The following is a 72,089-nucleotide window of genomic DNA, read 5'->3' as shown; positions in this document are numbered from 1 at the left end:
CAGAGGAGTGCTTCCTACATTAAGGATTCAGTCATTTACCGAATCGGTATTAACTTGTAGTTGGTGGTAAATAACGAATCCTTACAAGTGAAAGGCACTCAGAGGAGTGCTTCTTACATTAAGGATTCGGTAATTTACCGAATCAGTATTTAAGAATTCGGTAATTTACCGATTCCTTAAATTACCAAATCCTTAAATTAGCCCCCTACATCTCAAATGCCTAATACTGGTTGGTAACGGCCAAAATTCGGTAATTTCGGCCGTTACCAACCGGTAGTAGGCTTCCTAATTCCTTACTTCTTGAGATTGCAGAGTAGGCTGGCTGCAAGGTGTTGTACAGTACAAGTACACTTTACTGTTAAGAAGACTTACTAATTTTGTCAACCAGGTAGAAGACAGTCACCCTTGACTTCGCATTAGCAATAGCATTAGCGGCGGGAGTTGACGAGTAACCAATGGCCTCCTCTAAATTTGACTTCAACTCAGCTGTGAAAGTTTTATCGAGAAGCCAAGTCAGATCAGAGATGAACTTGATGGATGGGATGAACGAAAAGGTAAAGAAGGGTGTATGGAAGGACAAGCGAGTTAAATTAATGACTGGCAAAGAATGATAGGTGTTTTTGAATGCAGGTACAGGTGGCTGGGAATCTGATGCATGGCCGGTTGAAGGCAGAAGCAAGGATGGGTGGAAGGAGAAAGAAAAGAGGACTGCCTGGATGGGTGAAACAGAAACTGTTTGTGTGCGCAATATATCCTTTGGTTCAAATTCAAATGCAAGTCAAGCACGGATGCATGGCTGGCAGTTTACAAAATAAAATAAAAAGGGTGTTTTTCCTTTTTCGGTGAGAAAAAGTAAGGTTTGTCCAGTTGAGACATTAAGAAGAATGATTGACATTTACTTTGAATGGATGGATTCCTGGATGGTCTCTTCCTCATAGATAGCATAGGTGTATGTAGACAGAGTAGACGGTCACTGGATGAAGAGTGTTACTTTGAAGAGCATGTAACACCGCACGTCCGTGCCAGAGTAGCAAAGTCGAGGAAAGTAGAAGTTGTAATTTTTCAGAATACTCCCTTGACTAACAGTAGTTTGCAAGCACAGCATATATTGTGTATCTATATTGTATAGTTCACATTATCAAGTCAAGTCACAAGTACCTTCCTCGGGTGATTACGGGACCACTGACTACCTCTGTTAATAATTTTTTTTAACTGTCATTCATTTGTGGCCTATCGGTGTTCACTCAATCAATAAAAGCAAAGCACCTAAAGTCATCCCTATATGCAAATATCTTGTGAAGGGATAGATGATCGTATTATTTATCTTCTTCATTTTCCTTTTGTAGTAGTCAGGGGCAGGGCAGTGTGAAAGGTAAATTAATTGAGCAGTAGCCCTTGTAACAGAGTATGGCCAGTGCGACCCTTAATAGAAAAGTAAGAGCTTCACCACCTGCATGTACTGGACTGGTAACAGTAACGCAAGTCTGCGCCATCATGGCTTGCGTCTGTTTTTCTTGGGTGCAAGCAGACTGCGCTGGCATTATGCTGGCTTCCACAAGTTTACGTACTAATTTCACTAAACAAGAGAGAAGAAGAAGACTGGTGTACTGTCTGAGTCTAAAGTAGTGAGTCCATATAGTGTTAGTAGAATTCCTGAAACTCCCACTAATGTTAGAGCAGAGGCCGACGAAGTGGGAGGTTAGATAGATAGATAGATGCCACAAATGTTATGTGTTGTGCTTGCAAGTTGCTAGTGCTACTGTGACACAACTTTCTGTTGAATTATTTTATGTTAATCTTAAAGAGTATTGGTTACAGTATGTTTTTCTTTCTTCATATAGATACTCCTTCTAAGCTAACAAGGAAGGAGTTGGCTATCCAGGCCCGGCAACGGAAGCTGGAGGCAATTGTTGCCGAATATTGGCGGCTGGTGGCTCAGGAGGAGGAGGATGACTCGCAATCAACAGCATCCACGACAGCTGCATCCTCTTCCGCTGCCGCTGCGTCATACAGTCAGCGCAATCCTCCAGCGGTACAGCGCCGTGGTCCGGCAGCCACCCGCCGCCGCCGAGCAGCAAAAACAACAGCTGCCCCCCACAGGCGCTTATGCTCCGACTGACCCTGCGAGTGGCCTACCTTGAGCAGGAGGTGGCAAGGCAGAAAGCCCTGCTCAAGGACTTTGGGAGAGAGCTGTGTGACCACCTGGCCACAGGAGAACACCGCCGGCGAAAGTAAAGAGACTGTCCCGTGCCCCTTTTTTAAAGACTTTTGGGGGGGTGGGAATTTGGCGTGTTTTTTTTGGACTTTTGGGACATTTGATTTAATGGACATTGGTTGGGTTTAGGTGGGGGTGAGTAGGGTCTTGTGTGATAGTTTTTTTTGTTAGGGATCAAAAGAATATTTTTTTTTTACTTAAACATAGCATACGCATTTTTATGGTTTTGTGGGGGAGGCAGGCGAGGTTAACTGTACGTTTGTTTTCCTGAAACTTTACTGGCTGCTTGATTCAAATTGTCTAAGTAATCGCCCAAATGTGTACAAAAGTGCCACTGACAGAGTTAGTGAATTCAATTGTCCTACTACTTTACTAGTACTACCGTCAGTCTCTCCTCTCCTCCTACTCCATTATTCTTCCTGCCCCAAAATGCTTATCTTACTTGTGATTCGTGTTTGAGAATAGGGCTAGGCACAGGGATGGCTGCATGGCAAATGGCGATTAAGGTTGGCTATGGAATCCTGGACGGATGAAATGTCATTGTTGTGGTGGTAGTAGTACTGGTACACACTGGCAGTAGCTGCATTTGAATAAAAAAGGAAATGAAACATTGAGTGGCCTGAGAGGAGCATTAGAACAGTACGATAGATAGTACAGTACACAAGAACAGTGTCACAAATTGTAGCCTTATCAATGCTAAAGTATTCCATCAAAAGTTAACTACTAGTTGCGTGGAGTATGGCTACTTCAAGAAATAGTACTGAAGGACTAAGCAGCGTAAGCATTCGTCACGTGTAGGAGGAGGATGTTGCTGATGATGAATCCACTCAATGGCGCACATGAAATTCTGATTTGATTTGCAAATACTCATGGGTGTGTGTCAAGTAGAATAAGAATATATCGTCGGATTCCTTGACCTGCCTTGAAATTGATATTCTGCTGCTTTTGACCTTATCCTCCCCAGCAAGTGTGTGGAATTATTGTTGTCATTTAGTCACACCTCAATGAAAACCACACAGCCCGGGGGAAGAGGGTTAGCGTTTGAAAAATGGATGGGAATGGGGGTTTTTGGGAAAGTTTTGTGGAGAGAGAAAAACAAAACACAGCATGGACATATAACAAATGAAGAAAAACAAATCTTTGGATACAAAGATATCCATAAATCTTTTAAGGGACATAAAGGAAGTGCATGCATGAAGTTGTTTGCTAAATGGATGGTTAGGTTACTGAAAAGTAGTACTTACAACTTACTAACTATGAATAAACAATTTGACAGTACAGGGCTGCAGTAATTACGCAATGTCACTTGCCTATCTGCCCTCAGAGAGAATAAACACTTATTAGTACATTAAATTAGTTTTAAAAAATAGCAAATAAACTGATCAAATAGCTGTAGGGATGAATTTGAAGCAGAGAGAAAACACACAGAGTTGCACTCATAGAAGTTCACAACAATAACATCATTTAAAAGATAAGGAGAAGTGTAGAGGATACTGTAACTGTATGTTGTAGTTGTCCTGTTCCATTTGGGAAGTTACATGCATGCAGCCATTCCTCCTATTCGCGGTACTCCTCTATTCCATCTGATGCTCCGTCGATCAATCTTGGTGACCACACTCTCCACTGCCTGCCTGGCGGATGCGGAATTACGGATTGCTATGGTAAGCCTGAGTTAATGTTTTTCCCATTGCACAGGGTAAAAGCCGGCCTGTAATTGTCGATGGAAAAACAGTAAGGGATATTAAAACACCCCGGAGGAAAAATATAAGGTACGGTGTGTAGTGCAAAAATAACACTTTCATTTTCAGAGGCGACGGTATTATATACAAGCATCATTTCTAAAGTGCGTACTCTGTGTCTCCTTTTCAAGGATAGAAATTAGCATACAGCAGGCCAGGGCCATGCAGACAGTCAAGGCAGGCACCACTGAGTGAAGCAACCTGATGGATCATACCTCTTTCACACAGATAAAGCATATCTAATTGTATGCAGCAAGCCACATTGCCGCAATTTTACACAAACTGCTGTCTGGACTCTGGCATAACAACACTAAACTGGCTCGACCACTCCATACCATGGCTAGTCAGACATGTAGTTCTGTTGTAGTTGTTGTTGACTTGTTTACCTGTTTGTCGCTCACGAAATGGCCGTAGTTCTTCCGTAAACCGACGATGATGATCCATCCATCCCAGTGAGTGACTGTAAAGAAAAAAGATATTATGTAACTTTGATCATCAAGACTCATCATCATCATGGTATATTGGCAAACTCAATGTTGTTCATGCAGTCACAGTCTACACACCCCGTGAGTCCAAGGACATTTTGCATATTAAAAAATGCAACATAGTGGCACGGCAGTAGAAGTACAATTTGAATTAAACAAGGTAAAAACAGAGTAGACTTGAGTTACATTTAGTGTGTAAAAGATTAAATAGTAACAGCAGAAGACATATTATTCATTTTATGCACAATAAACAAACAGCAATTGCTTTCATCAGAGCCAGACAGCCAGTGTTGTCCACTGCATGCCATCTCATTATTCATTACCTGTTCCACTTTTTGTCCGCATCTTGTTCTTAAAGTGAAGGCCCAGCTGGCAGCCTCTTGTGTCAATTTCAGAAGTAACTGTCAGCAATCAGCATATAGTCAGTAATTCCAGTCCCACTTCTTTTGAGGGGACTCGTCTATGAAGCGACAGTTTCTTGAATCTGCATAATCCAGCCATCTGCCTTGAGGGAAATCGATAGAGGGAGTTTGGAGGAGGAGGATAGAGGAGCGTGACTGAGTTGTGAACTTGTGAACTTCAGGAATGCAGACAGCGGCACCTTCAATAAGGAAATAAAACGAAGACAGTGCTGCTGATGGATTTTTTGTGATTAGAGTTTTGTTGTGGTAAAAGTTGCAAAACAAAGAAAGACATACAGGAATAAAAGTGAATAAGGACGAAAAGTCAGTTTCAGGCCTAGGTGTCAGGGAAGTAGAGCTCGTCCTCAAACTCTGTGAATTGAGACGGGAGTAGGTAAGCTAACAGAGAAGAACTTCAGTCACCTAAGTCGGTGTCCTCTTCTTCCTGCGTGGATTCACATATTTTGCAATCTGGTGGTATGAAGTGCTGATTCATCTTGATCATTGTTAACCTCTCCATATTTTTGGGCGGAGGCGGGTCCTTTTTGAAATTACAATGGCATCAGCAGCACTGAAAACATGTTCAGAAGACACGCTCGCGAGTGGGCAAGACAAATAAATTAGAGACAGCTTGGTGATCAGTGGCCATTGACCCCTTTTCACATACCAATACAGCAAAATACTGCACCATCCACTCAAGGTCATCCAGGGGTGCTCCACTTTGTGTACCATCTGTGGCCTTTGCATCAACATTGGAACGAGCAAACCCTTGATGAGTTATCCAATACGCTTCTGACAATATTATGGCCTGGTGCAGGTTAGGATGTGATGATACGGTTGCTGGTGTCGGTAACGCTCTGAGGGAAAGTGACTGCCTTTGGCCACAGAAGTGGACCTTGACGCCGGATGGTTTGCTGATTCAGTAGTACTTCTGCTCTTTTTCAAACCGAGTGGCTGACAGAGCTAGCCAATGTTTGTACTTTGAAACATCTGCTTCAATAAAAGGAATTAATGTATTGGAAGGCAAGATGGCGGCCGCTTAGTTGTGGCTGTGCACAGTGGAGCAGTGGAGATCAGGTTGGAGCCCCAGTAACCAGTCGGTCACAACCCCAAAGATATCTGACCCCTTCTACGTATGCCGGAAAACAGACACAGCAAGAAACTGATCTAAAATTGGCACGAAGCAAATGCTTTCCTCACTGACCTGCCGTGGTTCTGCAGCTCGGCTGCTGCACGAACTGACGCTGGTCTTGACGGCTCTCACCGCTGGCTGCCGAATCTGCCGAGCCCGCCCACGAACAAAGAGGCGGGGCACAGGTGAAGCGTCTCCATCCATGCGGTGCAGAGTGGAGGCTTCTGTAGAGTCGGAGCAAAGCCGCAGGGATAGCAGGCTGCGGAGGTGCCGGCATAGCGGGACTGAGAGGAGACGCGGCGTAATGGCCCCCAAATTGAGCACCGGAGGCAAAGCAGACGACAAAAAGAAGAAGGCAGGTGTCGAGACGGCGTCAGGATAGGCCGATAACATCCAAAAGGCCCAAACACAAACACCCCCGGTAAGAAAGCAGACCGTAACAAGGACAAGGCTGGCTACTGCTAATGCCCCAATTGCGGATATTTTCACTAAGGTTGGAAAAGAGAAGGGAGCAAAGGCGATAGCGCAAATCGGCGAGGGAGGCCATATGGAGCTGGAGGCAGGGGCCAGTACAATCGACGTAACCCCCTTGGATATACCAGAAGTACAGAATAGTCCAGAGGCAGTAAAAATAGCATCCGCCCCCCCAGAGACTTGCAGCAAACCACGGGGAAGTGTAGAAGGGTCCGATGCTGCCGACATGAAGGACCCAGCGCTGAACGCCTGTACTAATGTGGAAAGGGCTGTGGTTTGTGATGCAAGGCAACAGGAACAAGGTGGACTTGATGCCGGGATGACCCTGTTTACTAATTTAGGCAATCTGTACGGATCCTCCTATGGTACAGGTGGGAGGCCATGACTGTCAGGAGCGTGATCTGGCCGACAACGGGGCAATTAAGGCGGGTGATCAGAACTGTCAGGAACGCGATGGGGCAAACAATGTGCCCCACCTGGAATCAGACAAAGAAAAGGACAAAGGAAAGGAGATAGACCCGAGCGAATGCTTTTACTCGGTGTCGGAGGGTGGTGAATGGTCAGAAGACGATGTTGAAGACCATATCTCCTTTCTGGAGGATAGCGACCCCGATATGGTGAGAGACCTTGAGCATAAGTCCCTGGCAACGGCAGTTAAAACTCAAATCAGGTCAAAGGGACAGAACCCCTCCCAAAGAGAGCTCAGTTGGGATCACTCCTCTGCAATGCCTCTGCAAGGGAGCCCCGGCGGGGTAGATGCCCAGATGTCGCTCCTGGAAGTTATCCATCAGGAGATTCTCGCCCATAGAGAGGAAACCCGGCAGGACAGTCATAAGTCACAAGCTGCAGTTAAGAAAATGCAGGGCGCCATCAGTAAACTATCCAAGGTCTGTACCAACCTGGGAGACCGGGTCTCGAACCTCGAGGAGAGAGTTGTTTCAACATAGACGGAGACTGCTGCTGATACCAGCAAGGTTGATGCCCAAAGCTCCCAGGTCACGGACATTCAGTAGAAACTGGTTGACATTGAGAATCACCTTAGGCGTAATAATCTCCGGATCCTTGGGGAGCCCGAGGGAGTCAGAGGAACCGATGTAAGAGCCTATATAATTAAGCTACTCCAGCAGGCTTTTCCGGAGCTCTCAACCTTGAATTGGCCTGAAAAAATCCAGCGGGCACATCACACCCCGTTTAAACTGAACAAAACACAAAAGAAGGCGATAAAGCCAGGGCAATTTTAATTTTCCTCTGCAACTTTGTCCTGAGACAAGCAATTGCGGAAAAAGCCAGACCTGATTCCAAGAGGGTAGTCGAAGGGGGGGCTTTTTTTGGCGGATTTCTGTCACACGACAGTTGAAAGACGCTGGAGACTTAGACAGCTGATTAAGCCGTTTCAGGCCAAAAAAATGCAGGCTTATCTAATCAATCCGGCTCAATTAAAAATAATTAATGAAGGAAGGACACTATTTTTTGCCTCAGAAATCAAAGCCAAAGAGTATCTAGAATCCCAGGGGTAGTAATGAATGGAATGCTAGTATTTTCTGTATAGGTAATTGAAGCACCACACAAAAGGTCCTGCGGGCCGGAGGACTTCGGAGCACTGTCAGTCTAAGAGATGTAAGGGGCATGGCGATTGACGATATTCGAATGTATTGTATTTTCTCCACTGCTCCAACTGTGACCATCACGTGCACAGACTAGGTCTGAGCGCCTCACGAGTGAGGTTTCAGGGGAGGGGAGGGTGGTGGGGTTTGGGCAGGGTGGGGACGAAGAGGGGGAGGGAGGCCAGGGAGGCCTGAGGTGGGTGGCTGGGGGGGAACGGGAGGTAAGGAAAAAAAAGCAAAAAATGAGATGACTTGATGTTTTGAGGTAAACAACATTGGTTTATCACGTTCATTGAAAGCTGTGGCAATAGCAGCAGTCAAGGCACGTTGGGAAGGCTCAGCTCAAAGACATGACAGGCATTAGAATTTGCACAGTTAATGTGGGGGGTCTGAATGACTGGAGGAAGCGTCAGAGGCTGGGACACTTTACTAAGTACAATAACATCGATATTCTCTGTCTACAAGAGACTCATCTCCCCTGAACAAAAAGGAACCAGATGAATATCAGGGGTTATGAGCTGCTGGTTCGTTCATCCCAAACATCGACAATAAGGGGGGTAGCTATCCTGGTAAGGACCTCACTTTGGGGGAGTAAGCGATCCAAGGCAGATAGCTCAGGGAGGTGGGTAGTAGTAGAGCTCAATATAGGCTATAACCTGTGCATAATTTATGGCCCCAACCAGGACGACCCAGAAGTTCATGATTATCTGGAAGAAGAGCTAGCCAACTGGCCAACCCCATCATAGTCTGCGGGGATCTAAACATCTCGGTAGACTGGAATAGGTTGGCCGGTTATTCAGGACGTAAACCCAGAGTATTTCGTGCACTGGACGCTCTCATGAAATCTCATGGGCTCAGGGATGTATGGGGGGCCAAGGAGCCAATGGACCCTGGCTACACATATTTTTCTGGCCCTTCTCAGCGATACTCTAAGCTCGACTATTTCCTGATTTCCTCTTCAGAGATAAATAAGGCGCATATTAAGAAACTACCGAAGTCAATTTCGGATCACAATCCTCTGATGTTGGTATGTGAAGCGACAAAGGTGGAGAGGAAGCACACTAGCTGGACATTCGAGAGGAAATTATTATCAGATGCCAGGGTTGTGGAGCACATCAGAAAATGGGCGAGAGAATTTTATGATGCAAACCGCTATAGCACGTCGCGGAATGGTGTCTGGGAAGCATTCAAAGCCTCTTTAAGGGGCGAAACGATAAGCTGCTCAGCAAGGTTAATAAGAGAGAGATCGAGAACCTCATGGGGGAGCTAGCGATAGCAGAAGAGCAGCATATCAGAGATATTAGTCAAGGGGTAGATGGTCAGGAAAATGTAAATAAAATTACTACTACTAAAGCGGATCTCCAGAGAATAATAACACAGAAGGAAGTCAGCGAATATCAGGCCTTTAGGGCAAGGCACTATGAAACAGGGGAGCAGGCAGGGAGGGCACTGGCTTTACGGATAAGACAAGAGCGTACTAAGAATACTATCTCTAGTATACAGGAAAACGGCAATGAGTATAACTAGCCGAGAGACATTCTAAGAGTCTTTAAGAACTTTTATCAAGCACTGTATGAAGAGGAGGGCGGGATGTGCGATCAAAGCATGGTTTACGAGGACGGGGGTCCAAGGCTGGATGAGCAGACCAGGGAAGACCTCGATAGAGACCTGGTTTTGAGTGAAATAACTGCCGCCCTGCAGGAGCTCGCTGTCGGCAAGGCTTCAGGACCAGACGGGATCCCCCTGGAGGTCTACAAATGCATGGAAAAAGAGATTGCCCCTATCTTGCTGGATCTGTTTAACGGTATCTTGTGTACAGGTATAATACAGGACTCTTGGAAAGAGACCAATATTGTCATCTGCCATAAGAAAGGGAAGCCCAAAGAGCTGCCGGGGTCCTATCGCCCAATTTCGCTTATTAACGCGGACACAAAGCTATACTCCAAGGTCTGGGCTAACAGGTTGGGGGGATCATAGGCCATCTCGTCTCCCGTGGCAGCATGGGTTCATACCAGGTAGAGGTACGATGGACCATACAAGTCGAGCAATAGCTTTATTCGACGCCCTTGGTGCCACTGGGAGGGAGATGGCCATGATCCTCCTCGACGCGGAGAAAGCTTTCGACCACGTGGTCTGGGACTTCTTGTGGTTCATCATGGCCGGTAGAGGCTTCGGCAGCAAATCTGTGAGAGCTATCAAAGCTATGTACGCTGATCCAGTGGCTAGGGTCCTCGTAATGGGCCAGCGTTCAGACGAAATATCAATTAAGAGGGGGACGCGCCAGGGCTGCCCATGCTCATCGAATCTGCTTTGCTTGTATATAGACCCTTTCATTCAGAAAATCTTAGCCTCCCCTCAGATCAGCCCGGTGGTATGTAATGGCTTTACCAAGAAATTGCTTGCTTATGCCGACGATCTGGCAATAATAACTACGGATCTGCATCGTGCTATGCCTATCTTATTACAACTAGCCAATGAATTTGGGCGACAATCAGGCTATCGGCTGAACGAAGGGAAAACTCAGATTATATGCTCTAAGAATATCACTAAGACGGATCAAAGATTTGTAGATTCAGCTGTATACTTAGGGGTCAGGGTGAATGCCTCGGTAGGTAAGATCATTGAAGAAAATGACCCACCCCTTATCGAATCAATTGAATCCGACCTGAAAAGAATCGATGTACTACACCTCTCTTTGATCGGCAGGGTCAATGTCTTAAAAATGACTATGTTCCCTAAAGTTGTATATCTTTTTAGGGCCATCCCATTATTATTAGGAGACAGTCTGATTAGGAAAATAGAAGCCACTTTTGTAAGATTTGTATGGCAATATGGTAAGATTTGGCGATCGACTAATCTTCTGTCACTTCCATTGGCAAGAGGAGGATTGGATATACCGAATCTCAGACTTTATCATTTTACCTGCCTCCTCACACAAATGAATATACTGTTCCAACCCGATTCCATTCCTCAGGAAGTCCAGGCCGAGAATCAGGGCCTTCCATCTATTTTTGAGCTGTTGTTGGGGAGAAAGGCCCTAGGGTTGTTGAACTGTGAAATTGAGCGCAGGTACTACAGGAAAGCCAGATGTAAGATCATGGAAGGGGTCTGGGGGACCTGGAAGGCCATTAGAACATTTTTAAATATCCCTAAAATCAATGTCAATATGAATCTGTGGACATCCAGCCTCTTCCTCCACCTCGGTCAGTGTAAGAACTGCATGGTTTGGAGGGAGCGCGGGATAAGGTGTTTGGGGGATATTATGCTGGGCAATGATATTCTTAGCTTTGAGGTGATATAGCAGAAATACGGTGTCCCTCCAAGCCATTGGTTTTTATATGGGCGAATTGTTCAAACATTGTCGGCAGTAAGACCAAGGTTCACGTTGCCTCCTGTCAACTTAATGGTTGACTATTTAAGCGGAGGGGGTAAAAAGATAAGAATAGTGTATAATCACTTGCTCCTTGGCCTGCAGGACGACCTGGAAAAAACAGAAACCTCTTTGACCCTGATGTTGATCTGGATCTTGCCCTGCTTTTAAATAAGAAAATACTTCGGTCCTCAAACCTAAGGGCCCAACACTACAAGACCCTGTTTAATCTCTATTACACCCCGTGAAACTGTATGGTTGGGGAGTAAGAGAAGATGATAGATGCCCTAAATGTAATAGTGGCCCTGCAGACCTATTACACATGTTTTATCATTGCCCCAATCTTTTCTTAATTCGCAGGGAGATAACTCTGTTTCTGGAGGGGCTGCTAGGTCACAACATCGATCTATCCCCTACCCTGGTTCTAACAGGGATAGATGACAAGCTAAAGGCGGGGAGGGACGCTCAAGCCTTTGTTTTTATTTCAGTCGCTGTATTATGAATCTTAATCTCTGCAGGCTGGAAGGATACCACTGCCCCTACTTTCCAGATGTGGCTTGTCAGGCTCCTGGGCATGCATAATGTAGAGTCATGTCTATATGCATTTAAGTGCAAGAAAACTCAAGAAATGGGCAGAAATATCTGGGCACCATTGAAAGAATGGAGGGACTCGAAATAACAGATCCTACGACTCATATTTATACGGGGTCATTGGGTTTTACTTATCTCTCTTTTTTTTTATTTATTGGGTCTTCTTAGTATTTAAATTTGTATAAAATATATATCCCCTGACTGTCTTATAATACTGTTTAATGCCAACTAAATTAACGCCTATTAATAATATTGTATCTTCTGTATCAGGTTTTAATGAACTGTATTTGTATTGGTCTATTTTCTGGAATACACCATCTCTCTCAATAAAAAAAAAAAGGAATTAATGTATTACTGGCCAGTGCCTTTTCGTACTGTGGATCCAGAATAGTGGCACAAATGTAATGTTGTTTACAATGTATTCCTTTAGGCCTTGCTGACTTTGTTTTCTTTTTTCAAGAAATCTTGAACAACAATATTAATACTGTGCGCCAAACACGGCACTCTAAAATAGCCACCATCATTCATGACCCTAACTATATTACTCCCATTATCCGTGGAAACATAACCAATCATGCGCTTTCTTGGATGCAGCCATTTAAAGACGTTACTGTTAAACTCCTCCAAAATGTTCACTGCAGTATGAGATTTCTCCATGGCAAACATGGCTATTGTTGCATGTTTCCGACTAGCTTGAAAAATTGTGGCACTGTCAACACCTGCAGATATCTTGTCTCCAACCCCTGCAAAAGAGACCCAGTGTGCAGTGATGCACATGTAATCAACGGTTTGGCAACTGGTCCACATGTCTGTTTTCAGGTGGATAGTGTGAACAGCACTCTTCTGCAAAGCTGCCCCAATCACCTCCAGCACACCTTGATGTAGTGCTGAAACCGCAACTCTGGCAAAATAGGGCCAGCTAGGAACCTTCCATTTAGGGCAGACTGTTGCCACAAATTCTAGTAAACCCACCCCTTCCATGAAAGAAAAAGGGAGAAGGTCCAGCGCTAACATTTTATCCAGCATTGCATTATAAAGATGTGCCATTGGGTGGTTGCATTCAAATGGCGCCTCCGACCAAAACATGCTTTTAATGGTGGTTTGGACCGTTTTCATATGTGATGAGGAGGATCCAGACCTCTTCAACCCAGTTAGGCTCATTGATGTACTTTTTCGCATTGGTGTCTCTACCAGACTACTGTGCCTCCTTGATGTTGTTGGGGTAGAGGAGGGTGTGGGCGCTACCACTGCAGTGCTGCTGCCAGGGGTACTGTGTGTACCAGAAAAAATGTCTCTAGGTTTTTCACCTCGCCCTGCACGATCAGCTCCTCCTCGTCATCAGATGCAATATCAATGTCTACATTTGGATTTGTACTTTTGGCTTTCCGGATGTTACTTAGGTGCGCCTCCCACTGGATAATGTGGTGTTTTTTTAGATGACCTCTCTGGCTTCCGGTACCATAGTTGGTACCAAGCTTACCCCGACTAACTACTTGTTTACAAATCGAACAAATGACCAGGTTTTCTGCCTTTTTGCCAATACTAAACTGGGGACTGGACATTTATGGTGGTGGTGGAGGTGCTACTTTCAATGCCAGATTAAGTGGAGGATGGGCATGGCTGAATTAGACTCTGTTGTGCACTTACAGCACCACTACTTGAGGTAATAGAGGTCGAGCTGGATGGAGGTCCCCGCCGGCCCTTCAAGAAAATATGGAAGCTGTAGGTCGTGTTGGTGTAGTAGTTACCTGTGTTGGTGGTGGTACCAATGCCACGTCGCCCACATCCTGCACAGCAGCATTTCGGGATAGGGTAAAAATGTCTGTCTGCTGCATGCCCACTGGTTCTGGAGTGACGACTGTGATGACTGGATCGTCATCGTCAGACTGTTCATCAGCAGCAGAATACACCATTTCTACTTCTTGTTCGTCGTCATCACTTGCGGGAACCTTCCTTTTAGCTACCTTTTTTGGCTAATGGCGTGCCTCCCTCTCAGACTGCATTGGTGGGTTCCAATCAAGATCTAGATCATCAGAAGGAAGGGGGCTTGAAGTAAAACTTGTACAAGCCCTCCTTGACCTTTTTCTTGCTGTGGATCTGGAAGATAATGGATCATCAGGAGGAGTGGCTTGCTTGGATGATACCTCCACTTGAATCTCAATTTCCTGATGTGCCCCTACTTCTGGAGGAACAAGCATTATGGGCAGTTGTGCCTCTCCATGCGCCTCTCCATGCGCCTCTACTTGCACCTCTCCATGCGCCTCTCCATGTGCCTCTACTTGCGCCTCTACTTGCGCCACTCCTTGCGCCACTCCTTGTGCCTCTACATGCGCAACTACTTGCGCCACTCCTTGCGCCTCTACTTGCGCCTCTCCTTGCACCTCTCCTTGTTGCACCTGTGGTTGTAGTTGTGGCTGTGGTTGAACACTCGTCAGATGAGTTAAACCCTGCATTGATTGGATACTACTTTGCGATGAGTCAAAGCCAACATCACAGGTCGATGGTGAAAGAGCAATTAAAGAGGCTGCCTCTGCGGCACTCCTGGACTTGGGCCTAACTTGGCGTGGCGGCACTGACACCAATGAAGCGGGGGTGCTGCTCCCCGCTTGGTCCCCGGTGGACACCACTGCTGCAGGCGTAGTTTTTTTCCCCCCAAAAAAGTGTCTGTCGGCACACCAGTCTCCTTGGTAAGTGGCGCCACCTGCTTCTTCTGCTCCTTCTTACTGGCAGTGGCACTGGCAACTTTCTTGGTGGAGGAGCTACGGCCACCTTTCTTTGGGCCCATCTTCTTCAGATGTCAGAACAGCAGGACGCTGTTGCACGAGTTGCAGAGTTGTCTGTGGCCACCACACGTGACCTCACGTGACGTGCACACACCGCAGCAGGACGTCTTCCTGGCACTACAGTAAGTGATGATGATGAAGATGATTTTGTCAGTCTTTGTGCACCTAAAGCAAAGGAAGCCAGAGGAACATCAGTTAAATAAATGTTGCATATGTCGTGCTTCAATTAATATTTGCAACTAGGCATTTATTATTATTAACACAACACACCCAAAAACGGAAAGACCCAAAATAAAAATTGCAATTCTAATCCAAAATGGATGTTTAAATTAATAGAAGAGAGAGAGAGACCAAACAGAGAGAGTTGTTTTACGCACCACTGAGTACCCCTGGGCATAATGGATGAAAGCAAGGCAGATTGGTTTCAGACCTATGGCACAAAGCACACTGCCTGACTTCAAAATGGCCCCAATACCCCCACCCACATGGCCAGGCCCTGGACCAGGCCTCAAAATGGCCCCCACCCACATGGCCAGGCCCTGCACCAGGCCCCAACAACACCCACAAAATCGAAATACACACAAAACATCACCCCAATCCAATGGCATCCATGCCTTAAATTATGTTTTAAATCAAGAGAACACACATAAAGACTTGGCCCATGCACCACTGACTACCCCTGGGCACAATGGATGAAAGCAAGGCAGACTGGTTGCAGGCCTATGGCACAAAGCACACTGCCTGGCTTCAAAATGGCCCCTAGACCCCCACCCACATGGCCAGGCCCTGGACCAGGCCCCAACAACACCCAAAAAATCGAAATACACACAAAACATCACCCCAATCCAATGGCATCCATGCCCTAAATTATGTTTTAAACCAAGAGAACACACATAAAGACTTGGCCCATGCACCACTGACTACCCCTGGGCACAATGGATGAAAGCAAGGCAGACTGGTTGCAGGCCTATGGCACAAAGCACACTGCCTGGCTTCAAAATGGCCCCTAGACCCCCACCCACATGGCCAGGCCCTGGACCAGGCCTCAAAATGGCCCCACCCACATGGCCAGGCCCTGGACCAGGCCCCAACAACACCCAAAAAAATCACAATACACACAAAAAAATCACCCCAATCCAATGGCATTGATGCCCTAAATGATCTTTAAAATCAAGAGAACACAAAGAAAGACTTGGCCCATGCACCACTGACTAACCCTGGGCATAATGGATGAAAGCAAGGCAGACTGGTTGCAGGCCTATGGCACAAAGCACACTGCCTGGCTTCAATATCGCCCCTAGACCCCCACCCACATGGCCAGGCCCTGGACCAGGCCTCAAAATGGCCCCACCCACATGGCCAGGCCCTGGTCCAGGCCCCAACAACACCCAAAAAATCGAAATACACACAAAAAATCTCCCCAATCCAATGGCATCCATGCCCTAAATTATGTTTAAAATCAAGAGAACACAGAGAAAGACTTGGCCCATGCACCACTGACTAACCCTGGGCATAATGGATGAAAGCAAGGCAGACTGGTGTCAGGCCTATGGCACAAAGCACACTGCCTGACTTCAAAATGGCCCCAAGACCCCCACCCACATGGTCAGGCCCTGGACCAGGCCTCCAAATGGCCCCACCCACATGGCCAGGCCCTGGACCACGCCCCAATAACACCCAAAAAAATCACAATACACACAAAAAATCACCCCAATCCAATGGCATCCATGCCCTAAATGATGTTTAAAATCAAGAGAACACACAGAAAGACTTGGCCCATGCACCACTGACTAACCCTGGGCATAATGGATGAAAGCAAGGCAGACTGGTTGCAGGCCTATGGCACAAAGCACACTGCCTGGCTTCAATATCGCCCCTAGACCCCCACCCACATGGCCAGGCCCTGGACCAGGCCTCAAAATGGCCCCACCCACATGGCCAGGCCCTGGACCAGGCCCCAACAACACCCAAAAAATCGAAATACACACAAAAAAATCTCCCCAATCCAATGGCATCCATGCCCTAAATTATGTTTAAAATCAAGAGAACACAGAGAAAGACTTGGCCCATGCACCACTGACTAACCCTGGGCATAATGGATGAAAGCAAGGCAGACTGGTTTCAGGCCTATGGCACAAAGCACACTGCCTGACTTCAAAATGGCCCCAAGACCCCCACCCACATGGCCAGGCCCTGAACCAGGCCTCAAAATGGCCCCAACCCACATGGCCAGGCCCTGGACCAGGCCCCAACAACACCCAGAAAATCGAAATACACACAAAACATCACCCCAATCCAATGGCATCCATGCCCTAAATTATGTTTAAAATCAAGAGAACACACATAAAGACTTGGCCCATGCACCACTGACTACCCCTGGGCACAATGGATGAAAGCAAGGCAGACTGGTTGCAGGCCTATGGCACAAAGCACACTGCCTGGCTTCAAAATAGCCCCTAGACCCCCACCCACATGGCCAGGCCCTGGACCAGGCCTGAAAAATGGCCTCCACCCACATGGCCAGGCCCTGGACCAGGCCCAAACAACACCAAGAAAAGCAAAATACACACAAAAATCACCCCAATCCAATGGCATCCATGACCTAAATGATGTTTAAAATCAAGAGAACACACAGAAAGACTTGGCTCATGCACCACTGACTAACCCTGGGCAAAATGGATGAAAGCAAGGTAGACTGTTGCAGGCCTATGGCACAAAGCACACTGCCTGGCTTCAAAATGGCCCCTAGACCCCCACCCACATGGCCAGGCCCTGGACCAGCCCCCAACAACACCCAACACATCGAAATACACACAAAAATTACCCAAATCCAAGGGTATCCATGCCCTAAATGATGTTTAAAATCAAGAGAACACACAGAAAGACTTGGCCCATGCACCACTGACTAACCCTGGGCATAATGGATGAAAGCAAGGCAGACTGGTTGCAGGCCTATGGCACAAAGCACACTGCCTGGCTACAAAATGCCCCCTAGACCCCCACCCACATGGCCAGGCCCTGGACCAGGCCTCAAAATGGCCCCACCAACATGGCCAGGCCCTGGACCAGGCCCCAACAACACCCAAAAAATCAAAATACACACAAAAAACCACCCCAATCCAATGGCATCCATGCCCTAAATGATTTTTAAAATCAAGGGAACACAAAGAAAGACTTGGCCCATGCACCACTGACTAACCCTGGGCATAATGGATGAAAGCAAGGCAGACTGGTTGCAGGCCTATGGCTCAAAGCACACTGCCTGGCTTCAATATCGCCCCTAGACCCCCACCCACATGGCCAGGCCCTGGACCAGGCCTCAAAATGGCCCCACCCACATGGCCAGGCCCTGGTCCAGGCCCCAACAACACCCAAAAAATCAAAATACACACAAAAAATCTCCCCAATCCAATGGCATCCATGCCCTAAATTAGGTTTAAAATCAAGAGAACACAGAGAAAGACTTGGCCCATGCACCACTGACTAACCCTGGGCATAATGGATGAAAGCAAGGCAGACTGGTTTCAGGCCTATGGCACAAAGCACACTGCCTGACTTCAAAATGGCCCCAAGACCCCCACCCACATGGTCATGCCCTGGACCAGGCCTCAAAATGGCCCCACCCACATGGCCAGGCCCTGGACCAGGCCCCAAAAACACCCCAAAAAAATCACAATACACACAAAAAATCACCCCAATCCAATGGCATCCATGCCCTAAATGATGTTTAAAATCAAGAGAACACACAGAAAGACTTGGCCCATGCACCACTGACTAACCCTGGGCATAATGGATGAAAGCAAGGCAGACTGGTTGCAGGCCTATGGCACAAAGCACACTGCCTGGCTTCAATATCGCCCCTAGACCCCCACCCACATGGCCAGGCCCTGGACCAGGCCTCAAAATGGCCCCACCCACATTGCCAGGCCCTGGACCAGGCCCCAACAACACCCAAAAAATAGAAATACACACAAAAAAATCTCCCCAATCCAATGGCATCCATGCCCTAAATTATGTTTAAAATCAAGAGAACACAGAGAAAGACTTGGTCCATGCACCACTGACTAACCCTGGGCATAATGGATGAAAGCAAGGCAGAATGGTTTCAGGCCTATGGCACAAAGCACACTGCCTGACTTCAAAATGGCCCCAAGACCCCCACCCACATGGCCAGGCCCTGAACCAGGCCTCAAAATGGCCCCCACCCACATGGCCAGGCCCTGGAACAGGCCCCAACAACACCCAGAAAATCGAAATACACACAAAACATCACCCCAATCCAATGGCATCCATGCCCTAAATTATGTTTAAAATCAAGAGAACACACATAAAGACTTGGCCCATGCACCACTGACTACCCCTGGGCACAATGGATGAAAGAAAGGCAGACTGGTTGCAGGCCTATGGCACAAAGCAAACTGCCTGGCTTCAAAATGGCCCCTAGACCCCCACCTACATGGCCAGGCCCTAGACCAGGCCTGAAAAATGGCCTCCACCCACATGGCCAGGCCCTGGACCAGGCCCCAACAACACCAAGAAAAGCAAAATACACACAAAAATCACCCCAATCCAATGGCATCCATGCCCTAAATGATGTTTAAAATCAAGAGAACACACAGAAAGACTTGGCTCATGCACCACTGACTAACCCTGGGCAAAATGGATGAAAGCAAGGCAGACTGGTTGCAGGCCTATGGCACAAAGCACACTGCCTGGCTTCAAAATGGCCCCTAGACCCCCACCCACATGGCCAGGCCCTGGACCAGCCCCCAACAACACCCAACAAATCGAAATACACACAAAAATCACCCAAATCCAATGGTATCCATGCCCTAAATGATGTTTAAAATCAAGAGAACACACAGAAAGACTTGGCCCATGCACCACTGACTAACCCTGGGCATAATGGATGAAAGCAAGGCAGACTGGTTGCAGGCCTATGGCACAAAGCACACTGCCTGGCTACAAAATGCCCCCTAGACCCCCACCCACATGGCCAGACCCTGGACCAGGCCTCAAAATGGCCCCGCCAACATGGCCAGGCCCTAGACCAGGCCCCAACAACACCCAAAAAATCAAAATACACACAAAAAAATCACCCCAATCCAATGGCATCCATGCCCTAAATGATTTTTAAAATCAAGGGAACACAAAGAAAGACTTGGCCCATGCACCACTGACTAACCCTGGGCATAATGGATGAAAGCAAGGCAGACTGGTTGCAGGCCTATGGCTCAAAGCACACTGCCTGGCTTCAATATCGCCCCTAGACCCCCACCCACATGGCCAGGCCCTGGACCAGGCCTCAAAATGGCCCCACCCACATGGCCAGGCCCTGGTCCAGGCCCCAACAACACCCAAAAAATCAAAATACACACAAAAAATCTCCCCAATCCAATGGCATCCATGCCCTAAATTAGGTTTAAAATCAAGAGAACACAGAGAAAGACTTGGCCCATGCACCACTGACTAACCCTGGGCATAATGGATGAAAGCAAGGCAGACTGGTTTCAGGCCTATGGCACAAAGCACACTGCCTGACTTCAAAATGGCCCCAAGACCCCCACCCACATGGTCGTGCCCTGGACCAGGCCTCAAAATGGCACCACCCACATGGCCAGGCCCTGGACCAGGCCCCAATAACACCCCAAAAAATCACAATACACACAAAAAATCACCCCAATCTGTAGTGTAGCTCCTATTTTCCCAATAGGCTCTGCGCATTGGAATAGTACCTACAGCAGTAAAGGTCTAGGCCAGACGTTAACTAGGTCTACTACTGTCGATACTAGACTTAATTTTTGGGTTTGCCAGCTAAGCTCAGAGTTCGCTAGAAACTTTCTCGAATGTTCAGGGAAGGAATTAACTCCCCTGATTAGACAAGAAGGGATTTCGTTTCTGACAACCATAGAACATGACAACTTTGCTCTCCCCTAATCAAGAGTCAATCTCAAGAGTCGTGTGAGCACAAGGCAATTATTTTACTCAGTCAGTACGTGCATTCTTAGTCTCATCAGAATGTAGAGAAAAGGAAGAGAAGGGCGTGTTCAATAAAAAGGAGTTATTTATTGATCAGTCTCTTTTCTCATACATGAGAAATGAATCGATATTATTGCAATACTTATAGTTAAGTAAAGTGCATACATTAAAAGCAATAGTATAAAATAATACTGTAAAAACATTGATATGGTTTCTGAGCCATATGATGTTTAAAATGATTAAAATATATTTACATACACATATACATTTGACTAAACGTACTCAACTGGTGTTTCTAAATACGCCTACCCCGTGTACCTGACCTAAGTCTAATGCGTGGGCGGGAATAGAAAGTTACAGTTTAAGTTAGGTTTGTTTTTGCCAAGTGAATAACTAAAGAATTCTCTGTGAGGGGTTATTCAGTTCTGTACCTGGAAGTTAGGATGAATGAGGAATGGTATCTCTTTCTCTGCTCTCGATATTCCAGGCTGCCTGCGAGGGCTGCCCAGAAACGCCGGTGCTGGGTCTCTCGGCTTGAGATAGCAGCGCGTCTCTCAGCGCGTCAGGAAGGCGGGGCTGCTGCCAGCGGGGTCTGCTTCTGCTCTCGGCTTCGGCAAGTATGGCTGCTCCGTCTTGTCACCACGCGTGTGTTTGCATAGGGCAAGGTCGGCAATATTTATACCTTAAAGGTGCCGAGATTGACGTAAGGATGGACATAGATACGTCAATAAAGATGTCATACGACTTGCTCGTTAGCACATTCTTTACTAAAGTTCTCTGTGAAATCAAAACAATGGCCGCACGGATTTTCCAGGTTGTCATAGGTTTGATTTGTTATGAGAACGTCGTATGCCTTATCAGGGGCTGGAGGAATGTTGCTTGTCTAATTAGATCTCAAGCGTTATGACCTAATCAGATAACACGTTCCTGTGCCGTAGTGTGACTGCGTCAGATAACGGTATCTGCATCATGGGGGTTTTCTTGCCTCATGGGCTGACTGTTAGTTAACTTGATAGTTAGTTTAACCAGAATAGGGTCAGGAATAGGGGGACTGATTCAGAACCTATAGAAATACACGACACCCACTCCACGCTAACTATGGTCATATCTACTAATCTATGCATAGTATAACATAGTACAACATACTATAGAGTATAGTGTATACCTTACCACCCCAAAATACATAAATGCATTTCGAAATTTTCAAATATACTGAAAAATTGCAGTCATATATATTGTATGCACTTAAGCTATGAATTAAATGCAAAAGTAAACACGCATTTTTATGCATTATTGCTTATTGGTATATGAGAAATACACATGAAATGGCTCTTAATATGGCTATACAGAAAGGAAGTTCGAGACCATCTCATCACATAATAAAATATTTGTGAACATCCCAGCGAGCAGCTAAAGTCTATAAAGTATCTAAAAATAGAAATTTTAGTTCTCTAGGAATAGTTTCTTACTTTAAGCAGAAGATAAGTGTCCCGAAAAATTTGTGAAAAATAATTTGGGGCTGCTACAAAATTGTTGTCCGTGAACTGGTGGGAAGAATTGTTCATGTGACTTTATTTTTAAAGTTGAAGGCCGAATTCAGGGAACGCCGTCTGCGAGCCTGCTCAAAAGTCTCTATTTCTGTTCTGGAGAGAACATCATATCATTCAGGCTTTCGAAAAAACTGTCAACAGCTTCATGGGAAAGTTCCACTAAGTCGGAAATAGGGGTAACCATGCATTCGTGCGCATGATTGTCTGCATTGACATTCTGATTCGCATTGCTGACAGAAGGTCGTACCTGTTCGATGCTGCTTTCATCTTGAACTTCACTACTCTTCAATCGCAGTGGTGAAGATTCCAGGAATGCCGTCATCAGGATTGGCAGCCTTTGAGGGCAGCACAAAGCGTGAACCTTGGTCGGAACCAACAGTGTATCTGCATCCACTGGCGCATCCGATTGTAGCGTCAGACAGGTGTCTAACACGCATTCTTCTCCGCATAGCAGACACCTTAGTACAGGTAAAACACACCTTTGCCACATTGGTCGAAATGATAGAAACCAAGTCATGTTTAGGTCTCTAAGCCGGGAGAGTCCCAGGATTTTTGATATCCGGTCCCGGTATCCAATGGCTAGGATCGTATCTTCCATTGTCGCGAGAGTTTGATCTGTGACATGGGTTGCCATAACGAAAAATAAGGACTAGGATCAGGGGAAGTCCGCCAAAAATCGAATGGACGAAATCTGGAAAAATACCCAGTATGGCTTTGAATGGTGTTAATGCCATCGAAAATACTGTCTTAAATACCTTTGAGACCCCAGTGGTATCAGAAATATTTAAGATTTCGCTTAGGATTTCCGCGAAATGTACGGGGGAATTAGTTGATAATAATGTATGTATCTCTGCAGTCGTCCTTGCGACTTGTAGATCATATGTTTCTTTTGATGACGTGAGCCTTGTAGGCGTCTGAAGAAGCACTGTTTTCATTCTGCTTAAAGTATCTATTCGAATAGAAGTAATTTTCAAACTGGGCCATGCCCTTGCCTCCCTGTCTGGAAAGGTGCTGGGGAATAAAGAACGTCCACAGCACTTGACCTTCGCCGTTGTAGTTACTAGATAAGGAGCCCCGGGCATAAGACTGCAACATCTGCGGTCTACAATAAGAATGTAACTCCCATTATAGAGTCTTTGAAAGAATGGTTCTATTTCAGTTGCAGGTGCGCCTTGCTGGTGACATGAAAGGTTGTATGAATTCCCTTCACAGGCTCCATGCAAACTAATTCCGTTACACAGAAGCGTGCCGCTTAGTGACATAGCACAATTGTTGCCACTAAGAAACACTTTCTGTCCTTTATTACTGACACATGCATGTGAATAGGGCAGGTTCCAAGTTGTTTTAAGGTACCCCTTTCCCAATTTCTCGTACATGCCAGCCTGTATATATTTTTGGCAGTATTGAAACCTGAAGGTTGAGATTGGAATATTTATGATTCCGTGGATTATCCATTCACTGACAGGTCGTTCTGACATTGTCATTGGTAATCTTTCTAGTTTTTCAATGCTCAAGATTGTATAATCAGCACCCTTTTGCGCCATACCGATTTGTCTATCAGTAAGGTTAAAGATTTGGAATAGAGACGTTGTGTTGATTAAACGCCAAGGCACATAGCCTGAACGCAGATTTTGTAACGTCCAGCCAAGCTGTACAATGGAACGCAATTGTGACTGACCATGTTGTAATAACAGTAAGTCTTGCGATAATATATCGATTGCTGAAGACACAATGCTGTCCAATGAAAAAATTCTGGAGGACAGAGTCATTAACCCATTGTCCACTACAGAAAGTGATTTTTCCAAATTAATACGGTCAATTTCCCGTATTCTTTCTGCTGTTTCAATTTGAGTAACCTTCCAGGCCTCATTGTATGCTGCATATACAGAGGCTGCTATGAAACGCTTTTGACGCTGTTTGCGTGGTCCCATTATGAAATCACGCAAGTCAGCACCATCAGTAAGTAAAGTTAGGTGTTGCTTAATTTCAGGCAGTGTGGAAGTCTGTAGCCATTGAAGGCATAATTTGCCCACACTGTAGGTTGGTATTATCCCTGGGTGATGTCTTTGGGGATATCTAGGGTCTGGCCTGGTCATTTTGAAACCCTGTGTTTTATTCAGGAATCTATCTTGACAGTAATTTGTATCTGTGGGCCAGATCAACCATTGTTTCCAATCAGGATGTGTTCTGTTTTGGTTTAATATATGGTTTACGTCTATTTCTTCATTTGTATCAGAGTTATTGCTAAACATTGTTGGCTTTGGAATAGACGGTTTAATTAAATCTTTGATTTTGGCTAAGCCAAGACAGGTGGTTTGTTGAACAGTGTCATTTAAAAATATCATTTGTTCTGGGATCATGCAGGCTCTAAACAAAGCTTCTAAACCCTGTACTTGCCATTCTTTTGTACCCCAAACACTTTTCAAATCAACATTTTTGTCCCAATAATCAAATCCAAAAGTATTCATTTTTTCAAAGAATGAATCTGAATATATCAATTTTGTGTTGGTTATCATGGTTTTCATCCCTGTCTTGTTTGACAATTTAAAATAAAATGTTTCAGCATTACTTGTGTTAAAACCTGAAAAATATGAATATTTGTCATACACGGTTCTAGAGCTCCCTTTTGGAGGTGTAGCACAATGTTCCCATTGATTATAATTTAAAACATTTCTAGGTTGTGCAGATTTATGCAAAAAATGGTTACCATAATGGTTATAGCAATACATACTATCATAATTTGTAGAACCTTGCAAATAATCATGTTTTGTAAATTTAGCAGACATTACTAAGTCAGACATCATGTTGTTAATACTTTCGAAGTCCCAATCATCAGCAAATGAGTTTGGTTTTGCAAAGTCACTCAAGGAGATCTTGATTTGGTGTGGATATTTCAGGATCTCGACCGGACCATAAATTTCATAGTCAGTGTTGTCCCAGGCTACCCCACCAGGTATAGGATTGGCTGTGAAGTTGGCTGAAGAAAGTTCTGAAGAAAGTTCTCTTTTCTCGACGTGTGAAGATGTGTGTGGTTTGAGGATCAAGTTGATGTTCTGACTTGCTGTGTCCATTTTAGCATATTTTCCCTCAATGAAGCGTCCCAAAGTAAATACCATGATGAGCCAAAGTATGAGGATAAATGCGCCAAAACCCACCCAAAATTCAATCCATGGAGAAACCAGATATGTTTCTTTCAGTTGTTTCAAAAGTTCCTTCGCTTTGTCTTTAAAGGATTTTGATGATGGCTGTGTCTTTGATTCACTGAAGCCGTCAGAGGAATCATCGAAGTTGATGAAGTAACCGGATGCAGTTCTGTCAATTGTTCCAATTGGTTCAGGATTTCTGTTTTTTGCATTTTCACTTGGTACTTCAGTATAGATTGGTGTGTCTCTGCTAAATGTCTTTATTTGGGTTTTCAGAGGTCTGAGTTCTATTGCATTGTTGCATAGTCCTTCTTGTTCTTCTGCAGGCGTTTCGAATGTGATGAGCCTTTTTGATAGGACCTCTGTACTGGTAGCAAACCTTGGTGTTCTGCTACTTATTGGGAGTCCACTTGGCCTACTGTTTGTTATCGGCCACATGTTGTGGTTTTACCAGGTCGATGGATACAACTCGGTTCTCCTTTTTACCAGCAAGTGGCGGTAGTACAACTGATCTTGTCCCGTTGACAGACAAGACAGGAACTGCTTTTCTGTAAGAGGGCCCAAATTCCTTCTTTACCGCGATCTTTTCCCTGACTAGATCCCCGACTTTTGGAATCCAGACAGGTCTTGCTGGGACAGGTGGTGATTCTTCAGTGGTCGTTGGCTGTTGTTTCAACTGTATGTTGCTCAGGTCTTTTCTTGTTTTGTTTAAGTCCTGCAAAATAGCCAAACGGTCTTTGACATCAAAGGTTTTTTCTATTACCACTGAAGTCTGACTATCAAGGTCAGAGATCAACATCCTAGTTCCAAATAATAATTCGTACGGACTGAATCCCTTCAGAGAATTTCTTGGCAAGTTATTTAGACTACGTTGGACACTTATTAGATGTTTGACCCACCCAGCTCCCGAACCTAATACCTTTGCCGTTATAGATTGCTTTATGTCACGGTTTTTTCTTTCAACAATTCCGTTCCCCTCAGGGTGAAATGGACAAGAGTACCGCAATTGCACGCCCATGCTGACCATGGCCTCCTTATAAGCCCGAGAGCTAAAAGCAGGACCATTGTCCGAATGCAGCATGCCAATTGCATATGTGCCGATAAAGACTCGCAAATCTTTTATAACAGTTCTGGCGTCAGCCGTTCGCTGGGGCCACATCCATATGAATCTCGTGCATGAATCCACTGCGACCAAGATATATTTATAGTTACCATCCCTTTGTAAGGGACCGCAGTGGTCTAGATAAACACAGGCTAATGGTTTATCCGAGATTAGAAGGGGCGTCTGTGCTGGACGTCTCACCGTTGATACTTTCATTTTTTGACATATTTCACATGCTAGAACATAGTTCCTTGTTTGTCTTCTCATTTGTGGCCACCAGTATCTCTGTTTTAATAATGATACTGTGGCTGAGACGCCAGCATGTATAGAAGCTAGCCCTTCGTGTGCCGCTATTATTAGTCCTAACCTATGTTCCATGTTTGGAATTGCCCTATCCCCCACTCCAGGGATTTGAGCAAAAGGAACATTGTTTGCATCAGTTATGTATGAGTATTTTACTGGAAAGCCTTTAGGGAGTGGTTCTATCGAATCCTTTTCTGAAGCGCTGACAGCTTGTAATATTTCGCTGTCTATTTTTGTTTTTGACCTGGTGACGGCAGCTACGGAAGCCGTTTGCACAGCTGCCTTCGCGGCCTCATCAGCCAATAAATTCCCTGCAACGTGAACGCCATCACGTTGATGACTCAGTGTATGTATCACGTGAGTCTTTGGTAGTTCTTTTTGTAAAAGAGCTACTTGTTCCCAGAGCATTTTATGCTTGATTGTGCCACCTTTCGCATCCTTGAAACCGTTCTGAAGCCAGATCTGCAAGTATTCATTGTAAGACTGAACGCAATAATACGAATCACACACTATGAGTGTGGGGAATTCTCGATCGGTATTTTCAAGCGCCATCTTGAATGCTATTAGTTCAGCTCGCTGAGCTGTACAATCTCCTAGGGATTGTGTTTTAGTGAGGGTTGGTTTAAATTTCCCTTCGTGCCAACGACCTTTAACAATCGCACACGCAGCACTGTAAGCTTGTTTACCCCCTACTGCGGGTTGTGCTGATCCGTCTGTATATATTATACAGCCGTAGTGATCTAGAGGCAGAATTTCGGTTGGCGGAGGACATTCAAATTCATATTGGAGAAATTCTTGTGTTTTTAAATAAGGATCAAATTCGTACACCACGTCTGTTGCAGCAAGAGAGTTAGCCCATTGTATCCATCTCGGATGGAGTGCTTTAGCATTTGGAATGCTTGCCTTTGTTACCGCCTCTAAGGCTGGTATTGGTGTCACGATTACTATTCGTTTACCTTGTGCCAGGGCTCGTTCTTTTGCTATAGCTGTCTGTGTTGCTGTAAGAATTTTTTCCGTTGGGCTAAATTTCATTTCAGCCTTAGTGTACAAGTGTGATTTAAATGCAATTGGTACCTTTTCTCCCTCATTAGAGGTCAGGTATGTGAATCCGCATCTCCCTGGGATGACTCGGATCACAAGGTTGCGTGTGTTATCACGTGTTTCTAATTTTGTTTTAATTAGCATGTCTGTTTGTAAGGATCTCAAAATTTCTGTGTGTGTTTGAGTCCAATTGGATCTTTTAAAGTCTGGTTTAATTAGATCATAAAGGGGTTTGACCCTTTCTGCGTAATTTGCAATGTATGTTCTTCCGAAATTTAGGAAGCCTAGAATTGACTGTAGGTTTTTTAGTGTTTTAGGAGCTTGGATTATGGCACATTTCTCTAGGAAATTGTCTGCCAGGCTTTTACCTTCACTTGATAACTCATATCCTAAGAATAGGACTGTCAGATGGGCAATTCTGGACTTTTTGAAGTTGAATTTGTAACCCTCTGCAGCGAACCCAAGTATTATGGTGTTCACCCTTTTCAAGTGAGTCTCCAAGTCATCATCTGTTAAGTAAATGTCATCGACATAAGATAATGCTTCATCATCATATAGTTGTAGTAATTCTGTTACTCTCGCTGAGAATACCCCCGGGCTGTTCTTGTACCCCTGGGCTAACCGACAGAATTGTTTTTGAGTGCCATTTACTGAGAATGCAGTTAAATATCTGCTCTCTGGTGCTATGTTTTGACAAAAGAATCCATTGGAGATGTCCAAGGTTGTTTTGTATTTTCTGCGCACTATGTTATTCATTAGTGCAGCACTGTGTGAGTTTTGCACTGCAAAAGTTTTGCAACATGTGTTAAGGTGTCGGTAATCCAAAACTAGACGATATGAATTGTCTGGTTTGGAGACCGGAAACAAAGGATTGTTCATTTGTGAGGTGCAAGTTTCAATCACCCCCTGGTATTCTAGCTGATCTAGTATTTCATTTACTTGTTTTTTAGCTTCTTGCTTAATTGGGTACTGCCTTTGTGCAGTAGGTTGTGATTTTAACTGGATTTTGTGAGGAGGGGAGTCCTCATCCCATCCTACATGATTTTTATATAAAGCAGATGCTAAGGCCACTGCCCACTTTCTAGCAAGTGTGTATTTTTTATGAATCGGTATTTGATTCGAGAAGGCAGGCATAATTACTTCTTCGCCATGAGGGCACTCCCTGACAAACTCTGGTGGCCAGTCTTTTTCAGCTAGAAGGATGTCATAGCCTTTGGAGAGGTTATCCCAAAATAGTCCCCTTATTTTCCTAGTCTTATCTCCCTCTATACGTAATGTTATCTCGTATATCTTGTGGGGCTTGCTAACTCTGGTGTCTGCAGTTTCCACTTGAAGGTATTCATTCGTGTCCACTGTCTCCAGATGATTCATAAGGACTTTGCGAGCTATGCTCACCTCTGCTGCGCTGTCTAGCATTGTCTGAGCCCATTCTCCGTTTTTCAGTTGTGTCCTCAGTATTCTCGGCATTTTTAACTACCTTGATACTGGCTACCTTCTTTTTTGGAATTTGTAATTTCTTTTTTAGCTGAGCAGGTTCCTTGTCTTTGGACTTGGCGTGCTCTTCTGATCGTCCTCTTCTTTCCGATTTCTGCGAGGAATTCTGAAAAGATTGAGAGGGACGTGTATCAATGTCTTGATATCTATCAGGTTTTTTAATATTATCCCTATTTCTAAGGTTATATCTATTCCCAGAGGGGTCACTCTGCGGTGACCTTTGTCTTTGGTTTGGAGATTTCTCTCTTCGCCTAGGAGACCTTCCTCGGGACTGGAATTTCTTTTCTTTAGGATTGGATTGTTTGTTTCCATCCCAGTTCTTTTTTGGTGAATTATTATTAAAAAATATTTTTTCTGGACTTGTAGTCAGTTGCGGTTTTACTGGTATTCCACCTAGACTATCTCTGCCTAGTTCTTCATAGGATTTTTCTATGATTCTGGCAATTTCAGCTGGTTGGTCTGCTATATCTGTCTCTTTTAACCTCTGGCGGATTGCCACGTTTGCTGCTTCACCTTTTATGTTGGCTAATAATATAGCCGAGACCTGCTTGAAGTCTTTTAGTAATCTCATACCAAGAGTTAAAGCAGGTTCTGGACCGTATTCATCTTGAATTTGTTTTAGCACATCTGGTATTACCGAAATGGATGGAACACCGTGCGTTTTTGTGTAGATGGAAGCAAAGACTGTACCCCAAGTGTCACAGTCCTCTATGTGTGGTGCGATTCCCATTGGGAGACATATAGTCAGAATCCTGTGTTTTTCTAATGGGGTGGTGTCAGGAAACACCGCCTCTATTTGGGTAATTTTCTGTGCCAACCAGAATGGTATCTGTTCCCGTTTAGCTGGAACTTTACCTAGGCAGGATTGGATGTTCTGTGGTGTAATTTTATTTGTGTTCCCCTGGTGAGGGGTCAGCTGTGGAAGTTTAATCGCTGGCTGAATTGTTGAAGTCCGCATTACATACTGAACTAATTGTCTATGAATTTTTAGTAGTTGTTTTAGCTGTATTAACAGCTCTGCTGCAGGCATTCTTTCGATGTCTGGATGTGGTGTGTATCCGGCTAAGAGCGGCCACGTTGCTCCTGGTCTTCCTAAAGGACCGAGCCTTGTAATGTGATTGTTATGTATTAGGGCGCCATCAAATAAGAGCAAATGCTCTTGGAATTTGAGTGGTACTTCCACCTCCTCGAAAGGAGTGTATGTTTCAGGAGGTTCCTCTACTTTGTAATAGTGGAAGTACTTTGTTACAGCATTTGCTGCCGGAAAATGTATCCATGAATAGTATACCTCTGTCTGCCGATATTCGTGTGCCTCAATTACGAATATGACTGTGCCACCTCTAGGTGCCAGTCCATTTTCTATAAGTTTTAAGGTTATAGATCTCCTTTTAATGACCGGAATGAGTGTTATATTCGGGTCTGCTGCTTGCATGGTAGCATCAGCATCTGCGAGTTCAGTTGCTAATCTAACTGCCTCTCTTTCATCATCACTCTCTGCCATTTTACAGACAGGATGGTATTATGTTTATTTGCAGATCAGGTTTCTTATGGAAACAGAGATTAGATGCACAATATTTTGGAACTGTTTATCCTTCAACGTTGACTTGACCAAGAACCATACATAGGAGTTCCCTCCTGCGAGGTTTTGGAGGATATAACCTTTCACCCACTCCAGACGTCTTTGGAGTATTTGGGAAAAGGGGTCTGAGTGAGAAAGCACGACTGAGTTACTCTAAATGTCTTACGTTAGTTTTATCGCCCTTTCCAAACGCGTTGGGCGCCATGTAGTGTAGCTCCTATTTTCCCAATAGGCTCTGCGCATTGGAATAGTACCTACAGCAGTAAAGGCCTAGGCCAGACGTTAACTAGGTCTACTACTGTCGATACTAGACTTAATTTTTGGGTTTGCCAGCTAAGCTCAGAGTTCGCTAGAAACTTTCTCGAATGTTCAGGGAAGGAATTAACTCCCCTGATTAGACAAGAAGGGATTTAGTTTCTGACAACCATAGAACATGACAACTTTGCTCTCCCCTAATCAAGAGTCAATCTCAAGAGTCGTGTGAGCACAAGGCAATTATTTTACTCAGTCAGTACGTGCATTCTTAGTCTCATCAGAATGTAGAGAAAAGGAAGAGAAGGGCGTGTTCAATAAAAAGGTGTTATTTATTGATCAGTCTCTTTTCTCATACATGAGAAATGAATCGATATTATTGCAATACTTATAGTTAAGTAAAGTGCATACATTAAAAGCAATAGTATAAAATAATACTGTAAAAACATTGATATGGTTTCTGAGCCATATGATGTTTAAAATGATTAAAATATATTTACATACACATATACATTTGACTAAACGTACTCAACTGGTGTTTCTAAATACGCCTACCCCGTGTACCTGACCTAAGTCTAATGCGTGGGCGGGAATAGAAAGTTACAGTTTAAGTTAAGTTTGTTTTTGCCAAGTGAATAACTAAAGAATTCTCTGTGAGGGGTTATTCAGTTCTGTACCTGGAAGTTAGGATGAATGAGGAATGGTATCTCTTTCTCTGCTCTCGATATTCCAGGCTGCCTGCGAGGGCTGCCCAGAAACGCCGGTGCTGGGTCTCTCGGCTTGAGATAGCAGCGCGTCTCTCAGCGCGTCAGGAAGGCGGGCCTGCTGCCAGCGGGGTCTGCTTCTGCTCTCGGCTTCGGCAAGTATGGCTGCTCCGTCTTGTCACCACGCGTGTGTTTGCATAGGGCAAGGTCGGCAATATTTATACCTTAAAGGTGCCGAGATTGACGTAAGGATGGACATAGATACGTCAATAAAGATGTCATACGACTTGCTCGTTAGCACATTCTTTACTAAAGTTCTCTGTGAAATCAAAACAATGGCCGCACGGATTTTCCAGGTTGTCATAGGTTTGATTTGTTAGGAGAACGTCGTATGCCTTATCAGGGGCTGGAGGAATGTCGCTTGTCTAATTAGATCTCAAGCGTTATGACCTAATCAGATAACACGTTCCTGTGCCGTAGTGTGACTGCGTCAGATAACGGTATCTGCATCATGGGGGTTTTCTTGCCTCATGGGCTGACTGTTAGTTAACTTGATAGTTAGTTTAACCAGAATAGGGTCAGGAATAGGGGGACTGATTCAGAACCTATAGAAATACACGACAAATCCAATGGCATCCATGCCCTAAAGGATGTTTAAAATCAAGAGAACACACAGAAAGACTTGGCCCATGCACCACTGACTAACCCTGGGCATAATGGATGAAAGCAAGGCAGACTGGTTGCAGGCCTATGGCACAAAGCACACTGCCTGGCTTCAATATCGCCCCTAGACCCCCACCCACATGGCCAGGCCCTGGACCAGGCCTCAAAATGGCCCCACCCACATTGCCAGGCCCTGGACCAGGCCCCAACAACACCCAAAAAATAGAAATACACACAAAAAAATCTCCCCAATCCAATGGCATCCATGCCCTAAATTATGTTTAAAATCAAGAGAACACAGAGAAAGACTTGGTCCATGCACCACTGACTAACCCTGGGCATAATGGATGAAAGCAAGGCAGACTGGTTTCAGGCCTATGGCACAAAGCACACTGCCTGACTTCAAAATGGCCCCAAGACCCCCACCCACATGGCCAGGCCCTGAACCAGGCCTCAAAATGGCCCCCACCCACATGGCCAGGCCCTGGACCAGGCCCCAACAACACCCAGAAAATCGAAATACACACAAAACATCACCCCAATCCAATGGCATCCATGCCCTAAATTATGTTTAAAATCAAGAGAACACACATAAAGACTTGGCCCATGCACCACTGACTACCCCTGGGCACAATGGATGAAAGCAAGGCAGACTGGTTGCAGGCCTATGGCACAAAGCACACTGCCTGGCTTCAAAATGGCCCCTAGACCCCCACCTACATGGCCAGGCCCTGGACCAGGCCTGAAAAATGGCCTCCACCCACATGGCCAGGCCCTGGACCAGGCCCCAACAACACCAAGAAAAGCAAAATACACACAAAAATCACCCCAATCCAATGGCATCCATGCCCTAAATGATGTTTAAAATCAAGAGAACACACAGAAAGACTTGGCTCATGCACCACTGACTAACCCTGGGCAAAATGGATGAAAGCAAGGCAGACTGGTTGCAGGCCTATGGCACAAAGCACACTGCCTGGCTTCAAAATGGCCCCTAGACCCCCACCCACATGGCCAGGCCCTGGACCAGCCCCCAACAACACCCAACAAATCGAAATACACACATAAATCACCCAAATCCAATGGTATCCATGCCCTAAATGATGTTTAAAATCAAGAGAACACACAGAAAGACTTGGCCCATGCACCACTGACTAACCCTGGGCATAATGGATGAAAGCAAGGCAGACTGGTTGCAGGCCTATGGCACAAAGCACACTGCCTGGCTACAAAATGCCCCCTAGACCCCCACCCACATGGCCAGACCCTGGACCAGGCCTCAAAATGGCCCCACCAACATGGCCAGGCCCTAGACCAGGCCCCAACAACACCCAAAAAGTCAAAATACACACAAAAAATCACCCCAATCCAATGGCATCCATGCCCTAAATGATGTTTAAAATCAAGAGAACACACAGAAAGACTTGGCTCATGCACCACTGACTAACCCTGGGCAAAATGGATGAAAGCAAGGCAGACTGGTTGCAGGCCTATGGCACAAAGCACACTGCCTGGCTTCAAAATGGCCCCTAGACCCCCACCCACATGGCCAGGCCCTGGACCAGGCCTCAAAATGGCCCCCACCCACATCGCCAGGCCCTGGACCAAAGGCCCCAACAACACCCAAAAATCGAAATAAAAAAAAAATCACCCCAATCCAATGGCATCCATTCCATAAATGATGTTTAAATTCAAGAGACCCCACGGAAAGACATGGCCCATGCACCACTGACTAACCCTGGGCATAATGGATGAAAGCAAGGCAGACTGGTTGCAGGCCTATGGCACAAAGCACACTGCCTGGCTTCAATATCGCCCCTAGACCCCCACCCACATGGCCAGGCCCTGGACCAGGCCTCAAAATGGCCCCACCCACATGGCCAGGCCCTGGACCAGGCCCCAACAACACCCAAAAAATAGAAATACACACAAAAAAATCTCCCCAATCCAATGGCATCCATGCCCTAAATTATGTTTAAAATCAAGAGAACACAGAGAAAGACTTGGTCCATGCACCACTGACTAACCCTGGGCATATTGGATGAAAGCAAGGCAGACTGGTTTCAGGCCCATGGCACAAAGCACACTGCCTGACTTCAAAATGGCCCCAAGACCCCCACCCACATGGCCAGGCCCTGAACCAGGCCTCAAAATGGTCCCCGCCCACATGACCAGGCCCTGGACCAGGCCCCAACAACACCCAGAAAATCGAAATACACACAAAACATCACCCCAATCCAATGGCATCCATGCCCTAAATTATGTTTAAAATCAAGAGAACACACATAAAGACTTGGCCCATGCACCACTGACTACCCCTGGGCACAATGGATGAAAGCAAGGCAGACTGGTTGCAGGCCTATGGCACAAAGCACACTGCCTGGCTTCAAAATGGCCCCTAGACCCCCACCCACATGGCCAGGCCCTGGACCAGGCCTGAAAAATGGCCTCCACCCATATGGCCAGGCCCTGGACCAGGCCCCAACAACACCAAGAAAAGCAAAATACACACAAAAATCACCCCAATCCAATGGCATCCATGCCCTAAATGATGTTTAAAATCAAGAGAACACACAGAAAGACTTGGCTCATGCACCACTGACTAACCCTGGGCAAAATGGATGAAAGCAAGGCAGACTGGTTGCAGGCCTATGGCACAAAGCACACTGCCTGGCTTCAAAATGGCCCCTAGACCCCCACCCACATGGCCAGGCCCTGGACCAGCCCCCAACAACACCCAACAAATCGAAATACACACAAAAATCACCCAAATCCAATGGTATCCATGCCCTAAATGATGTTTAAAATCAAGAGAACACACAGAAAGACTTGGCCCATGCACCACTGACTAACCCTGGGCATAATGGATGAAAGCAAGGCAGACTGGTTGCAGGCCTATGGCACAAAGCACACTGCCTGGCTACAAAATGCCCCCTAGACCCCCACCCACATGGCCAGACCCTGGACCAGGCCTCAAAATGGCCCCACCAACATGGCCAGGCCCTGGACCAGGCCCCAACAACACCCAAAAAATCAAAATACACACAAAAAATCACCCCAATCCAATGGCATCCATGCCCTAAATGATTTTTAAAATCAAGAGAACACACAGAAAGACTTGGCCCATGCACCACTGACTAACCCTGGGCATAATGGATGAAAGCAAGGCAGACTGGTTGCAGGCCTATGGCACAAAGCACACTGCCTGGCTTCAAAATGCCCCCTAGACCCCCACCCACATGGCCAGGCCCTGGACCAGGCCTCAAAATGGCCCCACCCACATGGCCAGGCCCTGGACCAGGCCCCAACAACACCCAAAAAATAGAAATACACACAAAAAAATCTCCCCAATCCAATGGCATCCATGCCCTAAATTATGTTTAAAATCAAGAGAACACAGAGAAAGACTTGGTCCATGCACCACTGACTAACCCTGGGCATAATGGATGAAAGCAAGGCAGACTGGTTTCAGGCCTATGGCACAAAGCACACTGCCTGACTTCAAAATGGCCCCAAGACCCCCACCCACATGGCCAGGCCCTGAACCAGGCCTCAAAATGGCCCCCACCCAAATGGCCAGGCCCTGGACCAGGCCCCAACAACACCCAGAAAATCGAAATACATACAAAACATCACCCCAATCCAATGGCATCCATGCCCTAAATTATGTTTAAAATCAAGAGAACACACATAAAGACTTGGCCCATGCACCACTGACTACCCCTGGGTACAATGGATGAAAGCAAGGCAGACTGGTTGCAGGCCTATGGCACAAAGCACACTGCCTGGCTTCAAAATGGCCCCTAGACCCCCACCCACATGGCCAGGCCCTGGACCAGGCCTGAAAAATGGCCTCCACCCACATGGCCAGGCCCTGGACCAGGCCCCAACAACACCAAGAAAAGCAAAATACACACAAAAATCACCCCAATCCAATGGCATCCATGCCCTAAATGATGTTTAAAATCAAGAGAACATACAGAAAGACTTGGCTCATGCACCACTGACTAACCCTGGGCAAAATGGATGAAAGCAAGGCAGACTGGTTGCAGGCCTATGGCACAAAGCACACTGCCTGGCTTCAAAATGGCCCCTAGACCCCCACCCACATGGCCAGGACCTGGACCAGCCCCCAACAACACCCAACAAATCGAAATACACACAAAAATCACCCACATCCAATGGTATCCATGCCCTAAATGATGTTTAAAATCAAGAGAACACACAGAAAGACTTGGCCCATGCACCACTGACTAACCCTGGGCATAATGGATGAAAGCAAGGCAGACTGGTTGCAGGCCTATGGCACAAAGCACACTGCCTGGCTACAAAATGCCCCCTAGACCCCCACCCACATGGCCAGGCCCTGGACCAGGCCTCAAAATGGCCCCACCAACATGGCCAGGCCCTGGACGAGGCCCCAACAACACCCAAAAAATCCAAATACACACAAAAAATCACCCAATCCAATGGCATCCATGTCCTAAATGATTTTTAAAATCAAGAGAACACACAGAAAGACTTGGCTCATGCACCACTGACTAACCCTGGACATAATGGATGAAAGCAAGGCAGACTGGTTGCAGGCCTATGGCACAAAGCACACTGCCTGGCTTCAAAATGGCCCCTAGACCCCCACCCACATGGCCAGGCCCTGGACCAGGCCTCAAAATGGCCCCCACCCACATCGCCAGGCCCTGGACCAAAGGCCCCAACAACACCCAAAAATCGAAATAAAAAAAAAATCACCCCAATCCAATGGCATCCATGCCATAAATGATGTTTAAATTCAAGAGACCCCACGGAAAGACATGGCCCATGCACCACTGACTAACCCTGGGCATAATGGATGAAAGCAAGGCAGACTGGTTGCAGGCCTATGGCACAAAGCACACTGCCTGGCTTCAATATCGCCCCTAGACCCCCACCCACATGGCCAGGCCCTGGACCAGGCCTCAAAATGGCCCCACCCACATGGCCAGGCCCTGGACCAGGCCCCAACAACACCCAAAAAATAGAAATACACACAAAAAAATCTCCCCAATCCAATGGCATCCATGCCCTAAATTATGTTTAAAATCAAGAGAACACAGAGAAAGACTTGGTCCATGCACCACTGACTAACCCTGGGCATATTGGATGAAAGCAAGGCAGACTGGTTTCAGGCCTATGGCACAAAGCACACTGCCTGACTTCAAAATGGCCCCAAGACCCCCACCCACATGGCCAGGCCCTGAACCAGGCCTCAAAATGGTCCCCACCCACATGGCCAGGCCCTGGACCAGGCCCCAACAACACCCAGAAAATCGAAATACACACAAAACATCACCCCAATCCAATGGCATCCATGCCCTAAATTATGTTTAAAATCAAGAGAACACACATAAAGACTTGGCCCATGCACCACTGACTACCCCTGGGCAAAATGGATGAAAGCAAGGCAGACTGGTTGCAGGCCTATGGCACAAAGCACACTGCCTGGCTTCAAAATGGCCCCTAGACCCCCACCCACATGGCCAGGCCCTGGACCAGCCCCCAACAACACCCAACAAATCGAAATACACACAAAAATCACCCAAATCCAATGGTATCCATGCCCTAAATGATGTTTAAAATCAAGAGAACACACAGAAAGACTTGGCCCATGCACCACTGACTAACCCTGGGCATTATGGATGAAAGCAAGGCAGACTGGTTGCAGGCCTATGGCACAAAGCACACTGCCTGGCTACAAAATGCCCCCTAGACCCCCACCCACATGGCCAGGCCCTGGACCAGGCCTCAAAATGGCCCCACCAACATGGCCAGGCCCTGGACCAGGCCCCAACAACACCAAGAAAATCAAAATACACACAAAAATCACCCCAATCCAATGGCATCCATGCCCTAAATGATGTTTAAAATCAAGAGAACACACAGAAAGACTTGGCTCATGCACCACTGACTAACCCTGGGCAAAATGGATGAAAGCAAGGCAGACTGGTTGCAGGCCTATGGCACAAAGCACACTGCCTGGCTTCAAAATGGCCCCAAGACCCCCACCCACATGGCCAGGCCCTGAACCAGGCCTCAAAATGGCCCCCACCCAAATGGCCAGGCCCTGGACCAGGCCCCAACAACACCCAGAAAATCGAAATACATACAAAACATCACCCCAATCCAATGGCATCCATGCCCTAAATTATGTTTAAAATCAAGAGAACACACATAAAGACTTGGCCCATGCACCACTGACTACCCCTGGGTACAATGGATGAAAGCAAGGCAGACTGGTTGCAGGCCTATGGCACAAAGCACACTGCCTGGCTTCAAAATGGCCCCTAGACCCCCACCCACATGGCCAGGCCCTGGACCAGGCCTGAAAAATGGCCTCCACCCACATGGCCAGGCCCTGGACCAGGCCCCAACAACACCAAGAAAAGCAAAATACACACAAAAATCACCCCAATCCAATGGCATCCATGCCCTAAATGATGTTTAAAATCAAGAGAACATACAGAAAGACTTGGCTCATGCACCACTGACTAACCCTGGGCAAAATGGATGAAAGCAAGGCAGACTGGTTGCAGGCCTATGGCACAAAGCACACTGCCTGGCTTCAAAATGGCCCCTAGACCCCCACCCACATGGCCAGGACCTGGACCAGCCCCCAACAACACCCAACAAATCGAAATACACACAAAAATCACCCACATCCAATGGTATCCATGCCCTAAATGATGTTTAAAATCAAGAGAACACACAGAAAGACTTGGCCCATGCACCACTGACTAACCCTGGGCATAATGGATGAAAGCAAGGCAGACTGGTTGCAGGCCTATGGCACAAAGCACACTGCCTGGCTACAAAATGCCCCCTAGACCCCCACCCACATGGCCAGGCCCTGGACCAGGCCTCAAAATGGCCCCACCAACATGGCCAGGCCCTGGACGAGGCCCCAACAACACCCAAAAAATCCAAATACACACAAAAAATCACCCAATCCAATGGCATCCATGTCCTAAATGATTTTTAAAATCAAGAGAACACACAGAAAGACTTGGCTCATGCACCACTGACTAACCCTGGACATAATGGATGAAAGCAAGGCAGACTGGTTGCAGGCCTATGGCACAAAGCACACTGCCTGGCTTCAAAATGGCCCCTAGACCCCCACCCACATGGCCAGGCCCTGGACCAGGCCTCAAAATGGCCCCCACCCACATCGCCAGGCCCTGGACCAAAGGCCCCAACAACACCCAAAAATCGAAATAAAAAAAAAATCACCCCAATCCAATGGCATCCATGCCATAAATGATGTTTAAATTCAAGAGACCCCACGGAAAGACATGGCCCATGCACCACTGACTAACCCTGGGCATAATGGATGAAAGCAAGGCAGACTGGTTGCAGGCCTATGGCACAAAGCACACTGCCTGGCTTCAATATCGCCCCTAGACCCCCACCCACATGGCCAGGCCCTGGACCAGGCCTCAAAATGGCCCCACCCACATGGCCAGGCCCTGGACCAGGCCCCAACAACACCCAAAAAATAGAAATACACACAAAAAAATCTCCCCAATCCAATGGCATCCATGCCCTAAATTATGTTTAAAATCAAGAGAACACAGAGAAAGACTTGGTCCATGCACCACTGACTAACCCTGGGCATATTGGATGAAAGCAAGGCAGACTGGTTTCAGGCCTATGGCACAAAGTACACTGCCTGACTTCAAAATGGCCCCAAGACCCCCACCCACATGGCCAGGCCCTGAACCAGGCCTCAAAATGGTCCCCACCCACATGGCCAGGCCCTGGACCAGGCCCCAACAACACCCAGAAAATCGAAATACACACAAAACATCACCCCAATCCAATGGCATCCATGCCCTAAATTATGTTTAAAATCAAGAGAACACACATAAAGACTTGGCCCATGCACCACTGACTACCCCTGGGCAAAATGGATGAAAGCAAGGCAGACTGGTTGCAGGCCTATGGCACAAAGCACACTGCCTGGCTTCAAAATGGCCCCTAGACCCCCACCCACATGGCCAGGCCCTGGACCAGCCCCCAACAACACCCAACAAATCGAAATACACACAAAAATCACCCAAATCCAATGGTATCCATGCCCTAAATGATGTTTAAAATCAAGAGAACACACAGAAAGACTTGGCCCATGCACCACTGACTAACCCTGGGCATTATGGATGAAAGCAAGGCAGACTGGTTGCAGGCCTATGGCACAAAGCACACTGCCTGGCTACAAAATGCCCCCTAGACCCCCACCCACATGGCCAGGCCCTGGACCAGGCCTCAAAATGGCCCCACCAACATGGCCAGGCCCTGGACCAGGCCCCAACAACACCAAGAAAATCAAAATACACACAAAAATCACCCCAATCCAATGGCATCCATGCCCTAAATGATGTTTAAAATCAAGAGAACACACAGAAAGACTTGGCTCATGCACCACTGACTAACCCTGGGCAAAATGGATGAAAGCAAGGCAGACTGGTTGCAGGCCTATGGCACAAAGCACACTGCCTGGCTTCAAAATGGCCCCTAGACCCCCACCCACATGGCCAGGCCCTGGACCAGCCCCCAACAACACCCAACAAATCGAAATACACACAAAAATCACCCAAATCCAATGGTATCCATGCCCTAAATGATGTTTAAAATCAAGAGAACACACAGAAAGACTTGGCCCATGCACCACTGACTAACCCTGGGCATAATGGATGAAAGCAAGGCAGACTGGTTGCAGGCCTATGGCACAAAGCACACTGCCTGGCTACAAAATGCCCCCTAGACCCCCACCCACATGGCCAGACCCTGGACCAGGCCTCAAAATGGCCCCACCAACATGGCCAGGCCCTAGACCAGGCCCCAACAACACCCAAAAAATCAAAATACACACAAAAAATCACCCCAAACCAATGGCATCCATGCCCTAAATGATTTTTAAAATCAAGGGAACACAAAGAAAGACTTGGCCCATGCACCACTGACTAACCCTGGGCATAATGGATGAAAGCAAGGCAGACTGGTTGCAGGCCTATGGCACAAAGCACACTGCCTGGCTTCAATATCGCCCCTAGACCCCCACCCACATGGCCAGGCCCTGGACCAGGCCTCAAAATGGCCCCACCCACATGGCCAGGCCCTGGTCCAGGCCCCAACAACACCCAAAAAATCGAAATACACACAAAAAATCACCCCAAACCAATGGCATCCATGCCCTAAATGATTTTTAAAATCAAGGGAACACAAAGAAAGACTTGGCCCATGCACCACTGACTAACCCTGGGCATAATGGATGAAAGCAAGGCAGACTGGTTGCAGGCCTATGGCACAAAGCACACTGCCTGGCTTCAATATCGCCCCTAGACCCCCACCCACATGGCCAGGCCCTTGACCAGGCCTCAAAATGGCCCCACCCACATGGCCAGGCCCTTGTCCAGGCCCCAACAACACCCAAAAAATCGAAATACACACAAAAAATCTCCCCAATCCAATGGCATCCATGCCCTAAATTATGTTTAAAATCAAGAGAACACAGAGAAAGACTTGGCCCATGCACCACTGACTAACCCTGGGCATAATGGATGAAAGCAAGGCAGATTGGTTTCAGGCCTATGGCACAAAGCACACTGACTGACTTCAAAATGGCCCCAAGACCCCCACCCACATGGTCAGGCCCTGGACCAGGCCTCAAAATGGCCCCACCCACATGGCCAGGCCCTGGACCAGGCCCCAATAACACCCCAAAAAATCACAATACACACAAAAAATCACCCCAATCCAATGGCATCCATGCCCTAAATTATGTTTAAAATCAAGAGAACACACAGCAAGACTTGGCCCATGCACCACTGACTAACCCTGGGCATAATGGATGAAAGCAAGACAGACTGGTTGCAGGCCTATGGCACAAAGCACACTGCCTGTCTTCAATATCGGCCCTAGACCCCCACCCACATGGCCAGGCCCTGGACCAGGCCTCAAAATGGCCCCACCCACATGGCCAGGCCCTGGACCAGGCCCCAACAACACCCAAAAAATAGAAATACACACAAAAAAATCTCCCCAATCCAATAGCATCCATGCCCTAAATATGTTTAAAATCAAGAGAACACAGAGAAAGACTTGGTCCATGCACCACTGACTAACCCTGGACATAATGGATGAAAGCAAGGCAGACTGGTTTCAGGCCTATGGCACAAAGCACACTGCCTGACTTCAAAATGGCCCCAAGACCCCCACCCACATGGCCAGGCCCTGAACAAGGCCTCAAAATGGCCCCCACCCACATGGCCAGGCCCTGGACCAGGCCCCAACAACACCCAGAAAATCGATATAGACACAAAACATCACCCCAATCCAATGGCATCCATGCCCTAAATTATGTTTAAAATCAAGAGAACACACATAAAGACTTGGCCCATGCACCACTGATTACCTCTGGGCACAATGGATGAAAGCAAGGCAGACTGGTTACAGGCCTATGGCACAAAGCACACTGCCTGGCTTCAAAATGGCCCCTAGACCCCCACCCACATGGCCAGGCCCTGGACCAGCCCCCAACAACACCCAACAAATCGAAATACACACAAAAATCACCCAAATCCAATGGTATCCATGCCCTAAATGATGTTTAAAATCAAGAGAACACACAGAAAGACTTGGCCCATGCACCACTGACTAACCCTGGGCATAATGGATGAAAGCAAGGCAGACTGGTTGCAGGCCTATGGCACAAAGCACACTGCCTGGCTACAAAATGCCCCCTAGACCCCCACCCACATGGCCAGACCCTGGACCAGGCCTCAAAATGGCCCCACCAACATGGCCAGGCCCTAGACCAGGCCCCAACAACACCCAAAAAATCAAAATACACACAAAAAATCACCCCAAACCAATGGCATCCATGCCCTAAATGATTTTTAAAATCAAGGGAACACAAAGAAAGACTTGGCCCATGCACCACTGACTAACCCTGGGCATAATGGATGAAAGCAAGGCAGACTGGTTGCAGGCCTATGGCACAAAGCACACTGCCTGGCTTCAATATCGCCCCTAGACCCCCACCCACATGGCCAGGCCCTGGACCAGGCCTCAAAATGGCCCCACCCACATGGCCAGGCCCTGGTCCAGGCCCCAACAACACCCAAAAAATCGAAATACACACAAAAAATCTCCCCAATCCAATGGCATCCATGCCCTAAATTATGTTTAAAATCAAGAGAACACAGAGAAAGACTTGGCCCATGCACCACTGACTAACCCTGGGCATAATGGATGAAAGCAAGGCAGACTGGTTTCAGGCCTATGGCACAAAGCACACTGACTGACTTCAAAATGGCCCCAAGACCCCCACCCACATGGTCAGGCCCTGGACCAGGCCTCAAAATTGCCCCACCCACATGGCCAGGCCCTGGACCAGGCCCCAATTACACCCCAAAAAATCACAATACACACAAAAAATCACCCCAATCCAATGGCATCCATGCCCTAAATGATGTTTAAAATCAAGAGAACACACAGAAAGACTTGGCCCATGCACCACTGACTAACCCTGGGCATAATGGATGAAAGCAAGACAGACTGGTTGCAGGCCTATGGCACAAAGCACACTGCCTGTCTTCAATATCGCCCCTAGACCCCCACCCACATGGCCAGGCCCTGGACCAGGCCTCAAAATGGCCCCACCCACATGGCCAGGCCCTGGACCAGGCCCCAACAACACCCAAAAAATAGAAATACACACAAAAAAATCTCCCCAATCCAATAGCATCCATGCCCTAAATTATGTTTAAAATCAAGAGAACACAGAGAAAGACTTGGTCCATGCACCACTGACTAACCCTGGGCATAATGGATGAAAGCAAGGCAGACTGGTTTCAGGCCTATGGCACAAAGCACACTGCCTGACTTCAAAATGGCCCCAAGACCCCCACCCACATGGCCAGGCCCTGAACAAGGCCTCAAAATGGCCCCCACCCACATGGCCAGGCCCTGGACCAGGCCCCAACAACACCCAGAAAATCGAAATAGACACAAAACATCACCCCAATCCAATGGCATCCATGCCCTAAATTATGTTTAAAATCAAGAGAACACACATAAAGACTTGGCCCATGCACCACTGATTACCTCTGGGCACAATGGATGAAAGCAAGGCAGACTGGTTACAGGCCTATGGCACAAAGCACACTGCCTGGCTTCAAAATGGCCCCTGGACCCCAACCCACATGGCCAGGCCCTGGACCAGGCCTGAAAAATGGCCTCCACCCACATGGCCAGGCCCTGGACCAGGCCCCAACAACACCAAGAAAAGCAAAATACACACAAAAATCACCCCAATCCAATGGCATCCATGCCCTAAATGATGTTTAAAATCAAGAGAACACACAGAAAGACTTGGCTCATGCACCACTGACTAACCCTGGGCAAAATGGATGAAAGCAAGGCAGACTGGTTGCAGGCCTATGGCACAAAGCACACTGCCTGGCTTCAAAATGGCCCCTAGACCCCCACCCACATGGCCAGGCCCTGGACCAGGCCTCAAAATGGCCCCCACCCACATCGCCAGGCCCTGGACCAAAGGCCCCAACAACACCCAAAAATCGAAATAAAAAAAAAATCACCCCAATCCAATGGCATCCATGCCATAAATGATGTTTAAATTCAAGAGACCCCACGGAAAGACATGGCCCATGCACCACTGACTAACCCTGGGCATAATGGATGAAAGCAAGGCAGACTGGTTGCAGGCCTATGGCACAAAGCACACTGCCTGGCTTCAATATCGCCCCTAGACCCCCACCCACATGGCCAGGCCCTGGACCAGGCCTCAAAATGGCCCCACCCACATGGCCAGGCCCTGGCCCAGGCCCCAACAACACCCAAAAAATAGAAATACACACAAAAAAATCTCCCCAATCCAATGGCATCCATGCCCTAAATTATGTTTAAAATCAAGAGAACACAGAGAAAGACTTGGTCCATGCACCACTGACTAACCCTGGGCATATTGGATGAAAGCAAGGCAGACTGGTTTCAGGCCTATGGCACAAAGCACACTGCCTGACTTCAAAATGGCCCCAAGACCCCCACCCACATGGCCAGGCCCTGAACCAGGCCTCAAAATGGTCCCCGCCCACATGGCCAGGCCCTGGACCAGGCCCCAACCACACCCAGAAAATCGAAATACACACAAAACATCACCCTAATCCAATGGCATCCATGCCCTAAATTATGTTTAAAATCAAGAGAACACACATAAAGACTTGGCCCATGCACCACTGACTACCCCTGGGCACAATGGATGAAAGCAAGGCAGACTGGTTGCAGGCCTATGGCACAAAGCACACTGCCTGGCTTCAAAATGGCCCCTAGACCCCCACCCACATGGCCAGGCCCTGGACCAGGCCTGAAAAATGGCCTCCACCCATATGGCCAGGCCCTGGACCAGGCCCCAACAACACCAAGAAAAGCAAAATACACACAAAAATCACCCCAATCCAATGGCATCCATGCCCTAAATGATGTTTAAAATCAAGAGAACACACAGAAAGACTTGGCCCATGCACCACTGACTAACCCTGGGCATAATGGATGAAAGCAAGGCAGACTGGTTGCAGGCCTATGGCACAAAGCACACTGCCTGGCTTCAAAATGCCCCCTAGACCCCCACCCACATGGCCAGGCCCTGGACCAGGCCTCAAAATGGCCCCACCCACATGGCCAGGCCCTGGACCAGGCCCCAACAACACCCAAAAAATAGAAATACACACAAAAAAATCTCCCCAATCCAATGGCATCCATGCCCTAAATTATGTTTAAAATCAAGAGAACACAGAGAAAGACTTGGTCCATGCACCACTGACTAACCCTGGGCATAATGGATGAAAGCAAGGCAGACTGGTTTCAGGCCTATGGCACAAAGCACACTGCCTGACTTCAAAATGGCCCCAAAACCCCCACCCACATGGCCAGGCCCTGAACCAGGCCTCAAAATGGCCCCCACCCACATGGCCAGGCCCTGGACCAGGCCCCAACAACACCCAGAAAATCGAAATACATACAAAACATCACCCCAATCCAATGGCATCCATGCCCTAAATTATGTTTAAAATCAAGAGAACACACATAAAGACTTGGCCCATGCACCACTGACTACCCCTGGGTACAATGGATGAAAGCAAGGCAGACTGGTTGCAGGCCTATGGCACAAAGCACACTGCCTGGCTTCAAAATGGCCCCTAGACCCCCACCCACATGGCCGGGCCCTGGACCAGGCATGAAAATTGGCCTCCACCCACATGGCCAGGCCCTGGACCAGGCCCCAACAACACCAAGAAAAGCAAAATACACACAAAAATCACCCCAATCCAATGGCATCCATGCCCTAAATGATGTTTAAAATCAAGAGAACATACAGAAAGACTTGGCTCATGCACCACTGACTAACCCTGGCAAAATGGATGAAAGCAAGGCAGACTGGTTGCAGGCCTATGGCACAAAGCACACTGCCTGGCTTCAAAATGGCCCCTAGACCCCCACCCACATGGCCAGGACCTGGACCAGCCCCCAACAACACCCAACAAATCGAAATACACACAAAAATCACCCACATCCAATGGTATCCATGCCCTAAATGATGTTTAAAATCAAGAGAACACACAGAAAGACTTGGCCCATGCACCACTGACTAACCCTGGGCATAATGGATGAAAGCAAGGCAGACTGGTTGCAGGCCTATGGCACAAAGCACACTGCCTGGCTACAAAATGCCCCCTAGACCCCCACCCACATGGCCAGGCCCTGGACCAGGCCTCAAAATGGCCCCACCAACATGGCCAGGCCTTGGACCAGGCCCCAACAACACCCAAAAAATCAGAATACACACAAAAAATCACCCAATCCAATGGCATCCATGTCCTAAATGATTTTTAAAATCAAGAGAACACACAGAAAGACTTGGCTCATGCACCACTGACTAACCCTGGACATAATGGATGAAAGCAAGGCAGACTGGTTGCAGGCCTATGGCACAAAGCACACTGCCTGGCTTCAAAATGGCCCCTAGACCCCCACCCACATGGCCAGGCCCTGGACCAGGCCTCAAAATGGCCCCCACCCACATCGCCAGGCCCTGGACCAAAGGCCCCAACAACACCCAAAAATCGAAATAAAAAAAAAATCACCCCAATCCAATGGCATCCATGCAATAAATGATGTTAAAATTCAAGAGACCCCACGGAAAGACATGGCCCATGCACCACTGACTAACCCTGGGCATAATGGATGAAAGCAAGGCAGACTGGTTGCAGGCCTATGGCACAAAGCACACTGCCTGGCTTCAATATCGCCCCTAGACCCCCACCCACATGGCCAGGCCCTGGACCAGGCCTCAAAATGGCCCCACCCACATGGCCAGGCCCTGGACCAGGCCCCAACAACACCCAAAAAATAGAAATACACACAAAAAAATCTCCCCAATCCAATGGCATCCATGCCCTAAATTATGTTTAAAATCAAGAGAACACAGAGAAAGACTTGGTCCATGCACCACTGACTAACCCTGGGCATATTGGATGAAAGCAAGGCAGACTGGTTTCAGGCCTATGGCACAAAGCACACTGCCTGACTTCAAAATGGCCCCAAGACCCCCACCCACATGGCCAGGCCCTGAACCAGGCCTCAAAATGGTCCCCACCCACATGGCCAGGCCCTGGACCAGGCCCCAACAACACCCAGAAAATCGAAATACACACAAAACATCACCCCAATCCAATGGCATCCATGCCCTAAATTATGTTTAAAATCAAGAGAACACACATAAAGACTTGGCCCATGCACCACTGACTACCCCTGGGCACAATGGATGAAAGCAAGGCAGACTGGTTGCAGGCCTATGGCACAAAGCACACTGCCTGGCTTCAAAATGGCCCCTAGACCCCCACCCACATGGCCAGGGCCTGGACCAGGCCTGAAAAATGGCCTCCACCCACATGGCCAGGCCCTGGACCAGGCCCCAACAACACCAAGAAAAGCAAAATACACACAAAAATCACCCCAATCCAATGGCATCCATGCCCTAAATGATGTTTAAAATCAAGAGAACACACAGAAAGACTTGGCTCATGCACTACTGACTAACCCTGGGCAAAATGGATGAATGCAAGGCAGACTGGTTGCAGGCCTATGGCACAAAGCACACTGCCTGGCTTCAAAATGGCCCCTAGACCCCCACCCACATGGCCAGGCCCTGGACCAGCCCCCAACAACACCCAACAAATCGAAATACACACAAAAATCACCCAAATCCAATGGTATCCATGCCCTAAATGATGTTTAAAATCAAGAGAACACACAGAAAGACTTGGCCCATGCACCACTGACTAACCCTGGGCATAATGGATGAAAGCAAGGCAGACTGGTTGCAGGCCTATGGCACAAAGCACACTGCCTGGCTACAAAATGCCCCCTAGACCCCCACCCACATGGCCAGGCCCTGGACCAGGCCTCAAAATGGCCCCACCAACATGGCCAGGCCCTGGACCAGGCCCCAACAACACCAAGAAAATCAAAATACACACAAAAATCACCCCAATCCAATGGCATCCATGCCCTAAATGATGTTTAAAATCAAGAGAACACACAGAAAGACTTGGCTCATGCACCACTGACTAACCCTGGGCAAAATGGATGAAAGCAAGGCAGACTGGTTGCAGGCCTATGGCACAAAGCACACTGCCTGGCTTCAAAATGGCCCCTAGACCCCCACCCACATGGCCAGGCCCTGGACCAGCCCCCAACAACACCCAACAAATCGAAATACACACAAAAATCACCCAAATCCAATGGTATCCATGCCCTAAATGATGTTTAAAATCAAGAGAACACACAGAAAGACTTGGCCCATGCACCACTGACTAACCCTGGGCATAATGGATGAAAGCAAGGCAGACTGGTTGCAGGCCTATGGCACAAAGCACACTGCCTGGCTACAAAATGCCCCCTAGACCCCCACCCACATGGCCAGACCCTGGACCAGGCCTCAAAATGGCCCCACCAACATGGCCAGGCCCTAGACCAGGCCCCAACAACACCCAAAAAATCAAAATACACACAAAACATCACCCCAATCCAATGGCATCCATGCCCTAAATGATTTTTAAAATCAAGGGAACACAAAGAAAGACTTGGCCCATGCACCACTGACTAACCCTGGGCATAATGGATGAAAGCAAGGCAGACTGGTTGCAGGCCTATGGCACAAAGCACACTGCCTGGCTTCAATATCGCCCCTAGACCCCCACCCACATGGCCAGGCCCTGGACCAGGCCTCAAAATGGCCCCACCCACATGGCCAGGCCCTGGTCCAGGCCCCAACAACACCCAAAAAATCGAAATACACACAAAAAATCTCCCCAATCCAATGGCATCCATGCCCTAAATTATGTTTAAAATCAAGAGAACACAGAGAAAGACTTGGCCCATGCACCACTGACTAACCCTGGGCATAATGGATGAAAGCAAGGCAGACTGGTTTCAGGCCTATGGCACAAAGCACACTGACTGACTTCAAAATGGCCCCAAGACCCCCACCCACATGGTCAGGCCCTGGACCAGGCCTCAAAATGGCCCCACCCACATGGCCAGGCCCTGGACCAGGCCCCAATAACACCCCAAAAAATCACAATACACACAAAAAATCACCCCAATCCAATGGCATCCATGCCCTAAATGATGTTTAAAATCAAGAGAACACACAGAAAGACTTGGCCCATGCACCACTGACTAACCCTGGGCATAATGGATGAAAGCAAGACAGACTGGTTGCAGGCCTATGGCACAAAGCACACTGCCTGTCTTCAATATCGCCCCTAGACCCCCACCCACATGGCCAGGCCCTGGACCAGGCCTCAAAATGGCCCCACCCACATGGCCAGGCCCTGGACCAGGCCCCAACAACACCCAAAAAATAGAAATACACACAAAAAAATCTCCCCAATCCAATAGCATCCATGCCCTAAATTATGTTTAAAATCAAGAGAACACAGAGAAAGACTTGGTCCATGCACCACTGACTAACCCTGGGCATAATGGATGAAAGCAAGGCAGACTGGTTTCAGGCCTATGGCACAAAGCACACTGCCTGACTTCAAAATGGCCCCAAGACCCCCACCCACATGGCCAGGCCCTGAACCAGGCCTCAAAATGGCCCCCACCCACATGGCCAGGCCCTGGACCAGGCCCCAACAACACCCAGAAAATCGAAATAGACACAAAACATCACCCCAATCCAATGGCATCCATGCCCTAAATTATGTTTAAAATCAAGAGAACACACATAAAGACTTGGCCCATGCACCACTGATTACCTCTGGGCACAATGGATGAAAGCAAGGCAGACTGGTTACAGGCCTATGGCACAAAGCACACTGCCTGGCTTCAAAATGGCCCCTAGACCCCCACCCACATGGCCAGGCCCTGGACCAGGCCAGAAAAATGGCCTCCACCCACATGGCCAGGCCCTGGACCAGGCCCCAACAACACCAAGAAAAGCAAAATACACACAAAAATCACCCCAATCCAATGGCATCCATGCCCTAAATGATGTTTAAAATCAAGAGAACACACACAAAGACTTGGCTCATGCACCACTGACTAACCCTGGGCAAAATGGATGAAAGCAAGGCAGACTGGTTGCAGGCCTATGGCACAAAGCACACTGCCTGGCTACAAAATGCCCCCTAGACCCCCACCCACATGGCCAGGCCCTGGACCAGGCCTCAAAATGGCCCCACCAACATGGCCAGGCCCTGGACCAGGCCCCAACAACACCAAGAAAATCAAAATACACACAAAAATCACCCCAATCCAATGGCATCCATGCCCTAAATGATGTTTAAAATCAAGAGAACACACAGAAAGACTTGGCTCATGCACCACTGACTAACCCTGGGCAAAATGGATGAAAGCAAGGCAGACTGGTTGCAACCCTATGGCACAAAGCACACTGCCTGGCTTCAAAATGGCCCCTAGACCCCCACCCACATGGCCAGGCCCTGGACCAGCCCCCAACAACACCCAACAAATCGAAATACACACAAAAATCACCCAAATCCAATGGTATCCATGCCCTAAATGATGTTTAAAATCAAGAGAACACACAGAAAGACTTGGCCCATGCACCACTGACTAACCCTGGGCATAATGGATGAAAGCAAGGCAGACTGGTTGCAGGCCTATGGCACAAAGCACACTGCCTGGCTACAAAATGCCCCCTAGACCCCCACCCACATGGCCAGGCCCTGGACCAGGCCTCAAAATGGCCCCACCAACATGGCCAGGCCCTGGACCAGGCCCCAACAACACCAAGAAAATCAAAATACACACAAAAATCACCCCAATCCAATGGCATCCATGCCCTAAATGATGTTTAAAATCAAGAGAACACACAGAAAGACTTGGCTCATGCACCACTGACTAACCCTGGGCAAAATGGATGAAAGCAAGGCAGACTGGTTGCAACCCTATGGCACAAAGCACACTGCCTGGCTTCAAAATGGCCCCTAGACCCCCACCCACATGGCCAGGCCCTGGACCAGCCCCCAACAACACCCAACAAATCGAAATACACACAAAAATCACCCAAATCCAATGGTATCCATGCCCTAAATGATGTTTAAAATCAAGAGAACACACAGAAAGACTTGGCCCATGCACCACTGACTAACCCTGGGCATAATGGATGAAAGCAAGGCAGACTGGTTGCAGGCCTATGGCACAAAGCACACTGCCTGGCTACAAAATGCCCCCTAGACCCCCACCCACATGGCCAGACTCTGGACCAGGCCTCAAAATGGCCCCACCAACATGGCCAGGCCCTAGACCAGGCCCCAACAACACCCAAAAAATCAAAATACACACAAAAAATCACCCCAATCCAATGGCATCCATGCCCTAAATGATTTTTAAAATCAAGGGAACACAAAGAAAGACTTGGCCCATGCACCACTGACTAACCCTGGGCATAATGGATGAAAGCAAGGCAGACTGGTTTCAGGCCTATGGCACAAAGCACACTGACTGACTTCAAAATGGCCCCAAGACCCCCACCCACATGGTCAGGCCCTGGACCAGGCCTCAAAATGGCCCCACCCACATGGCCAGGCCCTGGACCAGGCCCCAATAGCACCCCAAAAAATCACAATACACACAGAAAATCACTCCAATCCAATGGCATCCATGCCCTAAATGATGTTTAAAATCAAGAGAACACACAGAAAGACTTGGCCCATGCACCACTGACTAACCCTGGGCATAATGGATGAAAGCAAGACAGACTGGTTGCAGGCCTATGGCACAAAGCACACTGCCTGTCTTCAATATCGCCCCTAGACCCCCACCCACATGGCCAGGCCCTGGACCAGGCCTCAAAATGGCCCCACCCACATGGCCAGGCCCTGGACCAGGCCCCAACAACACCCAAAAAATAGAAATACACACAAAAAAATCTCCCCAATCCAATAGCATCCATGCCCTAAATTATGTTTAAAATCAAGAGAACACAGAGAAAGACTTGGTCCATGCACCACTGACTAACCCTGGGCATAATGGATGAAAGCAAGGCAGACTGGTTTCAGGCCTATGGCACAAAGCACACTGCCTGACTTCAAAATGGCCCCAAGACCCCCACCCACATGGCCAGGCCCTGAACCAGGCCTCACAATGGCCCCCACCCACATGGCCAGGCCCTGGACCAGGCCCCAACAACACCCAGAAAATCGAAATAGACACAAAACATCACCCCAATCCAATGGCATCCATGCCCTAAATTATGTTTAAAATCAAGAGAACACACATAAAGACTTGGCCCATGCACCACTGATTACCTCTGGGCACAATGGATGAAAGCAAGGCAGACTGGTTACAGGCCTATGGCACAAAGCACACTGCCTGGCTTCAAAATGGCCCCTAGACCCCCACCCACATGGCCAGGCCCTGGACCAGGCCTGAAAAATGGCCTCCACCCACATGGCCAGGCCCTGGACCAGGCCCCAACAACACCAAGAAAAGCAAAATACACACAAAAATCACCCCAATCCAATGGCATCCATGCCCTAAATGATGTTTAAAATCAAGAGAACACACAGAAAGACTTGGCTCATGCACCACTGACTAACCCTGGGCAAAATGGATGAAAGCAAGGCAGACTGGTTGCAGGCCTATGGCACAAAGCACACTGCCTGGCTTCAAAATGGCCCCTAGACCCCCACCCACATGGCCAGGCCCTGGACCAGGCCTCAAAATGGCCCCCACCCACATCGCCAGGCCCTGGACCAAAGGCCCCAACAACACCCAAAAATCGAAATAAAAAAAAAATCGCCCCAATCCAATGGCATCCATGCCATAAATGATGTTTAAATTCAAGAGACCCCACGGAAAGACATGGCCCATGCACCACTGACTAACCCTGGGCATAATGGATGAAAGCAAGGCAGACTGGTTGCAGGCCTATGGCACAAAGCACACTGCCTGGCTTCAATATCGCCCCTAGACCCCCACCCACATGGCCAGGCCCTGGACCAGGCCTCAAAATGGCCCCACCCACATGGCCAGGCCCTGGACCAGGCCACAACAACACCCAAAAAATAGAAATACACACAAAAAAATCTCCCCAATCCAATGGCATCCATGCCCTAAATTATGTTTAAAATCAAGAGAACACAGAGAAAGACTTGGTCCATGCACCACTGACTAACCCTGGGCATATTGGATGAAAGCAAGGCAGACTGGTTTCAGGCCTATGGCACAAAGCACACTGCCTGACTTCAAAATGGCCCCAAGACCCCCACCCACATGGCCAGGCCCTGAACCAGGCCTCAAAATGGTCCCCGCCCACATGGCCAGGCCCTGGACCAGGCCCCAACCACACCCAGAAAATCGAAATACACACAAAACATCACCCCAATCCAATGGCATCCATGCCCTAAATTATGTTTAAAATCAAGAGAACACACATAAAGACTTGGCCCATGCACCACTGACTACCCCTGGGCACAATGGATGAAAGCAAGGCAGACTGGTTGCAGGCCTATGGCACAAAGCACACTGCCTGGCTTCAAAATGGCCCCTAGACCCCCACCCACATGGCCAGGCCCTGGACCAGGCCTGAAAAATGGCCTCCACCCATATGGCCAGGCCCTGGACCAGGCCCCAACAACACCAAGAAAAGCAAAATACACACAAAAATCACCCCAATCCAATGGCATCCATGCCCTAAATGATGTTTACAATCAAGAGAACACACAGAAAGACTTGGCCCATGCACCACTGACTAACCCTGGGCATAATGGATGAAAGCAAGGCAGACTGGTTGCAGGCCTATGGCACAAAGCACACTGCCTGGCTTCAAAATGGCCCCTAGACCCCCACCCACATGGCCAGGCCCTGGACCAGCCCCCAACAACACCCAACAAATCGAAATACACACAAAAATCACCCAAATCCAATGGTATCCATGCCCTAAATGATGTTTACAATCAAGAGAACACACAGAAAGACTTGGCCCATGCACCACTGACTAACCCTGGGCATAATGGATGAAAGCAAGGCAGACTGGTTGCAGGCCTATGGCAGAAAGCACACTGCCTGGCTTCAAAATGCCCCCTAGACCCCCACCCACATGGCCAGGCCCTGGACCAGGCCTCAAAATGGCCCCACCCACATGGCCAGGCCCTGGACCAGGCCCCAACAACACCCAAAAAATAGAAATACACACAAAAAAATCTCCCCAATCCAATGGCATCCATGCCCTAAATTATGTTTAAAATCAAGAGAACACAGAGAAAGACTTGGTCCATGCACCACTGACTAACCCTGGGCATAATGGATGAAAGCAAGGCAGACTGGTTTCAGGCCTATGGCACAAAGCACACTGCCTGACTTCAAAATGGCCCCAAGACCCCCACCCACATGGCCAGGCCCTGAACCAGGCCTCAAAATGGCCCCCACCCACATGGCCAGGCCCTGGACCAGGCCCCAACAACACCCAGAAAATCGAAATACATAGAAAACATCACCCCAATCCAATGGCATCCATGCCCTAAATTATGTTTAAAATCAAGAGAACACACATAAAGACTTGGCCCATGCACCACTGACTACCCCTGGGTACAATGGATGAAAGCAAGGCAGACTGGTTGCAGGCCTATGGCACAAAGCACACTGCCTGGCTTCAAAATGGCCCCTAGACCCCCACCCACATGGCCAGGCCCTGGACCAGGCCTGAAAAATGGCCTCCACCCACATGGCCAGGCCCTGGACCAGGCCCCAACAACACCAAGAAAAGCACAATACACACAAAAATCACCCCAATCCAATGGCATCCATGCCCTAAATGATGTTTAAAATCAAGAGAACATACAGAAAGACTTGGCTCATGCACCACTGACTAACCCTGGGCAAAATGTATGAAAGCAAGGCAGACTGGTTGCAGGCCTATGGCACAAAGCACACTGCCTGGCTTCAAAATGGCCCCTAGACCCCCACCCACATGGCCAGGACCTGGACCAGCCCCCAACAACACCCAACAAATCGAAATACACACAAAAATCACCCACATCCAATGGTATCCATGCCCTAAATGATGTTTAAAATCAAGAGAACACACAGAAAGACTTGGCCCATGCACCACTGACTAACCCTGGGCATAATGGATGAAAGCAAGGCAGACTGGTTGCAGGCCTATGGCACAAAGCACACTGCCTGGCTACAAAATGCCCCCTAGACCCCCACCCACATGGCCAGGCCCTGGACCAGGCCTCAAAATGGCCCCACCAACATGGCCAGGCCCTGGACCAGGCCCCAACAACACCCAAAAAATCAAAATACACACAAAAAATCACCCAATCCAATGGCATCCATGTCCTAAATGATTTTTAAAATCAAGAGAACACACAGAAAGACTTGGCTCATGCACCACTGACTAACCCTGGACATAATGGATGAAAGCAAGGCAGACTGGTTGCAGGCCTATGGCACAAAGCACACTGCCTGGCTTCAAAATGGCCCCTAGACCCCCACCCACATGGCCAGGCCCTGGACCAGGCCTCAAAATGGCCCCCACCCACATCGCCAGGCCCTGGACCAAAGGCCCCAACAACACCCAAAAATCGAAGAAAAAAAAAAATCACCCCAATCCAATGGCATCCATGCCATAAATGATGTTTAAATTCAAGAGACCCCACGGAAAGACATGGCCCATGCACCACTGACTAACCCTGGGCATAATGGATGAAAGCAAGGCAGACTGGTTGCAGGCCTATGGCACAAAGCACACTGCCTGGCTTCAATATCGCCCCTAGACCCCCACCCACATGGCCAGGCCCTGGACCAGGCCTCAAAATGGCCCCACCCACATGGCCAGGCCCTGGACCAGGCCCCAACAACACCCAAAAAATAGAAATACACACAAAAAAATCTCCCCAATCCAATGGCATCCATGCCCTAAATTATGTTTAAAATCAAGAGAACACAGAGAAAGACTTGGTCCATGCACCACTGACTAACCCTGGGCATATTGGATGAAAGCAAGGCAGACTGGTTTCAGGCCTATGGCACAAAGCACACTGCCTGACTTCAAAATGGCCCCAAGACCCCCACCCACATGGCCAGGCCCTGAACCAGGCCTCAAAATGGTCCCCGCCCACATGGCCAGGCCCTGGACCAGGCCCCAACCACACCCAGAAAATCGAAATACACACAAAACATCACCCCAATCCAATGGCATCCATGCCCTAAATTATGTTTAAAATCAAGAGAACACACATAAAGACTTGGCCCATGCACCACTGACTACCCCTGGGTACAATGGATGAAAGCAAGGCAGACTGGTTGCAGGCCTATGGCACAAAGCACACTGCCTGGCTTCAAAATGGCCCCTAGACCCCCACCCACATGGCCAGGCCCTGGACCAGGCCTGAAAAATGGCCTCCACCCACATGGCCAGGCCCTGGACCAGGCCCCAACAACACCAAGAAAAGCACAATACACACAAAAATCACCCCAATCCAATGGCATCCATGCCCTAAATGATGTTTAAAATCAAGAGAACATACAGAAAGACTTGGCTCATGCACCACTGACTAACCCTGGGCAAAATGTATGAAAGCAAGGCAGACTGGTTGCAGGCCTATGGCACAAAGCACACTGCCTGGCTTCAAAATGGCCCCTAGACCCCCACCCACATGGCCAGGACCTGGACCAGCCCCCAACAACACCCAACAAATCGAAATACACACAAAAATCACCCACATCCAATGGTATCCATGCCCTAAATGATGTTTAAAATCAAGAGAACACACAGAAAGACTTGGCCCATGCACCACTGACTAACCCTGGGCATAATGGATGAAAGCAAGGCAGACTGGTTGCAGGCCTATGGCACAAAGCACACTGCCTGGCTACAAAATGCCCCCTAGACCCCCACCCACATGGCCAGGCCCTGGACCAGGCCTCAAAATGGCCCCACCAACATGGCCAGGCCCTGGACCAGGCCCCAACAACACCCAAAAAATCAAAATACACACAAAAAATCACCCAATCCAATGGCATCCATGTCCTAAATGATTTTTAAAATCAAGAGAACACACAGAAAGACTTGGCTCATGCACCACTGACTAACCCTGGACATAATGGATGAAAGCAAGGCAGACTGGTTGCAGGCCTATGGCACAAAGCACACTGCCTGGCTTCAAAATGGCCCCTAGACCCCCACCCACATGGCCAGGCCCTGGACCAGGCCTCAAAATGGCCCCCACCCACATCGCCAGGCCCTGGACCAAAGGCCCCAACAACACCCAAAAATCGAAGAAAAAAAAAAATCACCCCAATCCAATGGCATCCATGCCATAAATGATGTTTAAATTCAAGAGACCCCACGGAAAGACATGGCCCATGCACCACTGACTAACCCTGGGCATAATGGATGAAAGCAAGGCAGACTGGTTGCAGGCCTATGGCACAAAGCACACTGCCTGGCTTCAATATCGCCCCTAGACCCCCACCCACATGGCCAGGCCCTGGACCAGGCCTCAAAATGGCCCCACCCACATGGCCAGGCCCTGGACCAGGCCCCAACAACACCCAAAAAATAGAAATACACACAAAAAAATCTCCCCAATCCAATGGCATCCATGCCCTAAATTATGTTTAAAATCAAGAGAACACAGAGAAAGACTTGGTCCATGCACCACTGACTAACCCTGGGCATATTGGATGAAAGCAAGGCAGACTGGTTTCAGGCCTATGGCACAAAGCACACTGCCTGACTTCAAAATGGCCCCAAGACCCCCACCCACATGGCCAGGCCCTGAACCAGGCCTCAAAATGGTCCCCGCCCACATGGCCAGGCCCTGGACCAGGCCCCAACCACACCCAGAAAATCGAAATACACACAAAACATCACCCCAATCCAATGGCATCCATGCCCTAAATTATGTTTAAAATCAAGAGAACACACATAAAGACTTGGCCCATGCACCACTGACTACCCCTGGGCACAATGGATGAAAGCAAGGCAGACTGGTTGCAGGCCTATGGCACAAAGCACACTGCCTGGCTTCAAAATGGCCCCTAGACCCCCACCCACATGGCCAGGCCCTGGACCAGGCCTGAAAAATGGCCTCCACCCATATGGCCAGGCCCTGGACCAGGCCCCAACAACACCAAGAAAAGCAAAATACACACAAAAATCACCCCAATCCAATGGCATCCATGCCCTAAATGATGTTTAAAATCAAGAGAACACACAGAAAGACTTGGCTCATGCACCACTGACTAACCCTGGGCAAAATGGATGAAAGCAAGGCAGACTGGTTGCAGGCCTATGGCACAAAGCACACTGCCTGGCTTCAAAATGGCCCCTAGACCCCACCCACATGGCCAGGCCAAAGACCAGCCCCCAACAACACCCAACAAATCGAAATACACACAAAAATCGCCCAAATCCAATGGTATCCATGCCCTAAATGATGTTTACAATCAGGAGAACACACAGAAAGACTTGGCCCATGCACCACTGACTAACCCTGGGCATAATGGATGAAAGCAAGGCAGACTGGTTGCAGGCCTATGGCACAAAGCACACTGCCTGGCTTCAAAATGCCCCCTAGACCCCCACCCACATGGCCAGGCCCTGGACCAGGCCTCAAAATGGCCCCACCCACATGGCCAGGCCCTGGACCAGGCCCCAACAACACCCAAAAAATAGAAATACACACAAAAAAATCTCCCCAATCCAATGGCATCCATGCCCTAAATTATGTTTAAAATCAAGAGAACACAGAGAAAGACTTGGTCCATGCACCACTGACTAACCCTGGGCATAATGGATGAAAGCAAGGCAGACTGGTTTCAGGCCTATGGCACAAAGCACACTGCCTGACTTCAAAATGGCCCCAAGACCCCCACCCACATGGCCAGGCCCTGAACCAGGCCTCAAAATGGCCCCCACCCACATGGCCAGGCCCTGGACCAAAGGCCCCAAGAACACCCAAAAATCGAAAAAAAAAAAATCACCCCAATCCAATGGCATCCATGCCATAAATGATGTTTAAATTCAAGAGACCCCACGGAAAGACATGGCCCATGCACCACTGACTAACCCTGGGCATAATGGATGAAAGCAAGGCAGACTGGTTGCAGGCCTATGGCACAAAGCACACTGCCTGGCTTCAATATCGCCCCTAGACCCCCACCCACATGACCAGGCCCTGGACCAGGCCTCAAAATGGCCCCACCCACATGGCCAGGCCCTGGACCAGGCCCCAACAACACCCAAAAAATAGAAATACACACAAAAAAATCTCCCCAATCCAATGGCATCCATGCCCTAAATTATGTTTAAAATCAAGAGAACACAGAGAAAGACTTGGTCCATGCACCACTGACTAACCCTGGGCATATTGGATGAAAGCAAGGCAGACTGGTTTCAGGCCTATGGCACAAAGCACACTGCCTGACTTCAAAATGGCCCCAAGACCCCCACCCACATGGCCAGGCCCTGAACCAGGCCTCAAAATGGTCCCCACCCACATGGCCAGGCCCTGGACCAGGCCCCAACAACACCCAGAAAATCGAAATACACACAAAACATCACCCCAATCCAATGGCATCCATGCCCTAAATTATGTTTAAAATCAAGAGAACACACATAAAGACTTGGCCCATGCACCACTGACTACCCCTGGGCACAATGGATGAAAGCAAGGCAGACTGGTTGCAGGCCTATGGCACAAAGCACACTGCCTGGCTTCAAAATGGCCCCTAGACCCCCACCCACATGGCCAGGCCCTGGACCAGGCCTGAAAAATGGCCTCCACCCACATGGCCAGGCCCTGGACCAGGCCCCAACAACACCAAGAAAAGCAAAATACACACAAAAATCACCCCAATCCAATGGCATCCATGCCCTAAATGATGTTTAAAATCAAGAGAACACACAGAAAGACTTGGCTCATGCACCACTGACTAACCCTGGGCAAAATGGATGAAAGCAAGGCAGACTGGTTGCAGGCCTATGGCACAAAGCACACTGCCTGGCTTCAAAATGGCCCCTAGACCCCCACCCACATGGCCAGGCCCTGGACCAGCCCCCAACAACACCCAACAAATCGAAATACACACAAAAATCACCCAAATCCAATGGTATCCATGCCCTAAATGATGTTTAAAATCAAGAGAACACACAGAAAGACTTGGCCCATGCACCAATGACTAACCCTGGGCATAATGGATGAAAGCAAGGCAGACTGGTTGCAGGCCTATGGCACAAAGCACACTGCCTGGCTACAAAATGCCCCCTAGACCCCCACCCACATGGCCAGGCCCTGGACCAGGCCTCAAAATGACCCCACCAACATGGCCAGGCCCTGGACCAGGCCCCAACAACACCAAGAAAATCAAAATACACACAAAAATCACCCCAATCCAATGGCATCCATGCCCTAAATGATGTTTAAAATCAAGAGAACACACAGAAAGACTTGGCTCATGCACCACTGACTAACCCTGGGCAAAATGGATGAAAGCAAGGCAGACTGGTTGCAGGCCTATGGCACAAAGCACACTGCCTGGCTTCAAAATGGCCCCTAGACCCCCACCCACATGGCCAGGCCCTGGACCAGCCCCCAACAACACCCAACAAATCGAAATACACACAAAAATCACCCAAATCCAATGGTATCCATGCCCTAAATGATGTTTAAAATCAAGAGAACACACAGAAAGACTTGGCCCATGCACCACTGACTAACCCTGGGCATAATGGATGAAAGCAAGGCAGACTGGTTGCAGGCCTATGGCACAAAGCACACTGCCTGGCTACAAAATGCCCCCTAGACCCCCACCCACATGGCCAGACCCTGGACCAGGCCTCAAAATGGCCCCATCAACATGGCCAGGCCCTAGACCAGGCCCCAACAACACCCAAAAAATCAAAATACACACAAAAAATCACCCCAATCCAATGGCATCCATGCCCTAAATGATTTTTAAAATCAAGGGAACACAAAGAAAGACTTGGCCCATGCACCACTGACTAACCCTGGGCATAATGGATGAAAGCAAGGCAGACTGGTTGCAGGCCTATGGCACAAAGCACACTGCCTGGCTTCAAAATGCCCCCTAGACCCCTACTCACATGGCCAGGCCCTGGACCAGGCCTCAAAATGGCCCCACCCACATGGCCAGGCCCTGGACCAGGCCCCAACAACACCCAAAAAATAGAAATACACACAAAAAAATCTCCCCAATCCAATGGCATCCATGCCCTAAATTATGTTTAAAATCAAGAGAACACAGAGAAAGACTTGGTCCATGCACCACTGACTAACCCTGGGCATAATGGATGAAAGCAAGGCAGACTGGTTTCAGGCCTATGGCACAAAGCACACTGCCTGACTTCAAAATGGCCCCAAGACCCCCACCCACATGACCAGGCCCTGAACCAGGCCTCAAAATGGCCCCCACCCACATGGCCAGGCCCTGGACCAGGCCCCAACAACACCCAGAAAATCGAAATACACACAAAACATCACACCAATCCAATGGCATCTATGCCCTAAATTATGTTTAAAATCAAGAGAACACACATAAAGACTTGGCCCATGCACCACTGACTACCCCTGGGTACAATGGATGAAAGCAAGGCAGACTGGTTGCAGGCCTATGGCACAAAGCACACTGCCTGGCTTCAAAATGGCCCCTAGACCCCCACCCACATGGCCAGGCCCTGGACCAGGCCTGAAAAATGGCCTCCACCCACATGGCCAGGCCCTGGACCAGGCCCCAACAACACCAAGAAAAGCATAATACACACAAAAATCACCCCAATCCAATGGCATCCATGCCCTAAATGATGTTTAAAATCAAGAGAACATACAGAAAGACTTGGCTCATGCACCACTGACTAACCCTGGGCAAAATGGATGAAAGCAAGGCAGACTGGTTGCAGGCCTATGGCACAAAGCACACTGCCTGGCTTAAAAATGGCCCCTAGACCCCCACCCACATGGCCAGGACCTGGACCAGCCCCCAACAACACCCAACAAATCGAAATACACACACAAATCACCCACATCCAATGGTATCCATGCCCTAAATGATGTTTAAAATCAAGAGAACACACAGAAAGACTTGGCCCATGCACCACTGACTAACCCTGGGCATAATGGATGAAAGCAAGGCAGACTGGTTTCAGGCCTATGGCACAAAGCACACTGCCTGGCTACAAAATGCCCCCTAGACCCCCACCCACATGGCCAGGCCCTGGACCAGGCCTCAAAATGGCCCCACCAACATGGCCAGGCCCTGGACCAGGCCCCAACAACACCCAAAAAATCAAAATACACACAAAAAATCACCCAATCCAATGGCATCCATGTCCTAAATGATTTTTAAAATCAAGAGAACACACAGAAAGACTTGGCTCATGCACCACTGACTAACCCTGGGCATAATGGATGAAAGCAAGGCAGACTGGTTGCAGGCCTATGGCACAAAGCACACTGCCTGGCTTCAAAATGGCCCCTAGACCCCCACCGACATGGCCAGGCCCTGGACCAGGCCTCAAAATGGCCCCCACCCACATCGCCAGGCCCTGGACAAAAGGCCCCAACAACACCCAAAAATCGAAATAAAAAAAAAATCACCCCAATCCAATGACATCCATGCCATAAATGATGTTTAAATTCAAGAGACCCCACGGAAAGACATGGCCCATGCACCACTGACTAACCCTGGGTAAAATGGATGAAAGCAAGGCAGACTGGTTGCAGGCCTATGGCACAAAGCACACTGCCTGGCTTCAATATCGCCCCTAGACCCCCACCCACATGGCCAGGCCCTGGACCAGGCCTCAAAATGGCCCCACCCACATGGCCAGGCCCTGGACCAGGCCCCAACAACACCCAAAAAATAGAAATACACACAAAAAAATCTCACCAATCCAATGGCATCCATGCCCTAATTTATGTTTAAAATCAAGAGAACACAGAGAAAGACTTGGTCCATGCACCACTGACTAACCCTGGGCATATTGGATGAAAGCAAGGCAGACTGGTTTCAGGCCTATGGCACAAAGCACACTGCCTGACTTCAAAATGGCCCCAAGACCCCCACCCACATGGCCAGACCCTGAACCAGGCCTCAAAATGGTCCCCGCCCACATGGCCAGGCCCTGGACCAGGCCCCAACAACACTCAGAAAATAGAAATACACACAAAACATCACCCCAATCCAATGGCATCCATGCCGTAAATGATGTTTAAAATCAAGAGAACACACATAAAGACTTGGCCCATGCACCACTGACTACCCCTGGGCACAATGGATGAAAGCAAGGCAGACTGGTTGCAGGCCTATGGCACAAAGCACACTGCCTGGCTTCAAAATGGCCCCTAGACCCACACCCACATGGCCAGGCCCTGGACCAGCCCCCAACAACACCCAACAAATCGAAATACACACAAAAATCACCCAAATCCAATGGTATCCATGCCCTAAATGATGTTTAAAATCAAGAGAACACACAGAAAGACTTGGCCCATGCACCACTGACTAACCCTGGGCATAATGGATGAAAGCAAGGCAGACTGGTTGCAGGCGTATGGCACAAAGCACACTGCCTGGCTACAAAATGCCCCCTAGACCCCCACCCACATGGCCAGGCCCTGGACCAGGCCTCAAAATGGCCCCACCAACATGGCCAGGCCCTGGACCAGACCCCAACAACACCCAAAAAATCAAAATACACACAAAAAATCACCCCAATCCAATGGCATCCATGCCCTAAATGATTTTTAAAATCAAGAGAACACACAGAAAGACTTGGCCCAAGCACCACTGACTAACCCTGGGCATAATGGATGAAAGCAAGGCAGACTGGTTGCAGGCCTATGGCACAAAGCACACTGCCTGGCTTCAAAATGCCCCCTAGACCCCCACCCACATGGCCAGGCCCTGGACCAGGCCTCAAAATGGCCCCACTCACATGGCCAGGCCCTGGACCAGGCCCCAACAACACCCAAAAAATAGAAATACACACAAAAAAATCTCCCCAATCCAATGGCATCCATGCCCTAAATTATGTTTAAAATTAAGAGAACACAGAGAAAGACTTGGTCCATGCACCACTGACTAACCCTGGGCATAATGGATAAAAGCAAGGCAGACTGGTTTCAGGCCTATGGCACAAAGCACACTGCCTGACTTCAAAATGGCCCCAAGACCCCCACCCACATGGCCAGGCCCTGAACCAGGCCTCAAAATGGCCCCCACCCACATGGCCAGGCCCTGGACCAGGCCCCAACAACACCCAGAAAATCGAAATACACACAAAACATCACCCCAATCCAATGGCATCCATGCCCTAAATTATGTTTAAAATCAAGAGAACACACATAAAGTCTTGGCCCATGCACCACTGACTACCCCTGGGTACAATGGATGAAAGCAAGGCAGACTGGTTGCAGGCCTATGGCACAAAGCACACTGCCTGGCTTCAAAATGGCCCCTAGACCCCCACCCACATGGCCAGGCCCTGGACCAGGCCTGAAAAATGGCCTCCACCCACATGGCCAGGCCCTGGACCAGGCCCCAACAACACCAAGAAAAGCAAAATACACACAAAAATCACCCACATCCAATGGTATCCATGCCCTAAATGATGTTTAAAATCAAGAGAACACACAGAAAGACTTGGCCCATGCACCACTGACTAACCCTGGGCATAATGGATGAAAGCAAGGCAGACTGGTTGCAGGCCTATGGCACAAAGCACACTGCCTGGCTACAAAATGCCCCCTAGACCCCCACCCACATGGCCAGGCCCTGGACCAGGCCTCAAAATGGCCCCACCAACATGGCCAGGCCCTGGACCAGGCCCCAACAACACCCAAAAAATCAAAATACACACAAAAAATCACCCAATCCAATGGCATCCATGTCCTAAATGATTTTTAAAATCAAGAGAACACACAGAAAGACTTGGCTCATGCACCACTGACTAACCCTGGGCATAATGGATGAAAGCAAGGCAGACTGGTTGCAGGCATATGGCACAAAGCACACTGCCTGGCTTCAAAATGGCCCCTAGACCCCCACCCACATGGCCAGGCCCTGGACCAGGCCTCAAAATGGCCCCCACCCACATCGCCAGGCCCCGGACCAAAGGCCCCAACAACACCCAAAAATCGAAATAAAAAAAAAATCACCCCAATCCAATGGCATCCATGCCATAAATGATGTTTAAATTCAAGAGACCCCACGGAAAGACATGGCCCATGCACCACTGACTAACCCTGGGCATAATGGATGAAAGCAAGGCAGACTGGTTGCAGGCCTATGGCACAAAGCACACTGCCTGGCTTCAATATCGCCCCTAGACCCCCACCCACATGGCCAGGCCCTGGACCAGGCCTCAAAATGGCCCCACCCACATGGCCAGGCCCTGGACCAGGCCCCAACAACACCCAAAAAATAGAAATACACACAAAAAAATCTCCCCAATCCAATGGCATCCATGCCCTAAATTATGTTTAAAATCAAGAGAACACAGAGAAAGACTTGGTCCATGCACCACTGACTAACCCTGGGCATATTGGATGAAAGCAAGGCAGACTGGTTTCAGGCCTATGGCACAAAGCACACTGCCTGACTTCAAAATGGCCCCAAGACCCCCACCCACATGGCCAGGCCCTGAACCAGGCCTCAAAATGGTCCCCACCCACATGGCCAGGCCCTGGACCAGGCCCCAACAACACCCAGAAAATCGAAATACACACAAAACATCACCCCAATCCAATGGCATCCATGCCCTAAATTATGTTTAAAATCAAGAGAACACACATAAAGACTTGGCCCATGCACCACTGACTACCCCTGGGCACAATGGATGAAAGCAAGGCAGACTGGTTGCAGGCCTATGGCACAAAGCACACTGCCTGGCTTCAAAATGGCCCCTAGACCCCCACCCACATGGCCAGGCCCTGGACCAGGCCTGAAAAATGGCCTCCACCCACATGGCCAGGCCCTGGACCAAGCCCCAACAACACCAAGAAAAGCAAAATACACACAAAAATCACCCCAATCCAATGGCATCCATGCCCTAAATGATGTTTAAAATCAAGAGAACACACAGAAAGACTTGGCTCATGCACCACTGACTAACCCTGGGCAAAATGGATGAAAGCAAGGCAGACTGGTTGCAGGCCTATGGCACAAAGCACACTGCCTGGCTTCAAAATGGCCCCTAGACCCCCACCCACATGGCCAGGCCCTGGACCAGTCCCCAACAACACCCAACAAATCGAAATACACACAAAAATCACCCAAATCCAATGGTATCCATGCCCTAAATGATGTTTAAAATCAAGAGAACACACAGAAAGACTTGGCCCATGCACCACTGACTAACCCTGGGCATAATGGATGAAAGCAAGGCAGACTGGTTGCAGGCCTATGGCACAAAGCACACTGCCTGGCTACAAAATGCCCCCTAGACCCCCACCCACATGGCCAGGCCCTGGACCAGGCCTCAAAATGGCCCCACCAACATGGCCAGGCCCTGGACCAGGCCCCAACAACACCCAAAAAATCAAAATACACACAAAAAATCACCCCAATCCAATGGCATCCATGCCCTAAATGATTTTTAAAATCAAGAGAACACACAGAAAGACTTGGCCCATGCACCACTGACTAACCCTGGGCATAATGGATGAAAGCAAGGCAGACTGGTTGCAGGCCTATGGCACAAAGCACACTGCCTGGCTTCAAAATGGCCCCTAGACCCCCACCCACATGGCCAGGGCCTGGACCAGGACTGAAAAATGGCCTCCACCCACATGGCCAGGCCCTGGACCAGGCCCCAACAACACCAAGAAAAGCAAAATACACACAAAAATCACCCCAATCCAATGGCATCCATGCCCTAAATGATGTTTAAAATCAAGAGAACACACAGAAAGACTTGGCTCATGCACTACTGACTAACCCTGGGCAAAATGGATGAATGCAAGGCAGACTGGTTGCAGGCCTATGGCACAAAGCACACTGCCTGGCTTCAAAATGGCCCCTAGACCCCCACCCACATGGCCAGGCCCTGGACCAGCCCCCAACAACACCCAACAAATCGAAATACACACAAAAATCACCCAAATCCAATGGTATCCATGCCCTAAATGATGTTTAAAATCAAGAGAACACACAGAAAGACTTGGCCCATGCACCACTGACTAACCCTGGGCATAATGGATGAAAGCAAGGCAGACTGGTTGCAGGCCTATGGCACAAAGCACACTGCCTGGCTTCAAAATGCCCCCTAGACCCCTACTCACATGGCCAGGCCCTGGACCAGGCCTCAAAATGGCCCCACCCACATGGCCAGGCCCTGGACCAGGCCCCAACAACACCCAAAAAATAGAAATACACACAAAAAAATCTCCCCAATCCAATGGCATCCATGCCCTAAATTATGTTTAAAATCAAGAGAACACAGAGAAAGACTTGGTCCATGCACCACTGACTAACCCTGGGCATAATGGATGAAAGCAAGGCAGACTGGTTTCAGGCCTATGGCACAAAGCACACTGCCTGACTTCAAAATGGCCCCAAGACCCCCACCCACATGGCCAGGCCCTGAACCAGGCCTCAAAATGGCCCCCACCCACATGGCCAGGCCCTGGACCAGGCCCCAACAACACCCAGAAAATCGAAATACACACAAAACATCACCCCAATCCAATGGCATCCATGCCCTAAATGATGTTTAAAATCAAGAGAACACACATAAAGACTTGGCCCATGCACCACTGACTACCCCTGGGCACAATGGATGAAAGCAAGGCAGACTGGTTGCAGGCCTATGGCACAAAGCACACTGCCTGGCTTCAAAATGGCCCCTAGACCCCCACCCACATGGCCAGGCCCTGGACCAGGCCTGAAAAATGGCCTCCACCCACATGGCCAGGCCCTGGACCAGGCCCCAACAACACCAAGAAAAGCAAAATACACACAAAAATCACCCCAATCCAATGGCATCCATGCCCTAAATGATGTTTAAAATCAAGAGAACATACAGAAAGACTTGGCTCATGCACCACTGACTAACCCTGGGCAAAATAAATGAAAGCAAGGCAGACTGGTTGCAGGCCTATGGCACAAAGCACACTGCCTGGCTTCAAAATGGCCCCTAGACCCCCACCCACATGGCCAGGCCCTGGACCAGCCCCCAACAACACCCAACAAATCGAAATACACACAAAAATCACCCACATCCAATGGTATCCATGCCCTAAATGATGTTTAAAATCAAGAGAACACACAGAAAGACTTGGCCCATGCACCACTGACTAACCCTGGGCATAATGGATGAAAGCAAGGCAGACTGGTTGCAGGCCTATGGCACAAAGCACACTGCCTGGCTTCAAAATGGCCCCTAGACCCCCACCCACATGGCCAGGCCCTGGACCAGGCCTCAAAATGGCCCCCACCCACATCGCCAGGCCCTGGACCAAAGGCCCCAACAACACCCAAAAATCGAAATAAAAAAAAAATCACCCCAATCCAATGGCATCCATGCCATAAATTATGTTTAAATTCAAGAGACCCGACGTAAAGAGATGGCCCATGCACCACTGACTACCCCTGGGCCTACTGGCTAGTGTGGCTTTAACACGCACCCCAAATTACAGAAAACATCCACATAGATATAATAACAGTGAGCTATTCAATTCCATGCCATCCATGCCATAAATTATATTTAAGTTCAACAAAACTCACAGAAACAGTTGAATCATGCACCGATGACTAACTCTGGGCCTACTAGATACTGTGGCTACCCACAATATATTTTAATTATTTTTTTAAAAAGTTGTGAAAAAGTTTATAAATTGTAGTTGCAGCAACTGCAATGCCCCAAACAAACAACACCAACTTACTTGTAAAATCTCAACTCCAAAAGTGATCCAAACAAAAAGTCCTCTAATACAAATATCCAGCAGCAGCCTCAAAGAGTAATCCTTCCAACTCCAGATCCAAATGAAAAGTAATCAGGACCTGGACAAAGCACTGGGAGGAGCCAGCTGGACAGGAACAGAAAGTTGGAGACTCTGGGGCACATCTTTCCTCCCAAACCCCCAAAAATGCACTCCTTGCACAAAAAAGTGCACCTAAATGTCAATCTGACGAGTTATTCAGATCCAAATCATCAATTTCAGACGGTTTATGCTGCCAGCGCTAGATTACTTGTGCAGAATTGCCATTTTTGCTATTTCGGGAAAGCGAGAAGTTCAAATCTCCCGCTGGAAGTCAGCTGCGTGGCGCATCTACGTGTTTGCAATTGTTTACTCTCGCAATAAGTGATCGCGGGCCCTTATGACTTATTCTCGTTCTGAGCGTCTCGTAGTGCAAGATGGCGGGATGCTATGATGTACTTGTATTGTAAGTGAAAACAGGAGTGTAACCCATAAACCAATCGGGATTGGGGTTCAAAGGTTCAAAGCAAAAAACATTATCCCAACAGGTATGAATAAGAAAGACAATTTTGTTTTGTATGCATAGGGCATTACAAAGGTCAAGCAAAGGAGACACTTATTCACAAATGTTTTAAATCCAAAAATGCTCTCTAGTTTCTTGATAATTGAAGATTATAAAGATAAATTCATGCCACAGGAAATATGTACAGCACGTAAGTAGAGGAATCAAAAGACAACCAGAAATACTTGGTGCTCAATATATACAAGTGAAAAGGTGGCGACGCAAGTGAAAAGTGAGCAGCGATAAACGGCGCAGGTGAGCAAAGTTATATATACAGTGACTAGCTCAACAAGTGAATAATATTCAAAAATGACTTTGTATGATACACATTGTAATTTTTAGTCACAACTACAAGCGCCTATAATTCACGCTGGAAAGTCGACGGCGTTTCGGTCCTTATTGAATGTGGACCATCATCCGGACTGAGCTGTCTCATTTAAAGTGCTGTGGGCAAACAAATTTCGGAATCCTCATCCGAGGAACAGGAATGCAGAGTTCTTTAATTCTCAATAATCAGCGTCTGCTCCGATCAAGGTAAATGAATTTCGGGGGCCTTTTTGTTTAAGGAAACTGCAGGACCGGGATCGTCTAGGGAGCCGGTCACGTATGGTTACGCTTTAGCAGCCAGCAGCCAGCCAAGGGGTCAGGAGGCCCGCGGGTAGCGTCTACTCGCTGTGATCGGAGCAGACGCTCCCAGCGTGAATTATAGGCGCTTGTAGTTGTGACTAAAAATTACAATGTGTATCATACAAAGTCATTTTTTAATATTATTCACTTGTTGAGCTAGTCACTGTATATATCACTTTGCTCACCTGCGCCGTTTATCGCTGCTCAATTTTCACTTGCGTCGCCACCTTTTCACTTGTATATATTGAGCACCAAGTATTTCTGGTTGTATTTTGATTCCTCTACTTACGTGCTGTACATATTTCCTGTGGCATGAATTTATCTTTATAATCTTCAATTATCAAGAAACTAAAGAGCATTTTTGGATTTAAAAATTTGTGAATAAGTGTCTCCTTTGCTTGACCTTTGTAATGCCCTGTGCATACAAAACAAAATTGTCTTTCTTATTCATACCTGTTGGAATGATGTACTTGTAGTTGCAAAGTCTTGCACGATCACGCAATTACGTACTGGCGGTCGAAAAGTCTTGCGTGATCACGAAGCAAGATCGAAAATGGTGCAGCGCACGCAAACCGGGAGGACAACAATCTGGCGAACTCAGAATCACGGTAAGTCAACGCCATGCGCGCGAGATTGTATTTTTGAAGCACAACCAAGCAATAAAAATCCGACAACTCGCCAATTGCAAAGTCTTTGACAATTTTGAGCGATTCGCAGAATGCAAAATTGTCAGAAATTCGTAAATTCCGCGAGCG

Source organism: Lissotriton helveticus, chromosome 8 (genome assembly GCF_964261635.1).
Source record: "Lissotriton helveticus chromosome 8, aLisHel1.1, whole genome shotgun sequence".
NCBI classification, from domain to species: domain Eukaryota; kingdom Metazoa; phylum Chordata; class Amphibia; order Caudata; family Salamandridae; genus Lissotriton; species Lissotriton helveticus.
The sequence above is the reverse complement of the archived record's forward strand: the minus strand, read 5'-3'. Positions refer to the sequence as shown.